The sequence below is a fragment of the Dromaius novaehollandiae genome, chromosome 2 (genome assembly GCF_036370855.1).
Source record: "Dromaius novaehollandiae isolate bDroNov1 chromosome 2, bDroNov1.hap1, whole genome shotgun sequence".
NCBI classification, from domain to species: domain Eukaryota; kingdom Metazoa; phylum Chordata; class Aves; order Casuariiformes; family Dromaiidae; genus Dromaius; species Dromaius novaehollandiae.
In genome coordinates, this window is record NC_088099.1 from 79,157,481 (window position 1) to 79,229,569 (window position 72,089).

At 39.2% G+C, this 72,089-nt stretch overlaps 1 protein-coding gene across 4 annotated transcripts; it reads left to right on the forward strand.

The window, feature by feature from the left end:
- The first annotated feature begins 396 nt into the window (after positions 1 to 396).
- ICE1 (interactor of little elongation complex ELL subunit 1) lies at positions 397 to 36,449 on the forward strand. 4 transcript variants are annotated; one of them, XM_026107110.2, is made up of 20 exons: positions 397 to 722; positions 1,587 to 1,645; positions 3,196 to 3,230; positions 3,691 to 3,709; positions 4,534 to 4,645; positions 5,657 to 5,733; positions 8,820 to 8,857; positions 10,902 to 10,984; positions 11,249 to 11,288; positions 11,385 to 11,444; positions 13,240 to 13,329; positions 13,417 to 13,470; positions 19,391 to 19,734; positions 20,406 to 25,217; positions 26,990 to 27,158; positions 30,205 to 30,365; positions 32,497 to 32,687; positions 34,064 to 34,170; positions 34,418 to 34,516; positions 35,497 to 36,449. In XM_026107110.2, exons 1-20 carry the CDS (start codon positions 639 to 641, stop codon positions 35,676 to 35,678), a joined length of 6,816 nt encoding a protein of 2,271 aa, XP_025962895.2. In that variant the 5' UTR covers positions 397 to 638; the 3' UTR covers positions 35,679 to 36,449. The 4 variants fall into 4 exon arrangements, with proteins under 4 accessions (XP_025962895.2, XP_025962897.2, XP_025962898.2 ...); XM_026107112.2 differs by having other exon boundaries at positions 478 to 722; positions 11,388 to 11,444; XM_026107113.2 differs by lacking the exon at positions 397 to 722 and adding an exon at positions 739 to 1,019 and having other exon boundaries at positions 1,606 to 1,645.
- The last annotated feature ends 35,640 nt before the right edge of the window (positions 36,450 to 72,089 follow it).

Genomic DNA, 72,089 nt, shown 5'->3' on the forward strand with positions numbered 1-72,089 from the left:
CGAGGGCATCAACACAGCGGCGCGTCTCCCCCTCCGCCGGCCGCAGCAGAAGCCCCACGGCCACCTCCAAGCACCGCGGGGCCGCGCGGCAGCAGTAGCGGGGGGCAGCGCCGGGAGGACCCCGCGGCGCGGCCAACCACCGACTCGGGCTCGGCAGCGGCACCGCCTCCCGGCCTCCATATCCCAGCATGCACCTCCGCCCCCAAGCCCTGTCCGTTCTCTCGCGAGAAGCGGGAAAAGCCGTGAGAAGCCGGTCCTCGCGCCTGTGATCACCGCTCGCCGCACTGGGACCGGAGCGGCGCCCGAAGGAAGTGCCCGTGTCGGGAAAAAATGCTACCTGCAGCGGGAGGCGGCAGATGCAGGGGAAGCTGCTTCTTAGCCTGTGACAAGGCGGCGTTCACAGAGCGCTTTCAGTACTGGCCGCAGCAGAGGACGCCTTCCAGCGCCTTCGCTTCCGTCGCTCGTCAGGCAATGACGGCGCCACCCCCGGGGAGGAGGTGGAGAGCTGGGTCCTCGCAGAGGCGGTGGCGCGGTGCGCGACGCTTGGGCCGAGCCCCCGCCCCGTCCCTGCCCCGCTGTCGGGGCCGGGTGGGTGGCAGCGGCCGGGCTGGTGCGGAGCGCCGGGCGCGGCGGCGACTATGATGCCTGGAGAGATGCCGCTGCCACCGGCGGGGATGGCAACCGCCGCCGCGGCCTGCGCCAACTGCGGGCTTCTGCAGCAGGTAGCAGCGGGCCGTTGCCCGGGCGGCGCCGGCGCTTCTGGGGGGCTGTTGCTGACGGGCGCGGCCGCGGGGCGTTAACGGGCAGGCGGCACTGGGCGCCGCGGTCAGTTCCACCGGCGCAGCGGGAGCTCGGGTAGCGAGTGCGGGGAGCGGGGCTGCGGCGGGAGCTGCCGCGGCGGGCTTTAACGGAGCGAAAGGCTGGCGGAAGAATAGTTTGTGTCCCTGCAGTCCAGGCTCTGCAGCATGGCTGGAGGGATCTGCTAGTGAACTCCTTCCGCTCTGTCATGTGTCGTAGACGTATCCTTTTGAGTTTGCTTCGCCGTGGTGGGAATGTGGGTTCCCGGGGAAATGCAGCTCCTTCAGTGCCCTTAGGAGCGCTTGTGGTTTGACAGCGTAACGGCCTGGGCAATCGGTGTTCCCTTTTGTATGAGAGGAAGGTCTTCGGGCAAGCCTAGAACGATTTTGAATTATGAAGCGGCGAAATCGCCACGTAGATACTGTTTATTGAGAATATTCTACAAAGGCTTAATCTGATTCTGAAAGAGAAAGTTATGGGGAGATTTTTAGTATATAACTTGCTGTAAAGGCAAAGCTTTAAAAGCTTTTGTAGTAAAGCTTTGTCTAAGTATGCAATCTTTCTTGTGGAGCCTGTACTTTTTACAGGTATTTGTATGTGCATGTAAATACAAATATATTCTTAATCAGCTAATAACCTCTTCGCTCAAAGAGTGAATTTGAAAAAAGGGAGATTATTGTATAGAACATCAGCAGTTAATGGCTGTCTGTAGTTTAGGAGGTATTTATAGCATATGTTACTGTTTCTGGGGTGGAACTTCTTTACCAACTTGAGATTCTTCCTTACAGAATTTAAATGAATATGTAGCTGCATTAATTGCGCTGAAGCAAAAAATGATTGATGGAGAGTAAGTACAATTGCACAAGTGTAACTTTTTTATTGCTCTTGAATCTTTAAAGAAATATAGCAAATGTGATTCTGTGGAAAGTAGATATTCATTAAGGTAAAAAGCTAAATCCTCTTCAAAAATAAGACAGCTTCTTCAGGTTAGTTCCTAAATCTAGACTGTAAGGCTTGTTTGTTTATGCCCTAAAATGTCTTTGAGTAATGGTAGTAAAAACAGGGGTGTTTTGTGTAGCTATATAACTTGCTTATATGTAGCAAAATAAATTCTTTGGAGAGACTTGTTTGTTTTTATTTGTCATGAAGAATGTTCGTTAGGACTAAAAGTTGACCACAGGCATATACAAACCTTTTCAAGAAAATGTAGTTTTAGAATTAATGTGTGAAATGCTGCTGGCATTAAATATCAGAATATGTGAAAGTGAGGCTGAGTGATGATCAGAACAGTGGTGTTTTAAAATGCTGCGGATAGTTTGCTTTCTCTTCTGCAATAGCTCGTCCTTCTTTTTCTCAATCATCATCAATACATGGTTGTATGGAGAAATGTTTGAGTGTGTACCTCCATACTGTGGCCTGATGTCCTTACCACCTCTCCCAATTGTAATGGTTTATTTCTCATGTACCCTTTCCCAGATACATGTCAATCTGGCTTTCGCTAGTCTGAATTCCAGTCCTATATTCCAGCTTCCAGAAAGGATTTGAACGAGCCCTCATTGTCTAGCTGAGACCCTTTTCTTCAAAGTTCCTTCGCTCTTTGAATGCATGGATTCCTTCTGATGCCTTCAAACTTTGTGCCCTCTTATCCCTGCCAATGCACATATTTTCTGTGGGAATTGCCTCTTTAGATATTTGTAGCTCAGCCCCTCTCTTTTTTGTGAGAGTTGAACTCTTGCAAGAGAAAATAATGCAAACCTCTCTGTATTGAAGTAACTGTCGTGGTCCTTCTTTTTCTTGTCCTTTCTTCTCTCTGTTCTTCAAAAACATAAAACTTGAGCAAAGGAGAGCACATTCCTTTGTATTGTACGTTGTCTCACTATATACCTTATGTAAGAATAAATGCTACACTCTTCTTATGGCTGCTAGGAGAATAGTGTTTAATAGCTTTCCCGTGGTAGTAGTGGTGGGTTTTTTGTGAATGTGTGTGTTCTTTTGCTTTTAAACCATTTTTTCTTCCACTAATGTGTATATTCTTTCCTAGGAAAACATTCTGTTGAGTTTGAGAACTTGGATGTAATGTGGTGGCGTGTGGGGTGTGTGTGTGTTCTTGATCTGAATAGTTTGCTTAAAAGGGCTGCAAATAGTTAATGCCTACAAATTCATGTAATTGCTAGATTTTTTTTTTTGTTTTAAAAAAGTGATTTGAGGCTAGAATGGTTTACTGAGTCAAAATGGTTATATTGACTTGTTTCAGCAATTGCAGACCACTCATATGCCTTCTGCATTTATCTGTAAAGCAAAAGGAAAGGTGTTGTAAGACATAACTGTCAAAGCCAGTTGTATTGTTCATTTTCTCAGCTGATTTGATGGGTAATGTCTTTATTTTCTTTCTTGCAGTCATTTGTTGACAGAGTATCAACAGAAATGCACTGATATCCTTTGTTTTTCTATTAATGTTTGTATGTGAAATTTTGGTATACTAATTCTGCAAGAGGGCTTGAGTTTCTTTTATTTGAGCTAAGAGAGGATGCCTCTGTGTAGCTATGAACAGACTAAATAGACTTTGCAAAGACTTTACAGAAAATAGGGCTTTGGAATTAAGTTTAATGCACTTAAGATCTGTCTGTGCCTAACATATGACTTAATACAGACTCTTTTAAAGCTGCGTTGTTGAGAACAACTGAAGTTTTGTCTTTTATCGGAAGAAGCTCTAATGTTATTTTAGAGCCTCTGCTTATTTACTTCAAACATATTGAAATGTTTCTCTAATACATTTTGTTTGTTGGAGGGAATTCATGATTTTGTATTTCTTTGTAAGTGGGGATTGGATTCAAATACACAAAATATGGTAAACTGTTTTACCAGTACATTTCTACCTTAACAAGAGGTTACAGCTTCAGTTTGCTGAAAGGTAAGAAAGAATACCAAACTGTTTACTAAAATCTACTATATTCTCTGTATCTTAGGCAGTTTTAGGAGCCTGTCACTGTAATAGCAACTGCCCTGGGTCTATGTTAAGCTTTTCATCTGATCCTTTTCTTCAAGCATTTCTAGGCCATAATTTGCGGAGATATCCTAGATGAGGCGAGAAATGTGGGGGACACAGAGAAGGGCAGAGTCAGACTGTCTGACCTTCTTCTGCAGTACCTGTGCTAATATCTTTTCCTGGCCTTTGTTGCTTAAGAGTATAAAGTGACTGAGTGGAGATGTGGAGCTCATCTTTTGGTGCCTTTCAAATGTAAAGGTACTTGGGACAGCCCTGTTTTTCTGATGCATTTTGACTTAGTTTGTGGCAGGATACCTTACTTAGGGCTGCCTCTTCCTGCATAATCAGGTAGAGTAACATCTTTACAGACTCTATCCTGCCTGTTGAAAATTCCCACAGCTGGACTCTGCTCTTGATTCACAGCACTGCTAATGTGTACACACTTATTCCTGGCATCTCAATGTAGGCAGGTGGGAGATAGTACTGTGTAACATGTGCAGCCTGCCTGCATCCAACTTTATGCTCCATTTAATGTTTTTAAATCAGATCTTTAATTTTCTTTGAGTGTAAAAGATTCAATGGAAAAAATAGATCACTTAGGTAAGAAAAACCTTCGGATACCTGGCAGAGCATTTTTCCATCAAGGAAAGGAAAATACTCAGACAGTTGACTGAAGAATCAGAACGCTGAGTTTAGGCTTTAAAACACCTGTGATTTTGTTTTGTTTTTAATTATGCTTCCCATTTCAGAGAGATCTCTGCTCTTCGTTGCCAAGTGGAGCAGATGCTACAGAAAATCCTGCCTCTAGAAAAGTGTCAGGAAGAGTTGGGTTCTTTGAGAGCAGAGCTGGAAGAGAAAAAGGTGTGCTCTTAAAATTTAAATAACTTGTACTTTTTCTGTTAAAGGAACTGTGTGTATTTAATTCTCATCTTAATGATCCTGGTTGTTATTTCCAGCTTTTTGGAACAGGTAGCTCTGGTTTCAGGTCAGCTTAATTAAATGGTAGTGAGATCTATATAGGGAAAAAGTTCAGCCCTTTGTAGTTTGTGACTTGTGATCAAATTTTATTTTTTTTAATTTTCTGTTATTTAGGGAGGAAGGAGACGCATATTTTCAAATTCCTTAAGGTTTCCATTCCAATTTTATTAGGTTATTGAATTCTCCATAACCTATTATAATAAAAAAAGGGGCAAAGAGGATCTGTCCAGAAGAGTGTTTTGCTTCTGTTACCATTTTAAATGCATGCTTTTGGTTTTAGCTTCTTGAGTTTATCCCTAATTTCTCTCCCCAACCCTTAGCTGAGATTTAGTCTTCTGTAGAAGAAAAGCTTTTGACACTTCAAACCCCCCAAATACAGGTATTCAGTAGACAGTAACTATTACTTATGGCAAGAGAAGGAAAACAAAAAGGAAAACAAACCTCTCACTCTTGTTAATTCCCTATCTTACAGGGAGATTTAAAGTTTACATTTGTCCTGTCACTATGCCTAGTTTCTCTTCTATGTTAGCACTGGTTTTTTATCTTTAAACCATCTTCCCTCAGCAAGCATTTGTAGTGGTGGTCCTGATGGCATCTGTTCAGAAAAAGCAGGATTATATTTATAGTTGTGTATAATAGTTGTGCTCTTGACTTCAGCTTTGAATTTCTATACAAATAAGTGATGGAGGCACAGACTCCAGAGATTTGTTGTTGCTGTTGTCAGAACTTGTGCCTTTAAAGAACAAATATAATATGACTCTTCAACTCACTTGTTTTCTCAGTGAATATATCTTTTGACTGTCCAGTTGTTTCCATTAGAGCAGGTAAATTGTCTGCCATCTATTTTCTATCTCCTATAAGGACACATTTTAACTGTGCTTTCTTTCTTTGTAGAGTTCTCTCAAGATCTATCAAGAGAGTCAACTGGAATATGTTAGGATTAAAGAAGAAATAGTAAAAAGTGATGCTGCGTGAGTGATAACTTTCTTTTTTATTTTTGTCACCTTTCTTTCTCTGACTTACCTTACAAAACTTGTTCCTGTAGCTTGCTAGTTGTGCTTTCTATTTTGTTGAAACTTTTACACTTGAGATTTTTAGAGCATGGAGTTGATGGGAGAATTATCTTGCATTTTGTAGCAAGCTTTCTGAAAGGCTGTATTAGATTACTTGGTATCCTGTCTTGAAGTGGATGTTGGAGAGTGTTTAGTGAGGGGTTTTAAGAACAGAATGAGATTGGAGAAGAAGTTGTAGTTTCTCCATGTACTGATTGAAGTGGTTCTTAGTCTTGGCTTTTTGTTACTGCCTTCCTTTCCAGTTGTGTTGTTAAGTCTTTGAGACTGATATATAAGTGATACTGCCAAAGTAATCTGTATTAAAAACATTTTTTTTTTTATTGAAGGGTTTTAAGGAAGCAGCTGAGCACACACTGGGTTGTCCATGTTTGAAAATGAGCAGGAGGGATTTGGCATCAAGAATGCAGAAGCCATTTTTGCTGCCATTGTACAGAGTATTGTCAAATTGTGCCTTGGTAGTTCCCCCAGTGTGTCCTTCCAGTAACCAGTTGCTCTAGGGCTTCCTTAGCTGTAGGAAATGGCTGTGTTATTTTATAGCTCTTGATAGATTCTTAATGATTTTGTCTAACTGCTTTTTAACCCTGTCGTACTCCTACCTTCTAAATCACTTGTGACAGGGAATTGTGACTTCTTAGTGTTATGTGGAAAAGTATTTAAAATCTCCAAGTGGAACCACCTAATGTACAGCCAGGTGCTGTGAGTTTGTATTTGTGGCTATTTTCCTCTGTGTGCATTTATCAATGCTAACATTTGCTATCTAGTTGCTCAGAATTCTAAGACCCTTCTTCATTTTCTTCTTTTCTTTTGTAGTCAGCTTTTAGTTCTAATGTGTTCCAGTACAAATCCCCATGGGGCCCCACTAGTGATTCCTTCCTTCCGTGTACGCTGGCCATTATTTTAACTTTGGCCTTCCTGTGGTATAGCTAGTTTGCATACCTTTGGTGTTGAGGCCATCTTAAGCAGTAGGTCACACACATTCGGTGATTTCAGAGTTGAGTTCCTTCAGAAGCAGAATTCTAGTGAGTTCATAAACCGAATATCAATTTACAATTATTAAATTTTAGAAGGACCTGTGAAGATCATTTGATCTGCTCTGCCCCTCAGAGCCTGTGCTTTAGAGTTAGGTTGCTCTGGGCATTATCTAGTTGAGTTTGCCAATTCTCTGGCTTTGCTGAGCTTACAAGGAGTGTGATACTTGAGAAAAATCCTCCAGCATGTCCACTGTTAAGGTTTTAGATGTGAAATCCTTCAAAACTTCTCTGTAGGAGTGAAGTACTCAAAACTTAAGACTATTTCAGAATTAAGTTTGTTCATTTTAATTAAAAGGTCACATTCTCTATAAGGATGAAGTAAACATGACAGACGGTTGTTTGTGGTTGTATTTGTAATATTCAAAAGTGGGAGGAAAAAAGAATACAGACATAGTGGTTTTTGTAGTTTGATTAGATTATAGCACTGCATTACTTCTGCTTCTGAATGCAACTTCTACTAATTCAGCTCTCTGTCAGCTTAAGTCCTGTATACATCTGGCAGATCAGGTAGGAGCTTTTTTGCTTAATCCAAATAACCTTAGCTATGATTATCTATGAGTATGTTAGAATTCTTAATTTAGGTATGTTCTGTAATTTGCTTCTTTGGAAAGCATTTGAGCTGCATAGTGTAAGAGTTGTGTCCAAATGCATCATCTGCAAGCCTTGCTTTTTCAAATAATTAAACGTAATGTTTTCCTATTTTGCTTCTTTCTTAATGTAATTGCATAGGTAGATGAAATTTGCCAGCATACCACTTCACCTGTGAAAGTAACTCTGTTCTGCAAATATCATTGCAATGATAAATGAAGGCATTTTAATGGTCACCTGTAGTTATTCAAGTTCTCTATTTATAAATGCAGTGCTTCTGTGCTTTGGTCAGAAGATTATCTGCAGGGAAACATAGCAAGTTGATTACCTGTTATTTTTTTAAAAGGAAGAAACAAAACCTGCCCTCCCCCCCCCCCATGTTTTCTGAGGAGGTTTTTGTGAAATTGTCCCATCTCTGGACTGATTGTTAAAGCAGTTTTCTGAGTGTAGGGAGAGGTGGGTTTGAACTTGTTCAGGCTTAAAAGGCCCAAGAACATGGGTCCCTTACTCTGTAAATGCTTTGACCACTGAACATCCCAAAGGTGGTCAGTCACCCCTTCTCAATGTGGATTTTCAGATGCACTCTGGTGCATGCCTGAAGAGATGATCAAAGCTTCCAGGTCCAGAAGGGCTTAGGATGTAAGTCTCAGTTGATTGTACAAGCTGAAATGTGGGGAATGGATGAACTGTGTTCCTTTTGATGAAAGTGATCAGTGAGCATCATTAGCTTCTGCTTGCTTTTGCTTGTCAGCCTAGAGTCCTCTACCTAGAAAGCAGTCTTTAGACTTTTGTGCTGGGATATTGGGTTTTAGTGGAGAAAAATTAGAAGTGTTTATTTTGTTTTCTTCAATGTGCATGTTTTGAATGGAAGGAGGGATGGGAAATGTCAAAGTCAAAATTGTTGTTTACGTTGCATAATTTTTTTTCATCCACTTGTGTATTCCAAACTAGAGGCTGTGGGAATAAGTGATCCTGAATGCTATTCCTGATTATCTTATTGCTTGAATCTTAAAGACTGTAAACAAGACTTAATTATTTTAAAGGAGTGAGGCTAGCCTTTCTGCATTTCTTTATAGAAATACAAAAAACAGAAGACAATTTTCACAGGATATACTTATAGCAACAAGTAAGGTAATTGAAGAGCAAACTCTGCATCTGTAGCAGATACAGAAGTAGTTGTAAGAATGTCAGCAGCATGCCACTGAGTTAATTTTTCAACTTCAGGGCCACATTGGCATTATGTAGCACACTTCATTGAATCAGGACCTATTAACTCTGAAATTATTGGATTGGTTTTCTGGTGTTCTTTTTGTACGATATAACTCTATACAAACAATGATGTATTAATGTCTCCTTTTTAAACAGGAGAAAGAAACTGGAAGCAAAAGTGAAGAAACTGGAAGGTAACTCTCTATACTGTGTTAACAGTGCTATTGTCTTAGTCCATCTCTTGGTTCTGTTGTTATCCAAAGAAGTAATTGTGAAAGGTAAAAAGTTGTTTAGATCTTACTTGAACTCTGAGGCTCTTGGGAGCCAGGCAAGCCTACTACCATATGTTGTGCAAAGTGTCTGAATTATGTCAGCCCTTCTGCAAAATCTTGTCAGTTGAGTGTCTTAGGCTTATAGTGTAAATCAAGTTGGAAGGGACCTCAGGAGGTCATCTAGTCTGACCTTCCCCTAAAAGCAGGGTCAGCTATGAGACCAGACCAGGTTACTCAAGGCTTTATCCAGTTGGGTTTTGAAAACATGCAAAAATGAAGGCTGCCCAACCTCCCTGGGCAACTTGGTCTACTGCTCGACTGTCCTCATGGTGCAAAAAGTTTTTCCTTATAGCCAGGTGGAACCTGTCATTTCAGCTTACGCTCATTGTCTCTCATCCTCCCACCACACACAGCCTGGCTCTGCCTTCTTGATTGCCTCCTGTCACGTATTGAAAGGCTGCTATCAGGTCCCTCCTAAGGGAAGGGACCTCTTCTCAGGCTAATCAAGTCCAATTCCAGCAGCCTCACCTCATGGGGTGAGTGCTCCAGCACCCTAACTGCCTTGACAGGATTCTTCTAGCCACGTTTATTCATAGTGATGCTGACATGTGTTTCCTGATTTATTTAAAGATTCTAGGAATGGATTTTTTTTTTCCTGTTAAGTAAAGATAAAGCACTTGCCTCATGGCACTGTTGTTTTTTTTCCTTTCTTGCCAGTAGAAGGTGGACAAGCAAGTATTCTGATACTTACCTTGCTGTACTGCTAGTTGGCAAGGTGAGCATTTTCCTGCATGGCACACTTGGGTACAGCTGTGCTTACCACAATTTAAAGTATTTCCACAGACATTAGAACAATGAATTGCTATTGACTGGCCATAGCGACCTCAGTGACTTGTATCTTAATGTTAGAACCCCGCTAAAATCATACTATAAAGTACAGGGTGTTTATTTAGATGAGAGTTTTGTAGTTCCAGTACATGGCAGCAAGATTTCTGTAGCCTCTTACACCCAAACTTATAAATTCTGACAGAGCTAGAACAAAATACTACGAGTTAGCTTGCATTAAGTCAAGTTTGAGACTAATCCATTTTGTTACTCTCTGTATTCAGTAAATATCCCAGAACCTATATTGTAGCTTATATCACTCCTAAAATTTTCTCTTGGTTACTTTTTGTCAGCCTACCATCTGAGCTTCCTTTTCATTGCTCTTTCTACTGTCTCTTCTGTTCTCTGACCTGGTCAGCAGACAGGTTCCCTCTGTCTCTTTCCTCTGCCTTTTGCACATGAGTCACCAAGCTGATCTCTCAGAAGCTTTCTCAAGGTTTTCTCTGGCTTGTGAATTTCCCCAGGAATCATGCATTCAATTCCCAGTTACCTGTCGTGTCCTGCATGTTCTCCTTACTTCCACCCACTTGTCCCCTTCCATGGTCTCTGTGAGGCTTTGAGAGATGTACTGTTCTCTCTTTTTTGTTTTTTTGTTTTACGTAGCTCTGCAGATAATAAAAAACACCACAGCCAACTGCATTAGATGGATGAGGATAGCATTCAAAACTAATTAAAAAAAAAAATTCACCTTTGGTTCAAAGGCCTTCTGGGGCACATTAGAAACACTCCACTTCCCTTTTATTTTCTACCCCCTTTTAATCTAGTGCTACTGTACTATATGCTACTGAACTATATATGCTACAGTGTGATCCACTCTTGTAAGTGAGAAAAATAATACGTGTATTATAGTAGTTTAGAACACTAGATATGCAGTGAGAGAAAACATACATACATGGATGAGTTATGCATAAAGCTTCAAATCTTAATGAGCCAAAAATATAACTTCAATGGATTTGTTTTTTACACTATTTACTTTTTTTTTCCTGGTAATTTGATTTGCAGACTGATGACCCATGTTATTTAAATTAGTAGTCCCCTCTGTTGTAGTTTCTAACTTGAACTTTGGTTCTCTTTCTTGAAGAGGCTGCAACAAAGCATACACAAGACTTCAGACAGCTGAAAACTGAAAAGAAGGGGCTTGAAAAGGAGCTAAAGAAGGCACAAGTAAGACTTTTCTTTTTCTAGATGAGGCTTCTTTCAGTATTTTTGGAAAAAAGGAAATTATGCTAATAAAGCAGATACTGAAATAGTGAACTGTGGTTTTTTGGGGATGTTGAGTGAACAAATCTAGTAATAAATTTGGAAAATATTCTGTTGCTTAAAATGAAACATGCCATTTGAAATGCTGATTTAGATCTCATGCTAATTAAGCATAGATGCTCTACAAAATGTTTTTCATGAAAGCTTAACATTATTTAATTTTAACAGGGAAAGCTTGATGGTGTCCTTAAGGAGAAGTGCAGAAAGAGTAAGTGTTCAGCTTTGATTACCTTCAGATTTATGCATGGTAATGTTGTTTGAACACTTTTTCTTTTCTTTTTCTCCTCCCCTCCTTTCTTTTCAGTAGTTAAACATGCAGAGACCCAGAGTTCTGGTGAAGATCTTGCAGCAGATATAGACAAAGGTATGATTTCTAGAAGACCTTTCTCTCTGCAATATAAATCATTATGAATTTGTCACTTTTCTGGAAATTAGTTTATTCTGTTACTTGAAATTGCATTTTTGGAGTACTTAGTTGCATTTGTGGAAATGGAGGATGATGACACAATTAAGAAACATAGGCACTAATGTATTAAATGACTGTTCTCAGTTTTGCAGTAAGGAAGATGCTTGAGTCATTAAAATGACTGTGGTCTGCCTCATGCATGTGAAAGGCAGATTGATTTGCAATTATAAAACAGAATGCAACCACTGAGAAAAATACAAACCATACCATTGTCTTCATCTTTGAAACTCACTGAGATTGTCAGGAAACATGGAAAGCAAAGGACACAAGACAGACTTCATAACAGTTAACATTTCTGTGTGAGGCTTTTTGTCTGAATGGGGTGGAAATCCAGTAGAAATAGTTGTTTTTATCCTACTGAATTTTCTTCAGCCAACTTGAAATGTTCACTACAAATTATCTGAGCCCAACTGCATAATTGAACAAACTCTTAACCTGATCTAAACTGCTGAGGACAGGTAGAAGCCAAAATTTAAGCAACTGTGCGTATTTTTTTTGCATTTTTGCACTTTTTTTGACAGTGCTTTTGAATATTACTCTTTTAATTATCTAGAAAATTTGAAAGCAATTTTCAGACAAAAGAAAAATTTCTCTTTTCTGCTTTACACTTTGCAATATTTATATATGAATTTTGTCACCTCAAACTGATCTTTTCTGAGAAAGAGACCTTGTCACTGCTTGTGTGTCTTGGTCCATTTTTGCCCCCTTTAGATTGTACTAAAATGGAACCCAATTTCATCTTTTAATTCTTAATTTGGTTTTGGTGAAAAGGGAAGATTAAGATCTGAGCTCTAATCTGAGCATTATTAATAGCCAGCATGCAGAAATTGGTATGTTTTTTTTCTTATGTGCAAAGGTGTGGGTTGTTGTGTTGTTTTTTTTTTTTTTTTTTTTTTTTTTTTTTTTTTTTTGCATGTGTGTTTAATATATCTGCTCATAAGATAGTATCAGTTTGTTGTGGTCTTCGGCTTACAGAATTGCCACAAAACCAGTATTCTCGGTTGCCAATTGTTTGATCTGATGATTGTTGAACTTGAGTCTTGACATAAGTAAGTGAGGTCGCTGTGATGTTGCTGGGTTTTTGATCCCCACCCCTCCCATTCTGCTCCAGGAATGAGGGTGGTTGGCATCCCTCAGCAATGACACTGTTAGAAGTCCAGGCAATATCAACTAATGGTGTGGTCTGGTACTCAGTTTGTGACACATTTGTGTCCTGTTAATCATTCTTAAGACTAAGACAAGTTACTACTGAGTGGGCATAGAGAAGGAAAGTGATGCAAATACTGCTTTAATAAAAGACTCCCTACCCCATTTATCTTGGCATCAGCTGAGTTCTTATGGAAGCTGTTTAATTAAATTAATGTTATCTTCAGATCTGCTTTTGCATGGCTGTTACTCTGGTGGCACCTGCAACTTTTTTGTCACCCTCAGTGTATAAGGAAACACTAAAGCATTCCGCAGCTGTTCCTTCAGTTTGCTGTGTAGATATGTCCAGTACAGCATCCATTCCCTTTATATCATCTAATATCACTTCCTCTCAGGCTAAAATGGCTACTTGTCTGCATTTCTGTAATTAGTGTTTTCCACTTTGTTGCAGTCACGTCTGTGTTCTGACTAAGAACAAACCCATAAATTTTTAGCTCTCTGAGTAATTGAGGCTTTCCTTAATTTATAAAAATATTTCTTTTAACAGAAAAAATAAAATTCTTACTGAAAGAGCTCTGGATGTGTATTGATGGTGCAACAGGAAAAAGAGAGAATCAGGAAAATGATTACATCTTGGGTGAGATGGCATGCAAAATTTTGGAATTCTCTTGATATTGTCCAGTTTTTCTGATCAGAAATAAATATTGCTAACTTCTTTCTTCAGCCCCTGGTCAGGATATGGCACGACCTGAAAAAAGAAGACATTTTGTTATGCAAGGTAGGTTCCAGTGAATGTAAACATTCTAGTACACAAGTGCATTAATTTATCCTTACTGGATAAATCATCAGATTGGGTACTGTTAGCATAACACTTTTTTGGTCTTAAATGCCTTCCTTGATGACTGCTCGTCAAGTATGTGTGGTTAGAATACCTGAAAATAACTGCAAAAGTTATTTTCAATTTCAACAGCCGAGTAGGTTGGAATGCTCTTCTAAATATAAGCTGGTTATAATCTACTGTTGCAGTGATATCAAATTCTTAGAAATAATCAAAAAAACTGAAAGCGCCCTCCTACCTCTCTTGTAATAATTAAAGCATCATTTTAAACTCCATAGTATATAATGTGAACTATGGAGTGCAAGCTCTCTTTTAGCCTGAAATGAACATGTGGTAAAATAGTTGCTTTGTAAAGTGTAAGAATCTCTTACCACCAATTTCTTCATGCATACCTGCTTGAATACTAAAATGTAATGGTGGGTTAAACTTAATATGCGTGTGACAGAGAAACACAATGTGTCGTGGTCATTGCTTTAATTTTGTAATGTGATCTTCTGTCTAATTCCAAAAGATCTCTCAGTAGTTATCCATGTACGTATCGACACCAAACTTGAACTGCTTCAACTTCACAGGGCAAATCCCCTTTTCCTTCTGCCCTCAAGAGCAGTAAGTGCTGTGAAACTGCATTAGTATTTCTGTAGCTGTCTCTCCAGTGTGTGCTAATTAATCTTTAGTTTTTCTTTTATTTTCTATATTACTTTGATTTTCTATAGTTTAGGCTGTACAGATGCTGTCTGGGAGAAGTACCCTATTGAGGGCTTTGAAGATGAATTATGCCATCTCCTTGCCCTGTTAAATCTGAAAACTTGCTACCAGTGTAGTTCCTAATGAATCTAGTGTCAGAGAGTATTACAGTGGAGTCCGTTTTATAGCCGCCAAAATACAAGGACAGATCTGTAAGCCTGTTTATCACCCTTACCTCTGTCAGCCTCTGATCAGCAAATCTGCAGCCTCATGTCTGCAGCTCTAGGACTGAGCTGGACAGTTGTCCCCTTAGATTCTGAATTTGGTTTCTTGATCAAGGGTCAAACTTCAGAGATTGCTGTGCTTGTTCTTGTCATGTGGATGACTTAAGGAGTGTCAGGTTCCAGTGTCATCCCCTTCCACCACAAGGGGAGCTTTAGATTTCAGAACTGATCTCTTTCATTTTCCCCACTCGCTTCTGACGGAGACTTAGTGCTTTCACAGAAGTGTTGTCTATTACAGTCCATCAGTCCTTTCTAGTCAGTCTCTCCCTTACTTCTGTTGGGATGGTTGGATATCGGAGAAGTACATCATACTTTTAATTGCCTTTTTTTCTTTTCCCTCCTTTCTTCTCTTTAAGCCCAGTACAGCCATCTTGTTGCTCTGCCGTTACCTTGGTGAGCAGGATTCATAAGGTCAAAATGCTAATGGCTATAGATGGAGACTTCTAGGAAGAAAAAAAAAAACAAACCCTCTTTAATGAGTTAGGAGTTTGCCTTACGTTCCTGTCCAAGATGATGACAGTTTCACCTCTGGGATCAAATCAGCTTGCTGGTGGTATTGTTAAAGCATCATTTTTTGAGAATGATCTCTGTTCTTTTGTCTGCCCAGATCTAGTCTTTAAGAAATATATATTTTGGGCCTTTTTCTTGCTGCACTCGTGTGCTACAAGATATAAGAAGCCTTACATAACAGTCAGTGCTTTCTCTGTTCTATTGGGATTGAGACCACTTTGAATGGCTTTCTTGAAGAAAGTTTTTGTACATGAAATCTCAGACTCATCAAGCTTTCTGTTCATGCTTTTACCAAGCACTGCGCCGTTGTGAAAGCCTCACAGGGCAATGAGACTCTGCCAAACTTATTTTAAAAACATTTTGGCTTGGTTTTGATAGTGTTGTTCCAAATCTGCCAGTAATAAAGTTGGCTGGACTTGTCATTGACCATCACTACTCTAAGGTTAATAATACATTGCTGTTTTCTTAGAATTTGGAAACCTGTTTCCCACATAATTTGGGCATAGTCATCTACAGTGTGAAGAGGCATATGGAGAAACATTTGAAGAATCTTGCAGCACAGTGCTGAAGAGTTTTTGGTAATTGGTATTCTTCAAGATGCATTGCCCATGTGCATACTTATGGGGAGAGAAGGTGAGGGAAGATGGGAAGACCAGATCTGGCAGTCTGGGAGGAGTTGAGCCTCTCCGTGTGGTGCATATACAAGAAGCTTCTGAGCCAAATCTGGCCTAGTGCAGAACTATACCCATCTTATCTGATCTTCCTATTGGTTTGGGGATCGAGAGGGAGAAGCCATGTATAGGATATTCAGAGCAGAGTTAGAGAAGAGCATACTGGGGGTACCTTGGTGTCTGTGTTAATATTAAAAAAAAAAAAAAAAAAAAAAAAAAAGAGAGAGAGAGAGAGAGAGATAAGGCTTCTGTGCAGTGATGTTACCTGTGAAATAGAAAGCTAAGACTGAATCCATAAGGACCTAATCTGTATGTTGGATGAACCTGAGGTGGAAGTCCATATGATGTTAGTGGTTTACTAAGCAGACCTCATTTCTTAAAGATAGTGCAAAGATCTCTCAAGAAACATCTTTTTAAATAGGATAGCCTTGTACAGTTGGTTTCAGATGGAGGGTTTATAGGTGCTGCAAGGTTCTCCCTAGTTATTTGTATCATGTGATGGGATGTGCGGCTTTGCTGTCTTGGAATCTAGAATATTGCCTGTAACTCTAAAGAACTAGCGTAACTGACCTAATTGGAAAAAGGGTTATCAGTAGTGTATGAGAAACTTCCTGTGGAGGGGTTTTTCCTCTGAGAAATATTGATAGATGCTTGTCCTTGAAAAGTGGACAATTGCCACTGCCTGGCATGTTGCACTGTGCTGATTGTGATGAGTTTTTGTTATGAACCAGAGAGATTTATATGGCAGGATGAATTACTATTGTGATGAAATATCCAGCATTTTAAGCTGAAAATTGGTCCTTGTCTTGGAGAGGAAAAACGTTTTGAAGACTTGTTGCAGAAAGTTGCTTTGTTTTTTGTGGTGGGGAGAGAAGAGGATATTGTTTTGAAGTGGTGAGTTGCCCTGCAATGGGGATGATCAGGAACAGAGATTTGAGTTGTAAAATTCAGTTTGTTTTAGAATTGGATTATTTAATCTCCGTTCTTCATTCTCCGTCATTCGTCAAGGAAGTGTTTCATAACTATGTGGAGTAGCTTTGGGTGGTGTTTCAGATTCAAAGTAATCCTAGCCATCTCTTGGAAGTGGGGGAAGGTGGCAATAAGGGATTGAAACTATATGGACTAGATTTCTGACTGTAGATTTGAAGATGAAACTTAATCATTTTGATAAGTGACATAGTGGAAAAAGAGCGGGATTCCCTGGAAATAATAAATTTTATCTCTGGAATATGATCTTTGAGAGGATGCTCTGGATTAACTTGATTCAGTATCAGGAAGGCTTTTCCTGAGCCTGAAGTGTCGGTAACTGGGAATCTCTAAGGACCCAAAGAGTTGTCTAGTTCCTGTAGAGATGCTTATTGTATCCTGAATAAACTTAAACCTTCAGAGATTTCTGTGATAACTCTGTCTCCAGATAGAGGTGACCATGAGGAAAAACATCCGATCCCTGAAGAAATTCAAGCAAATTCATCAGGGCTTGAGTAGGAGGGGGGATGGAGAGAGAAGGCTGGAGAATCTCTTAGTTGTTCAGAAATGATAATGGATCTTTGATCCATTTCTTTGGGGAAAATTCTCAGTAGGTGGTATGTATTTAATTTCTGTACTTTAGAATTGGATGCAAATAAAGCAGTAAAACTGTCTTTTTTTTTTTAATCATAGCTGTGATGCTTGCATGTTCTAGGGCTCCATGTAGCCACATGACCAATGTTCTTGAGAGGATAGGATGGAAGGTGCCTGATCACTCAGTACTATTATTTCATTTGCCATTCAAAGTAAACCTCCCACTTGTCTACTTGAAGTTCTTCTAGGAGCAAAACATGGAACTGTGTATATCTGCCCTCTTCAATGTGGAGGAAGTTCTGATTTTAGAACTGGTTGGTACAAAAAAGGCATGAGAGGAGTCTCCTAAAATCTTGAAGAAAACCATCTTCTTCTTCTTCCTTCTAATACTCCTCTTTGTTCTTATTTGTGAAGGAGCTTTTCCCTTACATGGTCCAATGGGGGACCTAACTAGTAAAGAGGATCTAGGTTTTTCATGACAAGAGATGTAGAACTTCCTGGAAGCTCTGACTCTAGGGAAAGAGTTCAGTAGTGTGTGATCTTAAAACTTCTAAGATGCTGCTCTGATCAAAGGAGATTGTCAGAGCTTACTTATCTATGGGAAAATAAGGTGGTAAGGTCTCTTGTTTGAACAGTCTCTCCCTCTTCCTAGTGTCCTTTGTAGCAATTGGGATGTAGCTGTTACATGAAGTGACTGACATGGATCTCAGAAATGGAGTTTTTGATGAGTTTTCCTACCTAAATCTTTACTGGGAGTCAACATATCAGAACATTCTTATAAGGCTGTTGGGAGACAGATCTCTGAGGGAGTATTTTCATATCTGGAACTAAATCAATATTTTTGAATCTAATTTCCCATTGATGGGCTATTTCAGGAGTGTCTTTGCAAGCCGTAGCAGAGAAGAAACAGCCACAGCAATAGCAAGGATGAAGGATGCTTCCCCCACCTCCCATATGCCATTCTGCCAATTAAATAATAAGTTCTCTGCTCAAAACTATTTTGCACATGTGCTTTTTTTATATAATGGAATGGTTCATGGCTGTGCAAAGAACAAGTTTGATAACTTGCTTGGATATTGCTGAAACTGTGTCCAGTGGTGTTTCTGTGCACTATAAACAGGATCACGCACAAAAAAGTCATATAAAAATTGCAAGTACTACAGGGTAGGTTCTAGTTCCATGTGGTACACTGGGCTTTTTGGGATTGTCAATTTCTATGGAAGTAGCTGCTAGTTTTATTGGAAGGGTTTTTTCCTTTTCAGAATCGCAGAGCTCAAATTTCATAATTTCACACAACATTTGGACATGCTTTCTTGATAGTATGATAACTGTATAAAACAGATCTAGTTGTCATTGCTTTGGAAGGGTTGTCAACCTCTCAGTGTCTTTCTTTCTCCAAGTGGTTCAAGTTCCTATCTTTTGTGCGCAACTTTTTTTTTTTTTTTTTTTTTTTTTTTTTTAAGAAAAACATACGCACACTTCTGGGAACGCTTTCTTTAAGGGTTCGGTTTTCATAACATACATAAATAAACAGAGAATCTTGTACAAATAACCTGAAGAGTGCAGTTTAAAGAATGAACAGTTTAAAAGCTTGTATGTATTAAATCATAAAACTAGGTATATTGTTGTGTTTAAGGCAGGGTATAATTATGATTGGCCTGAATGTTATGATTTAAAGGTAAAAGTGCAGCTGCTGGCTCAAAGCCTCACGTTGCTTTAAACTGGGAATTAAAGGGTGAACCCTGCATGCTTATCCTGCTTTTACTGAGTGTTGGTTACTAGGCTAAAACTGGAAACAAAACACTGAGCTGTGTGGACCTCTGGCCTGACCCAGTATGCCTTCCTAACTGGAAGAGTTGCAAAGAATGGTCTCAGCAGTCCAAGTCAGCAGGTGGTCCGTGGGGGGGAGCTCTTTGTACATTCACATATCTTTTGCATGGAAAAAGACATATTTGTGAATAATAACATCTGATTGCTGTATGGAAAATATTTCTGAAAAAGACTAAGTGCTTCTTATTAAAGTCTATGGGATCATTACTTGAAAAAGTGGTAATGCAGTTTTATTACTTCGAAGTATTAGGAAAATGAGGGAAAATATATAAATTTCTTAACAATATTTTTGTTTCCTTATTTTCTGGTGGGTCTGTACAGTTTCTAGGAAGTCTGATGAAGTGCTACCTTGGCATTCTTCACCAGCAAGTGTTGAAAAGCAAAATTCAGCTGTGCAACTTCAAGTGGCTACGGAGCCTTTTGGAGATGACCATCTTGAAAACAGGACTACTGAAGAAGGTCTGCAAGGCTGTACTAATGATAGTGCTTTTTGTGAGGACAAAACTATAGATGTGATAGTACAGACAGAAGGGGCACACAGCAGTTCAGACTTTTCTGATCAGGAGCAAAAAAGCCCAGGTGGAAACGTGATGGATATTTTAAATTGGGCCAGGCCTCTCCCTGCTCTGCTTTCTCCAGTGCAACTTTCACCACTAGCTACACAGGTGAGTTTCAGGATGTGTCTGAATTGGCAGTAACTTGGTCTTACAGCTACTGCAAAAAGAACAATTTGGAATGTTTGGGTTTCTTTGGGGGGGGGGGGGGGGTTTGGGGGGGTGCTGTTGAGATTCAGTGTTACTTAGTCCTGTGTGCTGGAAGGGGTCTGTGTCTCTGTGTTTTGATCTAAATGTATACGTTGCTCTGATTTCTGTAGTATTCTGCTTGTGGAAAGGAGCAAAACAGTTTTCCGAAGTATGTTTAAAGCATAGTTGATGATGTCTCAAGTGCTGTTATAACTTCTTTTCCCAGTGCTACAGACTTACAATCTTGTTTTGGGGGGGGGGGGGAAGGGGGAGGCATAAGCATGGTTTTTGTAACAAACTTTCCAATCTTGAAAGCTGAGGGAAAACTACTCAAGTGTTTTGTTTGTCTGTTTTTTTGTAATCTTAGACTGTAAGTTGGTAGGCAAAGACGTTTCAAGCATTTCTGTTTCACAGAGGTGGTTTCCATTTGCTATGAAAAGCAATGATAGAGAGGGATTTATTTCTACTGATCAGCCGTAGTATCTCAAAAGCATTGTGTGTCAAGGCTGCCAGTGTATTTGTTTAGAGAAATACAGTTCTTGGAATTGATATGGGACTTCAGGAAAATTAACTTCTTTGTATTTTATTTGAAGGATGTATTGTTTGGAGAGGTCACGGATTCCAGTGATGAAGAAGTTGATCGCAGTGTTTCTGCGGTGGAGGGTATTTTAGAAGAAGGCAAAGTTCAGCCTCAGAGTTGTTGTAATGTGCTCAACCTGAGTGAAGAGTCTGTGCATTGTCTTGATGCAGGAATCTCAGGTAACCTGAGAAGTAATGAAAAGATTGTTCATACTGGTCCAAAGATGCTAAGCAAGGAGGAGAGAGATGCTGTAACAAAGCAACCTGAGGCGGCTATGAACATGGAAGCTAACAAAGAGCTTTTGGAAGAGAATTCTGAGAATATGGAAACTGAGAAGAGAGAACTAACTGAAGTAACAGCACATAAATTAGAAGCCATTGAAGAAGAGAGGGGAGATATTGAGGGCATACCCAGTGAATATGGAACCTCTTCAACTGATTGTTTGTTACGCGATTTCCAGCCTCAGAATCTGATGGAAAAATGTAGTGAGGTAGAGCAAAAAGAGGAGGATGTAGTCTTAATTGGAGCTGTTGATTATGAGGGTAGGCATGAAAACCATGATGAGTTAATGAAAGCAGGAGATGGTTTATCAGGAGAGAGAGAAAATCCCAGGGCAGTAGCTGTTCCCAAAAATGTCGTTCACTTGCCACCTGAGCAAGACATCTTTGTGCTTCAAAGTGAAGATTCTGAGGAGAAATCTAGTGTGTTGACAGAGAATGAAGTAGTTGAAAATGAATTCAAAGATGTAACCAAAGTAAATAATATGGCAAGTGATATAGAAGAAAACATAGAACATGTGGTAATTGGAGAGGAAGTAACAGCTGCAATACAGATGAAAGGACTCTGTGCAGAGGCAAATAACAAGAGGAAGCTCTCTGAAAGCATACAGTCTGACTGCAGTAATTCTGAATTCTTCCATGAAGCAGAGCATGCTGAGGACCTGGTGATACAGTGTGATGGGGAGAAAAGAGGTATGGAGACTGAGGTAGACACTGGAGCTACTGAGATCTCTGCTCACTCTCAGTGCTCTGAAATAAAACATGACAGTGAAGAGATACTGAAGAAACAATGTGTGCATACAGAAAAATGTGAAGTGGATGAAGAGTGCAAACCAGAGACTTCTAATGTCTCTAGACATTACTTATTTTTATCAGCTACTGAAGGAATTAGAAATTCATTATATGTAGACGACGCAGGCAAAAATGTTGGTGTGGACAGAATTCCATGTTCACCCATTCCAAAAGATGATGAACAGCTCAAAATTCACGAGGTAAATACTGCCAAACCTGAGACTATTGAACTAGCCCTGAAATTGAACAAAGAAAATGTTCCAAAAATAGCTGAATCATCAGAATTATTCCATAGAGCAGAAAAAGGAGTATTATTAGATATAAAGGAGGGAGAATCTTTAAAAGTTAAACCACACCAGGAAGAAAAAGATTGTAATTTATTGCAAAAAAGGTCAGACTTGATAAGTACACTGGCCCTACCAAAGAGAGTATGCATTAATGATGCAGAAAATGGTGCAGCTAAGTATGTCTCATGTGTATTAGATTTTGCAGAAAGAAATGGTGAAATGAAACGAGCTGAAAACATGTGTAGTACATTAGAATGCGGGTTGTCCAAAACTCAGAACTTAAAAGTGATTGAATCTCAAGAGACTGAATTCAAAGTTAAACCAGAAGATTTTGGAGGGGAAGGCAGTGAGCTATTAGAAACAGAGAAAGTGGATACCATCCAATCTGTCTTAGCAGAAAGCAAACTTACTTCTCAGGCACAGTTTGCAAAATGTGTAAATCAGTTCTCAGTAACTGAAAATTTTAAATGTGAAATAGAAGGGGAATTAAATAAGCAAAGCAAGGAAGTGGTGACTGAGAACTGTCCCTGTTCACTTAAATGTGAGGAGAGTATTGTGAAAAAGAGAAATAACATTTCAGAGATCATATGCCAGGCTACTTCAGAAAAAGATTTTAACAGTGGATTGGCTTTGTCTACTCAAGAGGTCTTGGAGGCAGGCTGTATAAATACCGAAGAAACAAATCCACCTGTTCAAATGAAAATTGGCTTGGAATCTGCATTGCCTACTGATCTAAATCTCAGTCTTCAGAAAGTTGGCAGGTTTAGAACTAATTTCACAGAAAATGCTGCTTCTGCCCATATATGGGAAAATGAGGGAGATAAAAATGATGTTACGTGTAGTGTGTTTAACTGTTCCTTAGCAAACTTGGAAGAGGGTTCTGAGATCTTACCCACTGAAAAAGAGCACACATGCAAAGAACTGGACTGCCCTGGGAGTGAATACACACATGAAAATGAAGTGGAAACTCCAGATGAGAAGGAACAGCCAATAGATGAAGAACCTCAGGCATCAGTAGAAAAACAGATTCTGAATGCAAACTCCTCTGATAATTTCTGTTTCCAAAAATTTCTTTGTGAAGAATTAGAATGCAAGACTTCTATGTGGGAAGGTGGTACAGATCAGTCTAGAACTGATCAACTAACAGCTGAGGGAAAAAGCAAAGAATTGGACAGTGTTGAGACACCTGAGAAAAGTGACGGTAAAAGGTCTAAAAATGCTTTTGAAATCGCAGAGCAGAGCAATGAATCTGAAAAGAAAGACTGTCCCATACAAAAAGTCAGGTATGTGAAATGGTCTGACTGTGTTCCAGTGTTCAGAGAAGAACTGGGAGCTTCCAAGTCAGCTATGGTGGATGCTGTGGAAACTGGTGCTGTTGCTGATGCTGATTACCACCAAGCATGTGAATTTCATTCAACAGCATGCCCAAGGAACACTGTGATGGTTAGTGGTTTAAAAGCAGATACTGTAGCAGATACGGGTGCACACTGTGAAACTAACACCTCTTCAAGTACTGTAAATGAGTTGTCATGTTTGGTCAGGGAGTGTTATCCTGAAGACTTACTGTCTGTGGAAAAAGGGCTTTTATTAGAGACCTCTGAAAATACTGAGGGTGCCTGTGAATGTAGGGGAGATTCTAATACTGCTCAGTGGGTGCCTGGCAATGAGGAAAATCTGATAAAAGCTGGAACTTCAAAAGAAAGCCTTGCAATGCAAAGTGCTCCAAAAAATAGGTTACCGCTATGCCAGATGTTAACGACATTCTCAGAAACATACAGGCTGGCTTTAAAAAACAGTAAATTAAATACAAGAGTGTTAGCACTTAACAATTTCTTAGAAGTAAATGATTCTAGAAATGTTCAGTCGAATGTGGAGCAAAGTGTATTACATAGTGTTGATATAGGGGTGTCAGTGTTTGAAGAATATAATCATAATCAAACTGTCACTATTTGCAACTTGAGAGACAACAACACTGATGTTATGCCAGGTGGTTTTCAGCCTTCTCATTGTTGCAGTTGTACCTTTTGTCCTCAGAAGGACTTTGTGAATAGTGGTGGAAAAAACTTTTCAGTCAAGCCTCTTCCAAATCCAGCCCTATCTGATGCAGTATGTAATTCTCAGACGGTCAGCCAGCCTTCCGAGTTACAAAAAGCAACATTTGAAAAGCCATGCATGTTGGAGTTAGGATCTTGTGTGGATATTGCTCTCGAAAAGAGCAATAAATTGAAGAGCAAAGTAGAAGAACCATCTGAGGTCTTTACTGTTTCAACTGAGACAGCTGTCCAAGTAATGCATGGCAGGCTATCGAAGAAGCTGTTTCGAGGTAAAGGAAGAAAAAAAACCCTAAAAGTTAAACTGACTCAACCAGTTCTCGCAAATGCTGATACATCTGTGCCAACAAAATGCTCATCCGAGACTATAAATAAAATTAGGCAGGAGATGGGTCCTCCTCTGCCCCCTTTGCTACTGCCTTTGCTTGCTACTCCTCCAAGAGCTGCATATTCTGCATCCCCAGTAATGACTTCATCTGGTCAATCCTCCTTGCTTTCTCCTCTTGATGATCTGATATCCCCACTACGTGAAACTCCTGTTCCTCCTCTCATGTCTCCATTGACAGATACTCCAACAGTCAAATCTGCCCTTTTGTTTTCCCCTCCATCTCCTTCAGAAATGGCAGTAGGTAGAAGAATTCTCTCTTCACCTTTGAAGTTTTGTACTTCAATTCCAAAGCATGCACTTCCTGTTCCAGGAAGATTTCCTCTGTTTGCAGCTGATAATGCTGCTCCAGTTGTTGCTCAGGAGAACTCTGTGAAAATACTGGACACTATGTATCCAGAGCTATCTGCAAGGGCAAGAACACTAAACATTTTGAAAGGCAATATTCAGCTTAACCGAAGTGCCCTTTCAGATGGCCAAAATTTGCCAGGACCTGTGACTCAAATAGGTGGGTTCAAAGCAATTGCGTCTACATCGACTGCTTTTGTTAAAACTGGGGGCAATTTGAAATCTGACAGTAGCAAAGAACAAGACAAAGACATGCGAAATCAGCAGTTGTTTTCCAGCTCATTGAATCATCTCGGGAAAAGGACATTAATGCCAGTATCTATGCCAAGAAGTGCAAAGAGGCTGAGGTTGGACAGTGAACCACCGAAGCTGGAGCCCAGTGACATTGCTGCCATCAGAACTACTGAAAATAAAATGTCTGAAGTGCAGGGGCCTTTACATGTTGAGAGCTGTGAAATCAGTGATTCAGTGCACAGTTCCATTTCAGAAGTGTCTTTACCAGTAAAGAAGGTTATTGATACTGATTGCCAGATAGTTACTGTGGCATTGAAGAAAATTGCTGAATCCTGTTTTGACTTGTTACCTGTTATTCGAAGTCATGTATATGTGGGCAATATTTCAAAGATTCCAGTAATGACAGATGAAGAGAAAGAAGTTGTCTATGAATTTGGTATCACAAACAAGGTATGTAGCATTTTATATTGGAATAATGACTTCTGTGCAGATGAAAGGAGTATAAGGGTGCATTGGTTAAACTCTCAATCAGGCAACCTCTTAGGCTGAAGTGTAGTCTTGAAAGGTTATCAAGCATATTCTAAGCTTGTGTAAGCTTGACAAATATAAAACTTAAAATAGCACAGGAAATCATGGTTCAGTGGTGTCCAAGATGCAAAACTATGCTTGTAAATATGCTTGCTTCCCTGATATTTGCATAAGGTGTTTTGAGAAGAAAACTCATTCTACAGTTAATTCTTCTAGCTACAGAAATGCTGTAGAGTTAAAAACAAAGTGAGAAATTTGATACATCTTTTTTCAATTAAATAAGGAGATATAAGCTGTATCATATACATATATGTATATGTATTTATATATATATATAATAGTGGCATACCTTTTCATTCCATGTTTACCTTGATTAGCATGTTATGTTAAGATAGTCAAACAAATATTATTGAAGAAATCTTTCATTAGTTTGTTTCTCAGAACTTGTTTTGCATCAGAGTTGAAAAAAATTTGCCTTGATTGCCTTATCGTTCTCAAAGATAGTTTGAAGTCTGCAGCAGAGCAATTTACCAATGGACACATGACAGCATTTTGCCCTGTTTTCAGTTCTCCAAAGTAATTAAGCAGACTGAGATAAATTAGTATTCTGAGCACTCAGAAAAAACTGCTTATCGAGTTGTCAGGGCATCTGTGTTAGGTGCTGCCGAATCTGGTAGCCTCATAGAAGTGAGGCTCTCTGCTCCCAGGTTCAGGGAGTAGCGAGGCTGAGCATGTACTCCCAATAGGCGCATGTGCACGTGAAACCTGTATTACATATATGCACAGCTAAACACAGACAGAAAGCAGCACTCACACAAACATGGGCAGCACAAATGGCCTGATCTTGTTCCCTGATCTCGTTCCCTTCTCTAGATCATCAAGATGAAAGCCTGATAGTGGAAAATGTATACATGTGTACACATTATGGATCCCTCTAGTACTTGGCCTTAGATGTTCAGTCTGTATGGTAGTTGACCCACTTCTTCCCCACTTGTTTTATACACAGACACGCATACCCCACACATCTCTCCAGTAGCTTGTTTGGACCTTTTGGCTTCTTCAGCAGCCAACACTCAGACCCCATGGTATCTGCAAATACCTGGCCTAGACTTGTGGCCTCTCCAACACCTGGCTCCCCAAGCCTCTCATCCTACTCTGTCTCTTTAGTCCTTGCCTTTAACATCCTATAGCAAGTCTTTTATAATCCCAAATTGTTCCTTCCCTGTGCATCCCATAATGAGTCCTGTAACCCCCCCACTCAGTCCGTAAGGTGATCTGGGGACCCTCTGCTGCTGACTGGCCTGGTGAGTCCTGCAGGCAGGCAATGGGGTGTTTCTCCTCCTGTAAGAGCCCCAGGAGCAGCCAAGTCAGGTTGCTCCATTTTCTTGGATTAGGTTATTGAGGTTCCTGTGCACTCTTATTTATTTATGTATTTATTTTTAATTAAAGTGAGCTTTTAGTCATATACCTTAGCAATCTTTAAATAAAGAATAGTAGTCCTGTTCTGCATCTGCATAGGGTACGTTTGCTCTGGGAAGTCACTCCTCTCTGGTTATATTTTCTCTTTTGCTAGTTTCCTGATTTAATCAGGTGCATTTTTAACATGTATGCAAACAGTATTTTTGCAAATAAAACAGTAATTCTCTTTACTATATTCTCTAGTATAGTATAACAATTTTTTTTGTACCTCACAGCATTTAGCAGAGTCACTACTGCACACTGTTCTCAGTAAACTTAAGACTCAGAAGACTGCTTCAAATCGCAGTTTCACTCAGGCTCTCTGTAGAGTTTATGTAGGAGTTTGTCGGCTACTGGGAGATTTGGAAAGAGCCCGCCTATTCTGCTATAGCTTACTCAAAGAAGGTATAGTATGTCTTAGTGATATTGAGTCTTAAACATGCTGTGTGTCTTTGCTATGATGTTCCAGAACGATTACATTTGTGGAGAGGGTCATTTTTCTTGAACCTTTGGTTCATAGTGCAGAAAGTACAGAAAATTCTAGAAACAATTTCCCTTCTCTGTTTATCCATATGTGTATCTTTGTTCATGCTTGTGGTAATGGCTTGGGCTTTTAGTAGTCTTCACTCTTTTGTTTGCTTTTTTTTCTTTATATTTGATTTAGGATCCTCTTTACTTTCATTTTTTGCCCTGTCACCCCCAAATTATTACTGTGAATCCAGGGAATTCTTTACTTTCTGCTTATTAGTGGCTTTTAAAATTGTTATTAAGTAAGCATGCACTGATTCATAAAGCAAGTGTGATAAAACATGACTTGGCTTAAAACAGTGCTGGGGTCAGGCAATTCCTGGACCAGAACCAGTCCATTTATGCAATGTGTACTCCTTAAAGTTTTAATACTTTCTGTTATCTGAAGTTTCCCTTCATTGAGAGTTATGCTGTCTCCCTTTGTTTCCATTCTCTTTGGTGATGGAGTAACATAGGCAATATGTGCATACTATTGCTGCTCTAATTTAAGAGTCTGTCTTGATTCCGGAAGGACTTAATTTAATTTGAAAATACCAAGCCATCTAGGGCTCAGAAGTAGTATATTGGTGCCTGTGTGCCAAATTAAGAAAAAATTAAAATTGAGAGCCTGAGAAACAAAGTGCAACAACTTCTGATGGTCTTATGGGAAGCAGAGTTAGTGGTTATCTTCCATATAACATCCCTGTCTATTTTTTTTCCTCCTTTTATTTGAATTAAGAATTGTGAGTTTTGATTTCTTAAGTATATCTTTTTTCTGGAACTCTTCTTGTTTTCTTAGCTGTTTTTCTATCCTTCATGCAGTCCATCATAATTCTCCTTTCACTCTTTTCCTGTTAACAGTCTCTAACATGGTGCAGTGTTGAAACTATTATTTGACAAATGCCTTTCTTAGTCTAACTTAACAATTGAGTCTTTTATTTTGTAGTAGCTTGGTACTTTTGTCTTTTTGTGGGCTCTTGCAAATATTAGTGGTGGTGTTCTTTTTTTTTTCTTTTTTTAAGATCCAAATTTCAGTGGCTAAATGCGTGCGTGGTTGAGTGATTTTTCTGCTCTATACTTTGAATTGCCTTAAATTTCTGTTGCAACTGTTCTGTGATTTTATTTTATTTTTTATTTTATTGCTAATCTTTTGATGGTGCACAGCTATAAATATATTTTAATACTGATATTTTTTTAGTATGAATACAGTGTGTTCATTTTAAGTTTTTCTTTCATACAGTTTCATATATTAATTGTCATCAGAATCTTAGCAACACAAATGAAATCTATGTACCAGCTATGCAGTTGCCAGACTGACTATGAGCAGTCAGTACTATCTCTTTAGATTTGCATCATCTGTTCTCTTGACTTCTTTCTATCCATTTTTGTTCTGTTTTCCTTTCAAGTATTGTACCTTTAAATAATTCTAAATTAGGTTGCTTCTTCATAGTTTGATGTCATTTGTAAAATTCCTTATGCTCAGTGAATATAGTAATGTTTCTTGGTTTGATGTATTTTTATATGCTGTCCAGTTCTTAAGTGATTTCTAAAAATGTAACAGTTGTGCTGAACTGAAGAGGGAACATGCATTTAGCTTGTTAATCTTCGTTGTTTTTGTAGCTCTTAGTTGTGACAGTAGTTTTCTCTGAGTGTATATATAGCATTTCATGCTTGAAAGTGATATTTTATTCTTGCTTATTCCAATGCACTTTTTAACTCCTTATTGTCTATACACTCACCTTCTATTTTAGTATTTTGCCTAAAAGATCTCTGTTCCAGTGTTCAGAAGGATCTATGAGCTTCCCTTAGGTGGCCTGGATGGAATTTTATCCTTTATTTGTGTAGTTCTGGATACAGTCTTCCATAGCACAATGTACTGTATATACCTTTAATTTCAGCTTTCCCTCATAGCTAATTATGCACATTCAACCCTTTACTGAAGAGCAAAACATGCATTTGTTTCTTCATTGCCTGTGTTCAAACTCTATAGAAACAACAGTTGATGTGCTCTGAAACACAGGGGTTTTGGTGGATGGGAGGAGAAGCAGGTGCCTAAGAGGAAAGAACTGGACTTAAATGACTTCTAGCTTCAATTGAATGTGATTAATTCAGAGCAAGTATCTGAGTACAATTTCATGAGTAAGATTTCTTCAGTTGTATCAGTAGCACACATTGTGTTTGTGGAAATAGGAATTTTGGCATGCATCCTTCACATAAAGTAACTTGTGTATAATTTCTGTGACAGGATTTGGGAAAATTGCTGAGCAAGGTCAAATTTCATGTATGCATTGTATGAAAATTCTTTGGAAAAGAGAGTTTTTACATAGGTAGATTCCATAGGTGTATGTGTGTGAGATATTAGCAAGTAGTGTGGATCGGTACTGAAGATCTAATGTTCATACTATTATTACACATCTCAGGATTTTTTTTCTTTTGAACTAGCTCTAGTTTGGTCCAGTGATCTGAGTATCCATTTTTTTGTGGGAGTGTAATATGTAGGCTCCTGGATGGTATCTTCTTCAGTTCACTCCTAAAAGAATCCAGTTCCTGTGGTCCAAGACTACGCTCCTAGGTGAACTAAAGTAGGATAAGGATTATGAAGTGAGGCTAACCTCAGAAGCCAAAGGGAACAAGGGTGCTGTCCTTCAACAGAAAAGTCCAGTGAAGTTATGCATGCCTTCTAGACTAAAACATCTTTCTTTTCAAAAAGGAATAAAATTACAATGGGAGAGGTGGTTTGGGGAGTGGTGGTTTTCATTTCTTGCTGGTTTATTCTCGGGACTGAAGTACTAGTATGCACTCCCTTTCCTGGGCTGCAGTGGGCATGTTACTTTTGGGCCTTCTCTGCTAGTTACCTTGCTGTAGAATGTATCAGCTTTTAGTGTCTGAGCATGTTTTGTTTTTAAATATTAAAAAACTTATTTTATTCTTTCTTTTCTCTTAGACTTTCCAGACTCAGAGAAATTGATTTTATTCATCACAAATGTGTGGCCTGACATATTTTGCTTCCAAGGTGTGATTAACAAAGCTATGCAATTAATTATCAGGCAGCGTGTCAAGGATGAGGTGCTGTCCTGTTTGAGTGCTTATCTCAACTGGGAACAGGTAATTTCATATTTTAAGTGCTTTCACTGTCAGTATCAGCTTTTGTCTGCATTAGTCCCCTTGCTAACTGAGTCAGATCAAACAATTTGCTACTGCTGAAGGGTGTGAAGATGCCCAGTGAATCTCCCATAGAGTCTGTACAATTGCACAACTAATGCTGCTTCAGGCTTTTTCCTGTGGATGTCTGAACCCTATTAGAATACAACACTCTTCTTGTTATCCACATTAAATATAATCTTTCTATTAAGGACTTGAAGTAAACATTGTTTTTAAGCTTTGACTGGCATGTTCTTGATCCAGGGAATAGGGTTGTGTTCTGTCCCTATATGAAACTGGGATTCTGATATTCCTTGAATATTTTTATAAAATACGCATTAGGCTTTTTTCTCTTCTGTAGTTCATTGTGTAATTGACAATTGCCTCTCTGTTTTTTTCAAGATAAGCCTGTCTTCTTACCATGATCTTTCTCTTTGGGAGATTGTAAATACCTTTTTACCACAAAAGATGTCAGTGAACCCAATTTCATAAGCAGTTGGCATGGTCAGTGCAAAAGTGATTTTTGAAGTGGTGGTTGAGGAAGGATGACCAGTGTTATGGACCTAAGGACTTCCATGATTTGGGTTTAAGTCTTTGAGCCCAGGACTTCCTGTACGATCTTGGGCGAGCCATTTAATATCTGTCAGCTTGAAGCAGGCACATATCTCCTACCTAACAGCGATGTTGCAAAGAGAATTGCAGTAAAAATTCAGAGACGCTTGATATCAGTTGGAGCAAATTTATGTTGTGCAGATGGAAAGCCAGAGATGCTTTGCTTCTGGAAAAGAAGATTGTCTAAGACTTGTGTATTTGCTTGAAAGCCAGTGCCCCACTTCTTTTAAAGACCTCATATTAATGCCAGGCTTGCTGGGTGGAAGCACTGTAAATGCTACTAATTCTGTACTAATTCTGTAAATACCAAGTGAACAAAAACCATCTTGGTTTACAGCTCTCCTATTCCCTCTAGCATGTTGCTCCACATCAGCCTTGAGGACTGCAGCTAGGCATAGCTGTCAGCATAGCCTCTAAGTGTTATACCTGCTGGAAAAGCATTAATTTTTTTAGCTCTAAAACCAGCTCTGAATTTCGTATGGTACCAATGGAATTACAGCCCTTAAGTCTTTTGATCTGTTGCAGGCTTACGGCGGAGCGAGTTGAGAGGCGTGGATTCGTACATGTTTCTTCTCTGATGAATCACTGTTGGGATGTAGCACTAAGCTCTGGTGTTCTGTCAGAGTTAGGCAATACTGCAGTCCTTGTTTAGCCAAGAACTTGTGCTCTCCATTTTACTGGGGTACAACTTTTAATCTCAGGCTGACAGAGATGCTCTAAGTACATCTCAGTAAATGTTCCTGGAAACATTAATGTTCTGCACTCATGCTACCCACTTTCTTTGTGGCTTGTAGCTTTATGAAATGTGAGAGCCACTGCAATTGGGGACAAGGCCCTCAGGATTTCTGTGGATGAGAGCTGATGACATTGCTCCCTGTGTATGTGTGTGTGTACTGAAAAAATAAGCTCAACACCTGCTGCGTTTGCATGATAAGCATAAACTTTTTTATTAAAACTTCAGATTTTCAAAGGATGATTGTGTTTAGATTTACTTGCTTGTCCTAGCTGTTTGTTTAGTAGAATTATTTTACATGACATTTGTTTTTATTATTATTTCATTTATTTAAAATGCTTACTTGGGAATTAGTGGCTAGTGAACGACAAACAGTAACAAATTTCAGCTTTAGAAATCATTAAAAGAAAAAATAACCAGAAATTAAGCAGGACTGGTCTCATCTTCTCGCATTGGAAAGTGGCTCTTCTGATCCTATAGCTTCACTGAGACAAAAATACCTGAATTGTGGAAAGAGAGAAGAGAGGGTATGTGGTGAGTGGTTTTTGTGTGTGGTGGGGTGTTTTTTTTTTTTTTTTTTATTTTGTTTTAGCCGAATCCAAAGTTGAATTTATGGTGTCAGATGATAAGCTGTAATAAGAAAAGCAGTTGCTGTAGCCAGTCAAAATTGAATATTTGTAAAGAGAATATGGTGGGTTTAGGGGTTGGTAATTTTTCATGCATTAAGATAATCATCTGTTAAAATTCCAGAGTTCATCTTTGGATGCTGGCATTATGGTCTCAAGCCTGCTTTTAGAAATGCAGTCATGTCCAAAAGTAGAATTTCAGTCGAGTGAGCAGTACGGAGAAGATCTGAATGAAGATGCTTGGCAGTACATCTTTGCTGTTGATCTACTCTGCTCTCACCTGAAGTGGGATTGGACACATGACAATGTCATAAGGTATTGTGGCAAGCAGTTTCTTCAAATGTTAAGTTTTCCTCTATTTTTTTTATATTTGAGAGGCTGTGACTTAGCTTTTTAACATAAGGAAAAATTGCATAGAAACTTCTTCGTAACCAGATGACACCTAGACTAGCTACAGTTTTTATGTCTGCCTTCTGTTAAGATAGCATGGGTGATCAATGAGGAACGTAGGCCTTTACAATACTATTCCAGTAAACTAACCCCATTAGAACCATCTTAAAGATTTCTTTTTTTTTTTTTTTTTTTTTTAACGGCTATATATGAAGGGGTTTGAATTGCATTATTTGTCAAGGAAGCAAAGTGATTGGTTGTCTTCCTCTGAACTTAGTTGATGATTTTTCCAGTTACTGAAAAATGAAAGTGGAACTTGTGAACCCCACTGCTTTGGTGCTGAAAAATAAAAGTATGATTACTTTTCACTATTTTGCTATCCTAATTTCAGCCTCCATAAGCCTTTTTAATGAAGTTGTTTTACAACTAATTGAGTCTAGGTATTGTCATAGTTTTAGAATTAATATTTTACATTTTCTTAGAGCCCTATAATCCAGACCATAGACTGCTACCATACTTGACTCCGTTTGAAAGACTTCATTTTGATATATGTTTATCTGAGAGCGCCTATTTTGTATGTAGAGATTACATTAAACTAGTAGAATCTCCAAAAATAATGCATTTGTGAAACTGCTATGTAACCTAATTACCTAGTATGAAATAAATGTGACTAATTGATGATAATCAATCTTTCTAATGATACAGATATTCTACATTTTTGTGGAATACTTCTAGATTTGATGCAAATTGGCTTCAGTGAAAGGTATATTGCTTTAACTAAACCCATACAGATTTGACTATCTGTGTGGAGTTGTACTGATGATAAACTTAGCTCTACTATCATCATTTTAAGGTTAAAAAAATCTTGCATCCCAAGTTCTTTTAGGTTAAAAACAAGTATCAGATTCAATCTGTAACATACAAATTATTGTTTTCCATTGACATAAGAAGCTTGCCTAAAATCTTGACATGAAGCCTGAAAGTAGTATGATTTCGTAGATGTGTATGAAGTCTGAAGGTTGAGAACGTCACAGGGAAAGGGATGGAAATGTTTTTTATCAGGAATAATATTCTAAACAGGAATGATTCCTCCAGCAGGTCAGCTTTGATAGTTTGGGTTTAAAAGCTTCTTTGCATTACTCAGCTTGTGGATGCTTGGAATGTTAAGTTTTTTCCTGAGAAGGTGAATTAAAATGCAGGTGGAATTATGGAAATAGATGATAAATAGAAGAACTATTGCATGAATTGTGCACCACCCCTTCATGCAGTATCAGATTTTCAAATTCATTTGTCTTCCACAGCAAAGTGCTTTGGCCTTCTATGGATAAATGGATAAAAAACAGAAAAGGCCATGAAGTGCCTCAGTCCATTCCTGATACTATGATAGCATCAACACTCAGGCTAATTGGTGAGTAATCTAAATTCATGGTTGAATTTCTCCTTTGTATAAGTATGACCTCTGGAAGTGTAAGGGTGCTCCAGAAATGAATTGAAATGTTTGTTCTTCTCCCCCACCCCTTTGTCCCTTCTTTTTTGGAGAGGGAGGGGATTGTGTCCTTCCCCCCCCCACACACACACACTTTCTTCAAAACTTTTTCGTGCATGTACTGAAGTTTAGAGAGAGATTACTTTTTTATTTTTTTTATTTTTTTTAGGTCGATTGGGCCAAATAGGTTTGAAGGAAGGATATCTTTCTGCTGTGAGGAATATTAGCTCTGTAATTGGACTGTTTGTACAGCATGCAAAAGAAGAAGGTAATGTCTGTTTAGAGGAAATCTAGTGGAAAATCTACAAGATGAAACAAAACACACCAATTAGAACACACACGCCAAAACAGCCTGCTTGTGCAGTTTTATGTTAGTGCAGAACATATTTCAGTTTGAGTCTCTGGCTCTTCCAAGGTTAATGGAGCACTTACTCCCTGACTGAAACGTAGTGATATGACTCAGATACAGCCAGCCTGGAATTATGCTGCTTCACATAACAGCATATCGGATGCTTTGGATAACTTAAATGGTGATCTCAACATGAGCAGAAATCGCTAGTTTGTTACCTGAACAGCTCATGGTGGGGTTGTGTTGCTGGTACCAAGAGGGTTGTTATTGGTAGAGGGTTGCACACGGGTCTAAATTCCTGACTATGGGATGAAGCAAGCCAATAGGGGCAGCAGAGATCTACATTGCTCAGTTATTCTGGATGTTAAGTAACTGCTCAGCCTCATTTTGCAGTGAAGCATTGGTTGATGCTAAGGAGCTGTCTTGAACCACTTTTACAGCTTCTTGCCCTTCCAGTTTCTAGTTACTCCAGGTAGGCAGTATATATGCTGAGGTTTCTGTATTCAGACTCTTGTGTAAACCTGACTTTTTTTAGAAAGGCTAGCCACCTTAAACCGGGGTAAAATCACTAGATGTTCAAGTCCACTGTACCTCTTCAAATACTGAAAACCTACTGAATTCAGTATACTGGAGAGCACTAGCATAAAATGAGATGCTATGGAATTTAAGTGTGTGCAGGTTTTTACCTGGTTTTAGGCATCCTGATTCTTAATGTGTGTGTGGTTTTTTTGTTTTTTTTTTTTTTTAATTCTAATCTCTGAAATAGAGTTTTTGGTGTGTGGTGGTGTGTGTGGTTTTTTTTTTGTTTGTTTGTTTTGTTTTTGTTTTGATTCAGGTATCCCAAAAACATTACTGTATCTTAAAGTTTCTGTAAGCTGATTTGTGTTAACTCTTTACAGATGTGCCCTGGGGCGTGCAGCTGGCAGCCATATATTCACTGTGTGACTTGAGTTCAAGCAATCCAGTAGGTATTGTTGAAGCCATCCATGCTTGGAAAACAACAGCTCTAAACAGCATCCCTTTTGCTGTCACAAGTGGCATAGCTGAAATCACATCTGTGTGTAAAATGGACTTAAGCTAAAAGCTAGTGAAATAGGCTGATCTAAAGGAAGAAGTGCCTTATTTTACTAAGCAGTAGTTGGTTCCAGTTAAAAACAACACAAAGAAGACCAAGAGAAAAATGGGGTGTAATCTGGTGTGGGGGTTTTTGGGCTATGGGGTTTTTTGTTTTGGGTTTTGTTTTGTTTTTACTGAATGTCTGATCGCACAATGCAAGCTCAATTATTTTTTTTTCCCTTTTGTATTTAAGGGGAGAGAGGTTTTAGAAAAGCAAAATGTATTGCTTTTCCTGATAACTCATCAGTGATCTGAAAGCCAGTAGACCTTTTTCCTCTCCTGAAAGTTACGGTTTGATGTCAGTAATTTCTGTTGTTTGTCTTCCCTCAATCTAGAGCACTGGCTATTTGCCACAATAGAAGATTGAGCCTGGCTGGAAACTTGCTCTGTTATTTTGTACTTTATTTATAAAGTAATTGTTCAGATAGCAGGACTTTGCCCGGGTTCTGCTCTGTTTTACGTGAGTAGTCTCATCAATTTAACTTAAAATACTTGTTTAAAGCAAGTAGGAATTGGCTTTTTGTGTAACAATCATGTATAGAGTAACAGAGGTATTAAATCTCTGAATTTGTATATATGGTATATTCTGATAATGTGTTTCACATTTGATATTGTTCCACTTGAGGAATCTTGTGCATGTACATAGAAAGTTGGTTCAAAAAAGTTCAAATTTCTAATGATAGCTTCACTATACTCAACATTTTTGTACCTTTCATAATAAAAGAAACTAAATGTTTGTGTCCTTGTTGGTCTCTTTAAATAATACACTTTGAACATCAGTTGTGGATGACTGAAAATGGGCAGTTGTTTCTAGCTTAAATGTATGCTGTTTTGGGGGCAGGAGGAAATGACCTATGAAGTCTGCCCATAACATAGCAGTTTTGGCTACTGGAAAGAGGCTGTATTGCATCTCTTTACAATTTTCTGCTGGTATGGGGCAGGGTGGGGTTAGGTTAGTGTGGGTGGGTTTCTTGTTTTTTTGCTTTGTGTTAAACTATAACCATATGAAGGCGTGAGCAGTGCTAACACAGATTCCCATTGTAATGGGACGTAGACTGAGCCAGAGCTTTGAGATGTATCGGTCCTTCCCCTGCCCCTTTTGGGGAAAGAGTCTTCTAGTCTCCTGAAACTAGCTGTGAATTGGATAATGAAGTATTTTACTCAAAATGAGTCAGACAACATGCAGTTTACACTCAATTTGTTCTCCCGCATATAGTGTCCTTGCAGGCAGGCCCATGCTTTCAGGCATGTCTTCAGTTAGTTCAGTATCTTTGATTTGCGGCAAGCTTTTTACAGTCTCTGTTGATCCTTGTAGAGTGTTTTTTGGGTGCCTGAGTTGTCTGTTTTTTGCTCCTCTGAACACTTTCTGAGTTGTTCTCATGGACTGCAAGCTCTCAGTCCATCTGATGCATTTTTGTGATCCCTGGGAGGTTCTGTCCTGGAGTGTGCCGAGTTGCTCATTTAAAAAAACCCACAGTCTTCTCATTGCAGAGTTCCAGTGGACTAGGCACTGCTGTGCCCAAGGGAAGGGATGCACTTTGCTTTTGGTGTTGCTTGTTGTATACCTAGTGTCATATTTCAGATTTGGATACAGACTTTAGCTTATTCTGCTGTACAAATTTGTTTTAAATCTACTTTAGATGAATGCCTAAAACCTAATAACTGTTTATGGTATGAGCAGAATCTTAGAGGAACTTCTTTTGTATCTTAATGCCTCCTATTCCAGACTCTTGCTAAGAAGTAAATTCAATCACTTTGGCAGTAAAATCAATCCACTAATGTTTCTGAACATTCATGAGAAATAGGAAATCCCAACAACTTTCTTTAGCTTAATTTATCTGAAATAAAGGATTGAAATGCCCTCTATTGACAGTTTAAAACTTACAGCAAAGTCAAGTATTTTTAAATGACAAAATGGTTACTGATCAAGTTGACTTACGCTTTCTTTTGCTTACCTATAGAAGTAAGTTCTTAATTTCACGCATCCATTCTACTCTGTCATCAGAGTCGGTCTTTCTCTGCAGTATGTGTGGCTGGCATGTTTTTTCTGCTGCGTGGCATAAGATGTAGCATGTCTGCTGTGCTTTTAGTTCTTCTCATTTCCTTAATGAATTGCGATGTCTTGTGTCCCAGTCCTTTTGATGAATTTAGATTACGGAAGCATCTTTCTGTGCCACTTGCGATGATCATGTTCCAGCATATGACACTCATTCCAGACATATTTACATTGTCACAGCTTGGAACTGTTTGTCTGAGGTCTGCTGCTGCTCTTCCAGATCACAGATGAAGCATGATATTTCCAAGTTGTCGAGTTTCATGCCAGAAAGATGAAGTCTCCTGATCCAGGAGGCTGAGGCCATTTTAGCTGTTCCAGAGCATTATGCTGTGTCCTTGGTACTTTTCAAAACTACTAGTTTAAGAAAGAGCAATTGAGAAGTGCTGGAAAAGATGTCCTCCTTCTCCACCTTTTTCTGGATTCCAGTGCAATGGAGGCCTCTGTGGTTGCTCTCACATCATGCCCAGCTGTTCAGGCATCCTTCAGCACAGGGAAAATCTTTACTGACAAGTGTGCCTTCCAGTCACATGAAAGGCAAAGTCCTGTGAGACAGATTTCTGCCAGCACCACTTTATAATGCAATGGTTTTGGTTGCATTAATGTCAACTTTTTCTGGTGCTGCCTTGGCCCTGAGCCATTTTTCAGCTTTATGCTAGTAGGTCTGGGGTATTTACCTCTGGCTTCTCTTCTGCTACCAGTGCTGCTGAGATGGTCAGCTTTGATGCAAAGAACTGGTCTTGATGTGTATTGTAATTTTTGTGCCCCTTCAGAGCCTGACTCCACCAATGCAGTCACCTTACTCCTTTGAAAGATTCTTTTTTTCTGAAGTGAAACTATGCAAAGGTGAGTCTTCTCCCCTAACTTTTCATCAAGACCATGGCATTTCTGTTGGAAAGTCTGCCTCTTGTGGTGCCTTTGGATTTCTCCTGGGACAGATGCAATGTTTCATCTATTGTGTTTTTTTTTTCCCCTATGTTAAAGAATGTACATTGCATGTAAGTCATTCTAGATGGATTATTTTGGCAAGCGAATGTTACTGTGTTAAAGTGTAGTTCAGTAACCTGCCCAGAGTATCAAAAATGTTGCCTCACATGTATCAAAAAGCTTGTTTCATCCTCCCAGAAGTTGATTCCAGATTCTGCTGTTAGTTTCTTTAATTCTAGTTTTTATGCCTTTTATATAATTGATCCTCCTGCAATCCATTTTTTAAAGGAATTGTGAAATGTCTTCTCTGATGAAAACTGAAATAGCACATTGAGAATACTTAACGTGCCTAGTCATCTCTTTTTATTTGGCCATTTAATTTCTCTTTCACGCTAGTTTCAAAGCTGAATTTCATATTTAAATATTGGCACATTAGGAACTAGCATTTCAAACAGAAAATGGGTTAAGTGTGCCTGAATTTTTATGCAAGTAGAGGACAAATGTAATGTAGGTTGCTAGGGGAGTGCTTCAAAGCCAATAATTTTGTCTGCCTTTTAACGTGCATTTTTATTACAGACTAATAGTGTGTCCAATGAAGAGACATAGCAGTGCTTGCTAATGGCTCACCCTTTCTAGACTTTTCTTTTTAGATGAGTAATGAAGTCATATGCTTTCTTAAAGGTGAGAAAATACTTTATACCTCTGACTGCTGTGCCTATATATATATTTATTTTTAGGTTTTACATGCAAAAAGCTAAGTCAACAAAACTGGTTAAAGCATTTAGTTTTGAAGCAAATATACAGCTTCAGCTATGGCTGTGGTCAGTGCATAGTACTGAATATGTGCTGTGAATGACCAGGGTAACTAAGTCAGGAAGACTGATTTTCCCCCCCCCCCCCCCCCCCAAAAAAAAAAAAAAAAAAAGCACCATGTAATCACTGCCCTTTAATTTGGTGACTCAAGTTCACTGAAATAAGTTAATGAAAAACTTTTCACCTTAATCTGTAAGCATGGGTGTTAAGCTACACACCCTGCAAGATAGGAGAATAGAAGCAAAGTAAGAGCAGAGGTGAGATTGGTTAATAACATTTTAAAAGCAAAGAAATAACTAAATTTACCTTTAATAAGCATTTTTCCATAGAATCATAGAAACACTAGTCCTGCTGCCTACTTGCTCTGTGAGGTAATATGACAATATTGGACAGAGGTAGGGTAGGATTACTGGGTAAAGTGCTCAGGTCTCTGACCTGGAGGCAGCAGTCAGCCCTGGCTTGGACTGCTGTCCTTCACCAGGGGCCTGCAAGGTTGCAACTGACTGTCAGAGTCCAGCACTCTCTGACCAGGTTCTTTTAGATATTTCACACATTGAGGGTATAATGTTCCATATAAAAGTTTACTTAGAACTGCTGCAGGAATTGCTACATAATGGGAGCGACAGCACTGTCTCCTGTCACTGGGGCCCTAGACTTTCCTGCCTGTTCAGCCCAACTAGCCAGGTAAGCAAGTGGGAGCTGCAAAGGGACAGCTAGAGAGGACAAGGTGAGACAGAGGAGGAAGGAACACCAGTGAAGACAGTCGGAGGAAGGTGTTTGAGGTGGGAAGATCTCTCCATGTGGCTGTACAAACAAATCACAGCAGGACTGCTATGTCCTCTTTGTAGGACCTTCTCATGCAGACTCTTAACCTCTTGCTTGTATGTCAAAGATTCAAGAGTTCCCAAATCTCATTGCAAATCCATATTGAAGTTCTATAACTTTTGTCTTAAGTGCTTCTGAACTGAAGAGCTGTTACGACCAGGGGTTCACTTCTGAAATTATATGCTATCTGTAAGGATTATCACAGGATTACAAAGTCTTGGACAGGGAAAAGATTTATGCTTTTAATTCCTGCTCTATGCTCAGATATTTTGCATGTATTTGACCTGGTTTTTCTGAGCCACGGAGATTCTAAACGATAAGTTGCTCTTCTCATAGAAAAACCTCTGGGAGTTCTATACAGCACACCCCACTATCCATCGCTTCTCTATCTATATTTTGAAGCTCTGCCACTGTTTAATACCCTGCTCTGTATCTGTTGTCAATTACAATGTTTTTCTATCCTTCATCCTTGGCTGACTTGCATGACCTTGATTCATCTGAGGGAGATGATGGCAATTATGAAAATGTGACCATTTAGGAAGAAGCAGCAAGAACGCACACACTGAATGATGGGCATCAGGTTTTAAGTCTCACAACATTAAGCAGTTGAGATCTTTTTGGAGTAGTGCTCTCTTATGAAAATTCAGCCTCTGAAATTCAGCATCTCCTCCAGTTGACAAATCTGATGATTGTGCTCCTACCTCTCCATCCTCCATACCATATATACTGTCCCTGTGGATTTAAATTGCACAGAGGCTTCAGGAATACACATACATCCTCCTGCCATTACATTAGTTCTTATGGGAAAGCTTGCTTTGCTATACATCAAATCACCAGCTGTTGCACTGTTAGAAATGCATCGTTCAGGTATGGCTGGGCAAAGCTGTACTACATAACCTGGAACTGGAGACTTGTCTGATTCTTTTTTTTTTTTTGAGTGACATTGGTGAAATGCTTACATAACATGGTGAAATGCTTACATAACATGGTGCATTCAGAGCTAATTCTCTAAACTTTCCCACTGCTTTTTACTGTAGAGCTTTATTGTCTCACTGGTTGTGTGTATTTCAAGCAAGAAGCAAATTTACAGTATTTGTTTCCCAAGGCAACATTTATTTAAAATTTCTTTGAGTTCTTAGGCTGCAAGATAAGCATAAGGGGAGGAATAAAGAAAGGTATTTATTGAACATTAAGAGATGTTGCCTCCTTCTCAAAATGCTGAGTTGTAAGCATATGTTTACATCCTAGAGCAAAGCATTGGGGAAATCTGCCTGTTTGCAGTCTCTTGTGCTTAACTTTTTCTTTGTTCTACATCTTGCAACTTCCTTCACTTAGATCCCTCCTACACAGAACTACAAGAGCCTTAGTTTGCCCCTTTTGTGTCACATTGCTCATGCACTTATGTAAAAAGCATATACATTTTGTGTGGCTATGCTGTCAGTGTTACAAAATACTTACATACTGTTGCTGGTTATGCTATTTTAGTGTGTGGGTCATCCGTCTCCCAGGGCCATAAGAGAGTGAACAACCTATGGAAGTTCATCTCCATGAACAGGAAGGAGCAGTGTGGGGTGGACACGTGGGGGAACCCCAAAAATCCAGTCAGCAAAAGGGAGACCCTGCCCTGGAGACCCCAGCCATTGCAGCCCCTTTATGCAGGTGTGAAACCCTCCTGGTGAGGCAACTGGAGAGGCCCTCTGGATCACCTTACAGATGAACGGAGGGTTACTGCCTACGGGGGTACAGAACACAGTATAGGGTGCAGGAGAACACCACAGCATGCAGGGGACGAGGATCTGGGGATTGCACAAAACTTATGGGATGTCTAGGGGAGGAAAAAAATGCAGGGAGGGAAGGATCCTCCCCATTCCCTACAGAGGAACAAATGTGGGAAAATAGAAGGATGAGTGGATAAAAGGTGCTGGTTGCATGTAACAGGCTGTTGGCCTGTATGCTTTTCTGGCCATGCCTTGTGCTGGATCAGTGCAGCCTGTCCTGTCTTCTTATTAAACTCCATTTCTAATTCTTTTCCTGGGTGAGGGGGCTCTCTATTTTGTGTACTGGTGTGTGTAGGGAGGCCTAAGTGCAAGCAGCTGGAATCAGACCAAGAGTCCCAGGGGCCCATGTGTCTGTGGTGCCAGCAGCTGGAGCGAGGGAAGGTGCACATATCAGTGTGTGGTTGCTACTGAATATGAAGCCATTCTAGCTGGTGAGTAGGTCAAGTGATTGGGAGCCACATATGTGTATGTCTCTGAGGATGAGGCACCTGGAGGTTCTGGCTTCCAGAGGGTCCAGGTCAACTGCCAGAGAGACAGAGATCCAGGGGTTGACTGGGAAACCCATTTGTGTGCATGCGTGTGTGTGCATGTGTCTGTGTGGGAGGCAATACTGGTGGGGAGAGGGAATACAGGTCCAGCTACTGGATGGACTGTGTGTCTAAGCCAAGTTACTGGACAGATCCACGGGGTGTGTGTGTGTGTGTATCTGTCTGTGTCTGTGTGTGCTTGTGTCTGTAAGGGGGTCTGCACAAGCAGCTGGAGTGGGGCTGTAGGCCTTGGGGGGGCTCAAATGCCCAGGTGCCAACATGGCATGGTGGTGAGATCGGCAGGTTCAGCAACCAGTTACTGGGTAGACTGACTGTACAAGCCCAGCTACTGGAGGGATCCACGTTGAATATATGTATATATTCTACAGCAACAGACCTTCATCCGGATCAGCCAGAAAGGAGAACTGAATGAGGCTGCTGGTGCTGTTTGCATTTGCGTAAGTGCTGAGTGTTTCTGCCTGTCTTGTTTTGTGTGGCTGGCCATGAGTATGTGTCTCTATGTGTATGGTATATGTGTAGGGTTTTTTTGTGTGCCTACTAGAAATAAGTGCCATCATTTTTGTAATTTTGATTTCAGTCCTGTCTGGAAACAGTCTTATGCTGTTGCTAATATTTCTTCTATTCCTTAACGCAGACATTGTTGTATGATGATTTAGGGCTTGTTCTCAAGTCACTGAAACAAATATCTGCAGATCAGCTGAATGATGATAACTTTATGATATGCATGTTCTTAGCCTGTGGGAAATTATTATTATAGGATAGAGCAAGTTGCCTTAGCTTGCATTACTAGTGGGTAAGAGTGTTTGCACAGGCTGCTAAGACTACCTTGTTAAATTATGGTGGATGGATGAAACACTTGAACCTGTTGGACAAGTGGGGATTCACATGTGATAATTCCTGGCAAATAGGAAAAGGCATGATCCCAGGTTCTCTGAGAGCTCTAGATGGACACTAGTACTATTGGAGGGGAGTCTTACTCGCATGTCGGTTGTGTGATGGCTGGTGCCCTCTTGCAAAAAGCATCAGGGTTCAAAGTTCAGGTAAAATATAGCAATCCTCATTATGCTTGAAGCTAACTGGACAAGAAGTCATTCCTTATGTGGGTGGATTATGCTAACCTGCAGCAGTGGAGGCTTAGTGCAAAGTAAGACAGAAGGGCTTCTTTGGGTGCTAATGCTTGTACTTTTTCTCTGTAGTTAAAGCTCAGCTGGAGTCTGTAAGCTGTAGATTTTTCTTCTCAAAACTAAAACTCAATGCGGGGAGCTTAGTAGTGGCCAGCACAGCTGAAGTACTTCTGGGAGGCTGAACAGGATGATGATGAGGTAGAAATAACATCTGGGTGTGCTAAACACACTGTGGGAGGCAGCCAGCCAGCCAGCTAGACGACTTCTGCAAGAGCCTTGCCAGAAATTGAGTTGTGATTGCTTCAGCTGGGGTGTGGCATTAGGAGTAAAACCTTGTATTAAAGCTGGGCCTCTTGAGCTTTGATGCCCATTCAGGAATGTGCATACGGGAAAGGGAGAGTGGAGGCTACTTTCTTCATCAGACACTTAGCAGTGGGAGGAGAATGGATTCGCCACTATTGCTGAAGTATCATGTCTTCGCCATCAATTGATTTAGATCAAAATTTCCCAAGCTGTTGTTGTACTGTGTGTGATATTACTTAGGAGAAAACCCAGAGCTTTTCTAAAAGTGAGCATCTTACAAAAACTGCAAAGAGCTTTAAAACTCAAAGGCTGGGTGCTAACTACCTTTAATTACAGAAGGTGGCTTCCAGAAGACAGAAAACACAAAATCAGCTTCCTGAAACAACCTGAAACTTCTTACTGCATAATGCAACCTACCTGCAAGTCTGAGGTTTTCTGGGTTGTAATGAAATTTGCTCAGCTTCCTCACGATCCATAGGAAAAAGGTCTTCCATCACCTTAGGGCTCATCACTTCTTTTGCTGGTCTATATTATGACTGTCTTCTTCTTGACCAGCATATAGGAGAGACAAGGTATTCTTTGTTTTTGACAACACACAACATGCAGAATGTGCAAAATTGCTGGGAAGCATAAGGAATTACAGAGTGATTTTTTTAGGCCAGTAACACCTCTAATAGACTAGGACTTAGATCTGTGAAAACACAGCAGCCCAATTGCTTGCTGCCATGGGCACCTCATCAATCTGTGCTCCTCTGCTGCTTCCCTCAGGCGGAAGCAGATCACATCTGATGCAAAAAAAGAGCCAGTTTAGTTCTCTGTTCTGAGTCACTGTGGATCTTGACACTGCGGCATTTGGGAAGGAGCGGGGAAGACAGCTCTTGCGTCACCTTGCATGTGATGGCCCCTCCTGGGAGTTGCCTCCTTCTCTTTCCAAAAGGTTCTACCTGACCAGGAACCTCTCCAAGAAATAGGATGTAACATGTGAAATCACAACTAATGCCAGACTATGTTTCCCTTTCCATGTTAATATAATGCCATTCACTTTAACTGTTGATCTTGCTGCTCACCAGTGCGGACATATTGTTCTTTCTGAGTGTTTGTGTGATGACTTTGTTTCTTACCTTCTTAGTGAGCATCTGTGGAGTTCCTGTTTGTTTGTATTTAAACGAGAACTCCTAAAAGACTAACCTGTCCTTTGCTGCTGCTGCGGGAGCAGTGCTGCAGCCAGGGAGCAGTGGCACAGCACTGGAGATGGTGCGCTGAGCCATTGTGCTGTCCTTCCACTTTCAGCTTAGTCTCCTGTCCTGTCGCAAGCTGCGCTCACCTAGGGTGTGAAAATTTGATGACAATATGTATGACAACACACATAGAAGCTCTCTGTAAAGACAAGTGATTCTACCACATCAGAGATGCTTTCCCTGGAAGGCACAGTGTTACTGCTCAGGCTTGGATAGAAGAGGGCAGGGGGGTTTAAACAGGCTCACTGATTTTCCTCCTCTGCCTGAGGAGCTCCCTGTCACTATATGTACAGGGGAGCCAGTTTTCCATAACTGCTACAAAATCAACTTTCATAATCTGAAAGCTGAGACATTTATAGGGAACATTTTAGCTTTGCTTAAACTAATGAAAAGCATGTGTGCAGTTTACTTCCAGCCCTGTTACTTAATGAAAAAAGACATCATGAGAAGTGTTCTTAGTGGAAACTGCAACTTTGATTTTAAAAATGTGTGTATTTATATCTGTAATGTATGTGGCTTAAGTATACATGACATACTGATAATCCAGCACTATCCAGGATCAGTAAAATGCATGTTAAGTACCTTAAAACCCTGTGAAGGTGCTGATCTAAAGAAAAGTTGGAAGTGTACACATATAATCAGTTGGTAGATGAGTTGCTTCAGTTCTGGGCTTGATGTTATTCATCATTCTTTTTAAACACTCAAGGAGATAATATCTAATCACTCAGAGGGGTTGCAGACAACACAGAAACTGGAGAATAGTAAATAAGGGTGAAGATAGTTAATCACACTGAGTTATTTAAATTCAGTGAGCATTGGGGGAATGGAGGGAGAGAGATCTGCACACAGGGAAGGCTCTGCTCGCACAGGGGAAGGATCTTGATTTGGAGCAGAAACGTGAAACTGGGTCCTCACAAACCAGTTTGTGCATTTACTGCAGGTGTCTGAAGCACTTGCCTTTTCCTGTGTGCTCTCTTGTTGGAATTTTTTGACTTGATATCAATTATTAAATGTTCACTGAGGCTTTGACAAGAGCTGACTGAACAGGACACTCAGTTCAAAGCTATGGAGTGTCTAGATTTTAGAAGTTTTACTAAAATATCACATTCTGGAACTGATTTCAATGAAAAGACATTCTTCTGACCTAACAAGTTCCTCTGAAACTTTTTCAGACCTTTCCATAATTGACCCAATTGCATAGCTGTATGTGAGGAAACCTGGGATTAAATTTAGACCTACTGAATGAAGGAATATGAGCTTGGAAAGCTGAGAAGAGTGCAGGCCTTGTGAGCAGATCTGATGTATACTGTGATACGTATGTTCACAGCTGAACTTCAGCCCTAACTTGCAGGTTCAACTGTTTTATGGTTTAACGTGTTGCAACTTGCTATGTTACCCTCTCAGGGCTCGTAGTTCTGGGCTACCAAGTATAAGAAAGATCTGGATACATTGAAGTGGGTCCAGCAAAGGGCCACAAAGATGATTAAGAGGTTGAAACATCTAACATATGAGGAGAAGCTGAGAGTTGGGAGAGTTCAGCCTGAAGAAAAGATTCCAGGGGGATCTTATCAATGTATATAAAATTATGGGGATTAAAAAAGATGGATCCAGACTCTTCTCAGTGGTATTGAGTGGAAGGACAAGAGACACAGGGCACAAATTGAAATATAGGAAATTCTACTTAAACCGAAGAAAAAACCATAACTGTGAGCATGGTCAAACAGATTGGAACAGGTTGTCCAGAGCAGTTGTAGAGTCTCCATCCTTGGAGGTATTCCAAACCTGACTAAACAGGGCCCTGAGCATCCTGCTTTGGGCAGGGGGTTTGGACTAGACAATCTGCAGAGGTCCCTCCAACCTCTGCTATTCTATGATTCTACGGATAGTCAGAGAAGTTACAGCTCTACTGCAAAGTTAAAGTTCCTTCCTAAATAAGGTCTCCTCAGAAAGTGGGAAGACAGTAAACAATATGAAACTGAAAGCTGAGGGGTAGAAGTGAAAGTCTTCTTAAACTAGTTTTCAGCTCTAACTGGTCACATGAGTGCTTGTAGCCCACTTCAAGAAAAGATCAAACAAGCGATCTCTAATGTCAGCAATTTGAGCTAATTTGTTTGCATTTGTTTTGAGTAGATTCAGTGGAGATATGGTAAGAAACTGCTAAGAACTTCCAAAACAGCCTGAGCCTGTCTCAATCTTATGTACCTGTAACTGCAGAATTATAACCTGGAGTAGCAGCCATGTAATACAAATTGTAGTTACACTAACATTACACGTTGGTGACTGCAGCTACATCAAGTTGGTCTGGACTAAGGCTCCTTGAAGGCCTGTGCAATAATCAATACTATCTGAAAAACAACAGCAGCAGATTAAGAGGGATGCCAGATTTGAGGATGAGGTTTGCCATCCAGTCATACCTGCCCTGGATAAGAAATGAGCTTGCAGAGTGAGGCCATGGAGTTAGTTTATACTTGGAAATATAAATCACAATAGTCTTCTTTATATAGAATTAATCAGATCAGTTCGCAAGATATCTTAAGGGTTGCAGAAGAAAGGCACAAAAATAACTTGAGTAACACAATATTCCTGTTGGTGAGAGATTCATAATGCTGAATTTGTTTAGTTTATTTAAAAGAAGACTCAGTGACATGCTGCCTACTTTCTCATAAAGTCCAGTACAGTTTCTTAGCCTGGAAGAAAAAGACCATTGACTTGAAATACAGACCAGCAGCCACTGACAAGGGATTGAAACTTAAAATAGGTCCATGTTTTTAACAGTAAAAGTCCTAGGAACAAATTTTCCAGGAAAAATATAGATTCTCTTTCTTGAAGTTTTCAGATCAAAACTGGATATCTTCTGAGAAATCTATTAGCAAAAATATCAGTTATGCTTTAGTCAAACATAAGTTTGATGCGGAGGTAGCTGACAGATGTAGTGCTCTGATGCACAGAATGTTAGACTTAGTGATCCAGTGATCCCATTTGACCTCAAACTCTGTGAATTACTATAGGCTTTTCTGTGGCATTTAGCACTGTAGGTTGGAAAGTGATAGAAATATTCATTAATTTATCTTTGCTGTTCCTGGAAGAAACTCAGTTGCAGTTTCCACTGTAACAGCTGCTACCTTAAGGAAAAGAAAAATGAAGGCCAAAATTATTTAAAAGTGCTCACTGATACTGAGCATTCACTAATATTGAGCTACCTACACCTCGTGTTTTAGAATGTTTTGTATCTTCATTTCATTTTGTACATGTAAAGTGATACAGCCCAACACAAAACTAGGTGCAGATGTCTAAGACGTCACAATACACAGAGTATGGGAAGCAGTAAAGCTATGCTGAGGAAGTGTCATGCCTGGTTATTTGCTCCTCAGAAATAGAAAATTTGGGTGAGCAATTTATATTATTTCTGGTACCTGTGTTAGCTTGTTTTGAATTTGCTTTGATTTTTTTTTTATGTGTCTCTGTTTCACACCTGTATGAATCATGCAGCTTATAGCTTCAGAGCAAAGTGTCCCTTGAATTCAGTTGCTGATAGAGGTGCTAGCATTCTGGACATAAAATTGACATAAGTCAGTTTAACATAGCCAGCTAAGTCAAGGACAAACATCTAGTAGCACTGGTGATACATGTGCACAGCAGGCACGGTTACAGGTGCTGTCTTTGTACCTATCCTGCAGGCTTCCAGTAAGAATATGTAGAAATGCATTTGCTTCAGGTCAAAGCCATATGACGTGATCTCTCATATGAGGAAAGGCTGAGAGAGCTGGGCCTGTTCAACCTGGAAAAGAGAAGGCTCGGGGGGGATCTTATCAATATATATAAATATCTGAAGGGAGGGTGTACAGAGGTGGGGGCCAGACTCTTCTCAGTGTTGCCCAGTGACAGGACAAGAGGCAACGGGCACAAACTGAAACACAGGAAGTTCCATCTGAACATGAGGAAAAACTTCTCTGCTGTGCGGGTGACTGAGCACTGGAACAGGTTGCTCAGGGAGGTTGTGGAGTCTCCATCCTTGGAGACATTCAAAAGCCATCTGGACAGGTCCTGTGCAACATGCTCTAGGTGATCCTGCTTGAGCAGGGGGGTTGGACTAGATGATCTGCAGAGGTCCCTTGCATCCTCCACTGTTCTGCGATTCCATAGTGTGTCAGGCATTTTGGTGATTGTCAAGGCTCTGGGCTCTTATACATGCCCTGTCCTGCCTTTACTTGTCTTTCTTGCATTAAAATTTGCTCAGAATATCTGGAGTGGAGGAAGGACAAAAATATGCAAAGGTTGAAAATAAAAGGATTGATAATGAGTTTGGCAAAGGAAACGAAAGTGGAATAGATCTATTTGATGACAGTCAGATCAAATTTCTTTCAATAAATAAAACAAAGAGAGGAAAACAGAAGAGAAAGAGAGAGGAGAGAGGAACAAAGGTGAAAGATAAAGGAAAAGCTTCTTAGTTGTAATTTTTACTCTGAAATTCTTCCATACAGACAAAACATTAAGAGTCCCACAGTTCTGAATATTTTCAGGAACTTAGAATAGGATCCCAGAAGAACGACTCTGATTTCTTAGGGCTTAGTGGGAATACCAATTCATCTGTCAAGTTGTCCTGCTGTGACTTTTGATAATTCATTCTATGGATCATCTCATCAGGCTGTCTATCACTATAAATCTGCAGTGTTTTCTGCCTCAGTGAAGGTCCTTTGGACTACATCATTTCGTTAAAAAAAAAAAAAAGTTCCACAGAAGTGATGAAACAGGCACAGTCAAGAAAAAACAATTTTAGTTTGTATATGGATATAATTTTCTCAGAATTCAGACTGATCTTACACAAAGTTTAACAAGGCAAGACAATGGTTCCAGATGCTTCAGTGCAAAAAGCTCCAACCAAAAAATCTTTCCGCAATCATAGAATCTTGTGATTTTTAGAATTTTTATAAGACACTGACATCTGAAGGACATGAAGTTGCAGGGAAATGATCAAAGCTTTCCAAGCCTGAAAATCTACAGCTATACTAATGTGGAAACAAACAAACAAACAAAACCCACATGAAGCAAGGTCATTTATGTGAAAAATCCCATGCTGTGCTAATATGACTGTAGGAATACTTTTCCTCTTTTTTGGTGCCAGAACATGAGCCTGATTTTAATCCTGTTCTGTTAATATTTCCATTGTCCAGCAAAATTAACCCCTCTCCCCTGAGAAAACAAACCAAAAAAACCCCATAAAGGTCAAGTCTGGCTTGAAATACCAAAAGAAAAAAGAATTTCTGCTAGTACTTAAACTCTGTTCTTAATAAACCAATATCACTCCTGTTCCAAGGCTGGATTCTAATATTTTGAAGATATGAGCTTGCAACCTCAATATGTCAGTAAATTATTATTTTCTGCACTGACAAGGTGGTTTATATATTACTTATAACAGATTTTAAATTGAGATTTTATGTAGCCCTGGCTTTATGACAGATGATTAGATCTACCTTTCTGCTAAACAGGCAGTGTTTAAATTCTTTTGCTCTTGGATTTTTGCTTCCCTTTTTCTCTCTGCACCTACACCCTGTTTTCAAGATCAAAAGGAATTCCCATTTATTTCTTTGCCAATTATATTGTATCATAAATTCAGACTCCAATAAACATTGTAGTGTATATTCTGTTTGGCAGACTCCCTCATTTTGACCTGAATCTCCTTAACACAGGATATCTTTAAAAAAAAAGAAATTCTTTTACAAAGGAAGAATGTACTATATTAGTAGGGAAGGCATAATTTGTATTATTAATTCACTTACAGAAGAGAAAACCATTAGTCAGAAAAACAAGTCTTTACTTCAGCCTTCTTACAGATCTAATCTCACAGGAAAATGAAATTTGATTAATAGCATGCTTATTAATATCTGATTTTATTAACAATTTTTGAATCTATTCTATGTACTACTGTTCCTGTTAAACTATATGTATAGAGGTGATTTTTAAAAAGATAGTTTCTTTACAGTCAAAATAGTAAGAATTGTTCCATTGAATGAATTTATTTATTTGCTATTTTTAAGGTACTTCAGGCTCAGCTGCTGTGATCATTTCTGACCTGAAAAAAATGTTGGAGCATTTCCGATGGAAAACATGAAGTACTTCCAAAATATGGCCCTGAATGGAGAATGTCTTCACAGAGTCACTACTGTGGCTATCTACATGCAAGCCCATAAAATGACTGTCAGTCTGTTTCAGTACCTAAGGAAGTATCTCAAAAGACTTGAACTGGTTTCAATGAGACTTGAATCTGACCTGCAGTCATAGAGTTAGAAATATTCAGAACGTCTAAGCAAACCGAATTCTCAGAAACAACACCCAACAAAATTGTACATGTCTTCCCGTACTCTTCACTGTTCTGCCTAATGCACATTTTTACTGTTTCAGGCAGCACCTCCATCTGACCACATGGAATGGACAAAACCCCCCACATCCCTTCCATCTGAGAAGCGCATCCATTTTTTCCCCCAAAATTGTTTATATCGTTTAAATAGGAAAACTTTTATGAGAAGAATCTTTGCTAAGTGAGCCACAACATAACCACAGCTGTTTCCATTACCTGCTTATGTCTATACAGGGTTTTTTAAATTGCCACCAGTAGTTCTAGGGTGCCTAAGGAAGCATATAGACATCTAATAGATTTACAGAAGTGCAAGAACATGAGTATTTTCGAAGACTTCTATATTCCTTTAAAATTGTGATATTCTATTCCTAAAAGTAAAAAACAGGCAACACTGCATTCTTACTTAAAAGGGAAAACAGCAACAGAAGCAGAGAAATGCAACTATGAATAATGTTCTTCCATATAGCATACCAGGGAATATTTTCAAGAGGCCTTAATTAACTTCATAGTCTTCCATTAGAATTTCAGCTACTGAAAGAACTTCTTAATGTGTTTCCAATAATACCAAATACATTTTCATTTAAAAAGCACCACTACCTTTTTTAGCTGGTTCATAACCTGGTTGGAGTACCACAGAAATACAGGCATTTTCCTGTAGGATTTCTCCCTTGTGCACTGTGGATACAGAGGGCTCTCGAGTTATTTGAAAAACCAGGCTAATGGTTTATGATTATAGTGAGCAGTTGAAAATAATAAATGAATAAATACATTCCTGAATTCAGGGTCATGAACGCCACATGTAAAATACTGAGTAGCAAATATAAATACTTAATAGTCCCTTTGAGATACTTATATTCTAAAATGTGTATTTCCAGTGAGATGAAAAAACACTGATACCTAAAGCCTTAGAATGAGAAAGATCAGAGAATGATGAATGATTGGTTCACTCATATGGTTGAAAAATTGACTGATTCGTTATGATCATGATTCATTATGATGATGAATTTAACACATATTTCACACACAGCCATTTAATGTAGGAAATGTCCTTTTCTGCCCTTGGCATACCCAACTATTAAACATTAGTTCTTTTAAATTATCTTTCATGTCCTTGTCAGAATATTTCAAACAGTTTTCATCTGAAAATGACAACCAGTGTACTGCTCTGGAGTCATATTCTCTCAGGAGCTTCAGTCTAGCCTCTAATTTTCCTGCTGGGAGAATGACCTTCTCAAGGGCAAGAGCAGGTTGCTCCACAGGGAAAGGTGAGCCTGGAGCTGAGGGTAACACCACTGCAGGCTTGGGCAGCGACCTCACAGACAAGGGCACAGGCCCAGAGTACCCAAGAAAAAAGAGCAGAGCATGTCCAGCAAAGATAACCAAGCTCAGCCAAGAGTCCGGATCACCAGGCAAGTCCATAGTGATGAGACAGGTCTGAGGCCAATCTAGGAGGTCACACCAGTCGGTCAGGATCAGGATCAGCAAGGTACAAAACCAGGCGCAAGCATAGTAACAATGTATCTCAGGCAAGGACCAACAGCTTGGGCCTAAGTTTAAATGTAGCAAAGCTGGTTAGACTGAGATTTGGCTCTACATGAGATAACACAAAAACAAGTGAGAGCATGTAGTTGCAATCATTGGTTAAAATATCTGAATGCTACCTTTTGCCTTCATACATCGTTGAAAGACAGCATCCACTCAAGATTGCAGGTAGAGAGATGGACCCTGATCCTACATTTATGTGTATATTTAGTGCTAGACATGAGGGCATCTTAATGAATGTCAGTGGACTACTGATGTGCATTAAGCCTAGTGAGTACAGAACTGCTTTTACAGGCCAGTGAGTTCTGTCAGTATGGAACACAGCTTGAAGCTTCTCAAATTATAATGTGAAGACACAATTTCATAATAATACAGGCTTGTTAATATTAAGAGCTTTACCTATTATTCTAGTAATACCTTGCCATGTAATAGTTACACAAGAGCCAATATAATACAATACTAGTAATACAAGATCCAGTCTCTTCTCACAGGTTAAAAAAAAAAAAAGAAAGAAAGAAAAGAGAAAGGCAACTATCACAAGTTTCAACTGGGGAAGGTCTAACAGTCCAGAAGGAAAAAAATCTTCCACCAAGAGTGGTTAAGCACTGGAAGAGGTGCCCAGACAGATTGTGGGATCTCCATCTTTGGAGATTTTAAAGACTCAGTGGAATAAGGTCCTGAGCAACCTGATTTTGAAGTTAGCCCAGCCTTGAGTAGGAGACTGGACTAAGATAAACTCCAGAGATCCCTTCCAACCTAATTTTTTTCTGTTATTCTATAATATTGCAGATTCTGTTAAACAAGATAGATATGGCTAAGGCAGCTGCAAGATCTGGGAAATTTAAGCACTGAGGTTACAATCCCCAGCACCCAAGGGCTATAGTCATAAAAATTAGGCTTTTGTGATGCCTAACTTTCAGACACGATAGGGTGCTACAACTGGAGAGACTGCAGTGTGTGCATAAGTGTGTCAGTGTACAATCACTAGTGAATATCAAGCTGGATTGGCCAGTGAGTAGAACAGTTCTGGGAGCCAGATATCAAGGCAGACATAAGTCTGAGCTGGATATTGGAAATACCAGAGGGTCTGCAAGTTGGCTACAGGACAGACTAGGAAGTCCAAGTCATTTACTGGGGAACTGTATGGTGTGGAGGTCAGCTGTGAAACCCATTTGCATGTATGTGTCTCTTTGCAAGAGACAAGTGGCTCCAAGGGCCAGCTACTAGACTTAGACTGAGTAAGGCCAGTTACTGGAGGGATCCACATTGTGTATGTGCATATAATTTCCAGCAATGGACTTGTGTACTGGTAAGCCAGAGAGGTGAACAGGCTGAGGCCACAGCTGCTCTTAGTGTTTGTATGAGTGCTGTGTTGTCTGTCTGTGTTCATCTGTGTGGCTGGCCACATATGTATGTAGATATGTATTCTCTGTGTGTGTGTGTGTGTGTGTGTGTGTGTGTGTGTGTGTGTGCGCGCGTGTGTGCGCGCGTGCGCACACTTGCATGCCTACTGGGAATGCATTCTGAGCCTTGCTACTGGCTGGACCTGGAAATGTGGAACTGCAGCACTCTCACTTCCATCAGGCAATCGGATTTGTCAGCTCGTAACACCCACCGCAGCATTTCCCTCCAGTTCTATCATTTAAAGTTGTTGATTCTGACATTCATTTGCATTCTCTTTTTCACTTGACTTCCCCAGTGTCTGTGCCCATATCCACTTCTCTGTGTTTTGGAGAAGGATGTTTAGTTTCTCACGATGGGCTGGTGAAACTGGTAAAGACAGTGGCCAATACCAAGATACATAAGGAAGAGCCTAACAACAGTGTGTGTAGTGACAATCTCCCAGCCTGAAAACTAGAAAAGATTAAAATATGCAGCTTTTGAAGATTGGAGTAATTTTAATCTTTACTTTAGAATTTAAGGTTGTTTAATATTATGAAAACATAGAGTGGATATACTCATGATTCCCAACTTTTAGGCTTTTCATCTGTAGATCTCATTTTAATAAGGATGAAATGGCATCAATATTCTTTGTTTTTTTCAGGTGGGAACACTGAGATACAGAGCATGCAAATGATTTGCCCAAGTCATCAAAGAAGTCAGCCAATGGCCCAGGAACTGAATTGAGTCAGTAGCATTTTCAGAGGGCCTCGGTATAGCATAAGTTATATAATTTTTTGTCTGTAGATTCCATTTTGCTTTAGCAAGTCAATCACATACTGATTTTTTCCTTCTTCTTTCCTTCCCCCTCATATATCCTACAAAAAGATGTATGACCAATCTTTGGATACTACAAATGGGATATTTTAAACAGGGGTAGGACAATATAAAACAAAGGTGTGAGTGATGCTGACAAACAAGACATTATGTGTCACAGAAGGAATTTTTCTTAGAAAAGAAATAGATGAAAATCAGTTTTACTTGTGTTTTTGCGTGATATGGACTTTCAAATATAGTCAATATAGTTGTGCAGTTTCAGGAACTTCCCTGCCCTCTGTTCTATGACTGGAAGTCTGAACAATGAAGTCATGAATAAGAACATATTCATCTCACGTGTGGCATATATTGTTCTGTTATTTGTTTCATTTAATCTGGCAGTAAATGAATGTATCTTGTAATGAATGAAATGGATTAAGTTTGATTCACTATTACTGCCTGTACAAGCTTAAGTGAAACAAGCCAGAAGGGCCATTCTTGCCATCAAGTGAAGACTACTGTGGACCAAGTAAGGAGCTTAGAACACACATAGTAATAGCAAAAGCCATGTTTGTATATTACAGAATCATCAAGGTTGGAAGGGACCTCTGGAGATTCCCCAGTCCAACCCCTGTGGCTCAGAGCAGAATCAACCAGAGCAAGTTGCTCAGGGCCATGTCCAGTTGGGTTTTGATTATCTCCAAGGATGGAGACAGTACAACCTCTCTGTGCAACCTTTTCCAGTGTTTGATGACCCTTACAGTAAAAAAGCTTCTTTCTTATGTTTAAATGCAATTTCTTGTATTTTAATTTATACCCATTGCCTCTTGTCACGTCACCGGGCACCACGGAGAAAAATATGGCTCTGCTTTCTGACTCCTCCTCATCAGATATTTATACACACTGATAAAATTCTCACTGAGCCTTCTCCTCTTGAGGCTAAACAATCCTATCTCTTTCAGCCTCTCTGTCTGATGGATGCTCCAATCCCTTAATCATCCTTTTGGCCCTTTGCTAAACTTGCTCCAGCATGCCAATGTTTTTCTTGTACTGTGGAGCCCAGAACTGGACATACTACAGCAGATGTGGCTTCATCAGTGCTAAATAGAGGGGGAGGATCACCTCCTATGACTTGCTGGCAACTCTATTCCTAATGCAGCCTAGGATGCTGTTGGCCTTCTTTGCTGCAAGGGCACATCACTGGCTTGTTGTCCACTGGGACCCCCAGGGCTTTTCCACAAAGCTACTTTCCTTTTCAGGTGCATGACTTCACATTTCCCTTAGTTGAACATCATGAGATTCATGTTTGCCCATCTCTCCAGCCTGTTGAGGTCCCTCTGAATGGCAGCACAGCCATCTGGTGTATCAGCCACTCCTCCTAGATTTGTACCATCTGCAGACTCCTGAGGGTGCACTCTGTCCCATCATCCAGGTCATTAATGAAGATATTAAATAGTATTGGACCTGGTATCAATCCCGGGTACTTCAGTAGTGACTGGCCTTTGGCTGGACTTTGTGCCACTGATTACAACCCTTTGAGCCCAACAGTTCAGCCAATTTTCAGTCCATCTCACTGTTCATCCTTGTCAATGGCAATGCTATGGGAGACAGTGTCAAAAGCTTTGCCAGAGTCAAGATAAATGACTCTTCCTTGTTCACTGAGCTAGTTATTTTATCCTGGAAGCCTATCAGGTTGGTCAGGCACGATGTCCCCCTTTGTAAATCTATGCTTACTACTCCCAATCACCTTCTTGTCCTTAACACACTTGGAAATGGTTTCCAGGATTCTGGTTCCACTACCTACTCAAGGACTGAAATGAGACTGACTGGCCTGTAGTTCCTCAGATCCTCCTTCTTGCCCTTCTTGAAGATAGGAGTGCCATTTATTCCTTCCCGTTGTCAGAAACCTCCCCTGATTGCCATGCCCTTTTGAAGATAATCAAGAGTGACAACACAGTGACATTGGCCAGCTCCCTCAGTACTCATGGCTGCATCTCATATGGTCCCATGAACTTGTATATGTCCAGTTTGTTTAAATCACTAACCTGAGCTTCAGACTTTCCCTCTCGTCTCAGGGGCCTGGTGTTTCTGAATGCAAATCCTACCAGTAAGAAGCAAGGTGAAGAAGGCACTGACTACCTTGGCCTTTTCCACATCCTTGGTCACCAGGTCACAACTCCACTCAGGAACAGGCCCACATTTTCCCTAGTCTTCCTTTTCCTCCTGCATATAATGAATTGAGGGCAGCCATTAACTTAGAAAAATATATGTGTACTAAATAGATAAGGGCAATTACTACCTCCTCCCGCTCAATTATTTTCTGATGAAGACATACTGTTCCTCTGAGGCCAGCATCATGGTCTCTTTCATCTTGTGTTTCCTGGAAAAAAAAAGTGACAATATTCAATTTTTTAGTTTCAAGGCTGTGAATAAGTCTTTTATGCTATGCCTAGTGGCACATATTAGTTTGGTGTAGAAAAGAGCGGAAGTCAGTGCTGTGAATTATGATTCTATGCCATAGTGCAGAACCTCTTCTAATCAGGCTCTTAAGAGTGCAGGTGGAGCATGTGCACCATTCAGGCTGTGTTGTTCTGCTGACCCTAAAGGAATCTGTGGAAATAGGGATCAGTAGAAAGAATCCAACACTAGAATAATATAGCAGTATGGCAGTCTGATATATCCTTTAAATGGAGAGAGTGTGTCAGAACCTTATCACTCTTTTTATATCAGTAATAACCTTCAAAAATCTGTGGCTAATGACCCTTGGCTGGTACGTGCTCTCTGCAGTATTTTTCAGACCAGTCTTGCTGAATGCACCCTTTTGCATACAATTGATCTGGCTGTGCTCCATGTTGATGACAGCTGTCTCCTGTGCAGCACCTTAAAGGGTCCCATATGGTTCCAGAGCCTGAGCAGAATCTGTGTTGCCTTCATCTGGGGATCTTGAGGAACACTTTGTTACACATAAAAATAACAAACCCTGTATGGCGGTCTCTGCCTCAGTTTCCTCTGCCTCTGGATTAGCAAAAGGTCTTCCAGGCCAGTGATGAATTTTCTGGGAAGGTCTAGAGTCAATCCTGTGCTGTTTATAGTTTCCCTCAAAGCCTTTGCAGGCAGAAATGCCTTTCCTGGTACTGATCTCATAGCTCAACTAGACTCTCTGTTCCAGAAGTCCATCTTTTTCCCTCATGTAATTCCTGTATATTTCTAAAATGACAAGCAGGGATCTGCCTAAAAACTCTCTTGGTTGCATTCAGCAACATTTAATAAGAACAATATCCTGCATAGACAATTAATGTTTGATAGCTGAAAATTTTGAAAGTAAAGAGGCAAATAATCAAACACATTTGCTCTTTCCTTAATAACCAGCCTTAATAGTAATTTTTTTTTTCTTTCAGATCTCTACCAAGTCCAAAGAAACTTGCCTGTGTTGTGAACTACGGTAAACCATGAAGAGACAATCCACTGGCTTAAATTACTTCAGGCCTTCAGGTCAATATTAACAGCCACTACTACCAATTTTGCTATTATTTAAATAAACAGTTACCTTCAGGACTATGGAAACTGGTTTGTTTACTGTTATCAAACCTCTTCAAACATTTGAATTAATTTGTAGGTAGCCAAACAGACAGCCAAGGGACTACAGGTCTAACTTTCCTTGGCCAACATATACAAAGAATACTGCACACCATATCACTGGGGAGGCAGTACAAATAAGCTTAAGTATCTAAAGGACACACTTTGCTGTAACTTAAATGCACTTGGAAACTAAAGATATAGTCAAAAAAGCAGCTTTTATAATTGTTTTGGGATGACAAAATGCAACTAAGACTTCAGTTGCCTGAATCCTCTTTTCTGGTTTGAGCTTTACTCTGCAAATGCTCCTCTTTTTATTTTATAGGGCAGGTATTCTGTTCAAGTCAATCGCAGTGCAACCTCCCAACTGCTTCTGTTGATAGAAGGTGGAGGGTATGCACAGCTGGGTTCAGAAAATGGGGGAAAGAGAAGACATTCACCAGCTAATCATGTCATTACCCTTCTCTCCCCCAACAGCTGAACTCATACAACTTGTTACTAACCTTAAAGCACAATCAGGTGTTTTGTAGGCAAGGTGTATGAATCAGAAACTAATAAATACCTTCAAAATTCTTTCAGTTGACCTCTGATTTTTTTTTTTTTTTGACTGGTATGTCATGTTTTGCAAAAGTTAGCATGTATTTGTTCCTCCTGCTAGGTATATGTATAGCATGAGTATAACCAAGGCTGATTTGTAGAAAATTGGGTGTATCAGAAAAACTAGCAGCTTTATGCATGCTTTATGTGGATGATGAGACCTTTTATCTTTAACTATTTTTTTAGTTCTTATTTTTCCATGATACAATTCCTGAAATCACTATTAGAAATGAAATGCATTAGTATAAGCTATAGCTGGTATAAGACATTTCATCAGCAAGCTGTCGAGTTCACTTTTTCAGGGATACTAAGTGCAGAGAGCTTTAAAAGCAGAATTTCTTTCAGTGTGCTCTTAGATCTTTGCCATATACATTTGAATTGCAAAATGCCGTAATTGTGCAATTTGGGCAGTAAAACACTGTGCTCATTTAATCATAGAGCTCAGGTGGCAGCTGCTTCTTTTGAGGGAAGAGGTCTCCAGTGGTTCCTGTCTGCTCCCAGGGACCAGCATTAGCAGTGATGATGTGTCAGCTTCCACAATGTCTTTTCAGGGAGAAGATATGTTTTGTGAGAAAATCACTGTGCGTAAGAGGAGGATGCAAGGGGGTCTGGTTTAGTGGCAGGTGAGTGCCTGCTAGAATCCCCTTTCTGATCAGACCTCTGGCTAAATCCTCTTGTATCTCAACTGTTGACACTGTTCATTCCCCTTAACATATGACAGCTGTTCTCTTTTTCTGCCCTTTCTCTCCTTTCCTTCACCCCTCAAATCTTATTCCCTTCCATTTTATTCCTTTTCATTTTTTCTTTTTCTTTTGTTTATAACTAATCCATTCTGAGAGCTACTCAGGTACCAGGAAATGTACCATCTACATATTGATGTGTTTTAAGGAAATGTGTCCTAACATATATTAGCTATTACCACATTAGTTAAACAACATATCTGAGGAAAATTATGCAAAATTATTTTACCAAAAATGTAAAGCACTGCTCAACCAGGACAGTAAATTCACCCTGCTATATGTAAATGAACCCAAACTTTTATGGAACCTGAACTGTTTTTTGTGCTGAATGAAATACTTCAAGTGAACTTCAAGTCATTAGCTTTTGCTGCAGACATTTATGAGCTTTGATTGACAAACCTCACTCACTTTGTACTTCATTACCTGTGACACAGCATAAACTTTTAAAATGTCATTAAAAGGGCAGTTATAGCCAGTGTAACAGAATGAAGAATCACACTTGAGTTAAAGTATTCTTAGCTGAGAACAATATCTCTATCAGGTCCTCTGGGAAACCTTTGTCTCGAGATTTACAGATTAATAAAATGCATAGCTCAGTTATAACGAAGATACTGAAGGAAATTGCTTTTTGTTTGTCTGGAAGGGTAAAAGAAATTTTTTTTTTTTTTTCCCTAACCTCCAAGGTGGTCCTTTGTCACTTTTTCAGTACGGTAAATACAGGGATAGATTCTCTGGAAGAATTAGTCAAATTTTAAAGCACCAGACATAGCTTGTGCTTAAGTTCTGACAAGATTTGTGAGATATGTGTTTTCTTCATCTCATTTTCAGGGTCAGCTTCATATCAGCATTCAGATTTTATCATCTTCTGAATAGCATGATACAAACTGCTGTATTTATGCAACTGTTACTGCAGTAAACAATGGATTCAGAATTTTGTGGATGTGCTTTCCCACAGTCCTACTTGTTGACTTGTTTGACTTCCATTTCCATTTAGCTACAGAGGCTTCCAAGTCTTTGAAAGAGAAGTTCTGCTTGCAGTGGGGTTGTAAAATCTCTGGGTACTGTTTTTTGCTTCTGCAGTTATGTTGATATTTTACATAAGGTATTGGAATAGCAAAAGACAGAAGAGAGAGGGAAGATATAATACAGCTGTAAAGGCATAAAAATCATCTCATCTGGTATGTGGTTTTCATTGCCTATATTCAAAAAACCACCAACAACTTCAACTGGCACAGATGCAAAGAATGGCTGACGGAAGATTGGAATAGGTCTCTTAAGAAGGCAGATTAAAAGATTTTGCTGTTTTAGTCACCAGATAAGGTATAATGATTTCCTATGATTCCATTCAGAGTAGAGAGGGAGAGAAGCTATTTACATCAGAGGATAATATCAGTACAAAGTCAAATTGTTGTTAATTGAATATGTTTAAACTGGAAATGGGAAGATTTCTAATCACTGATACCTCAAATATAAGCACTCTCAAAATAGCTATAACACTGCTAAAACCTTCCATTGCCTAGACAGGCCTACTGTTTCTTGCCTTTGAACTCATGGACTTCTTTATCACCCACCCTGTAAGCTTTTGCATCATTAAGTTTTAAACTTTTTTGCTGTTAGTTGCAGGTATGGAGCCTTCTTTTTGCGGAGGTGTAGTATTCCTGATAATGCAACTAACTTTGAATATGAAAATGCTGATTTATATTAAGCTTCCATCTGAAATCAGGATAAGCTCACCAAATATACACAGCCTAATAAGACTGTCATGCATTAGCCATCTGTATTGAAGCAAAAGGCGTTAACATTGGAGCTGCAAAACACAAACAGTATAAAGGAAAGCAGCTGCTTGAGAGAAGAACAATGAATGAAGATTCTGCTTCTCCCACCAAAAAAGAGCAGCACCAAGCCAGTAACTCATTTGATTTCAGTGATTCTTCAAGAGGATGTATTAATCATCAGCATAAAATATCAAAATATTTATGGCTTCCTATACTGGCTATACTTGTTTACAATATAAATGTATTTAGCAAAGATTTCTACCGGTCTTACCTCTAACCTCTTTGGCCAACTTAAGATCCTGTAATACAATGACTTTTCCTATAACACCATCCATGGAAGGAAATGCCTGAATAATTTTTCAAACCAAATAGTGAGGTAATAGATCTTTGCAGAATACCTACTCTGGTATTCTCTATGTGAGAAAAGTAGAAGTCATGGCTAGGATATGAAACATCAGATTTCTGTCATGCAGTTACTCAACTGATGTTAAGATAATATTAAGATCAATTTTCTTGCCTATTATGTGGGCACTCACATAATTCTAATGCAGCCTTCTTAGTCATGCCATGAAGAGAAAATGATTCATCTGAATATTAAAAACTTTTATGATTTCTGACTGAAGAGACTGCCTTAGTCAATGATGCTGATATTTTTATCATGGAGAAACACTTGCTCATATGAATATCTCTAATGTTGCATGCATAAAGATAAGATGTGAGCAAACAGATTCAGGACTAAGAAGTGATTAACAGCTTCTACAGTCCCACAGGAAGGATCAGCTTGAAGAGTAGTAGAAGAAATACAAAAGATTTTTCTACACAGTAGTATTGTTTAATGAACTTCTGTTTCACTGTGTTGATGAGGCACCTATTTTCAGCTGTTTGTCCTCAGCATTGCCTTTTCCTTGGAACAGTTAGTACCATGAAATAGAGTATTTTTTTTCTTCCTTGACATGCATGAAAGAAATGACAGATATTGGATGTACTTACGTGGCTTTTCTGATGTATGCCAGAGATTAAGCTTCAGCTCAACTGGGTGCAGGTTGAATGGTGTTTATACTGTTCAAGTGAGCCCTGTATTGAACTCTGTAGCTGTCTCTACACAGTAAGTAAAAACAGTTTTCACTTTGTAAAGATGAGTTTTTCAGCAAGTGAGGTAAGGGAATAAAATATATTAGCAACTGGAATGATCTAAGCGGGCCCAGACCTTTGGGATGTTGTAGATCTCTGCCAAGAGTGTATTTTTGCACTTTACATTCCAGTCATTATGTTCTGGAAACCTTTAAATACAGAAGGTCCTCAGAGGGAAGAAAGAGGAAAGAAGGTGGTTCCACTGTAACTTCACATCCAAAAGATCTGCTGAGGGACAACTTAGCTGAGGCATATATTCCAAGTTGTCTCTGAGGGACATACAGTGTTGAAAGCTCTCATGTTAGAGGACTTCAACTTCTTAAATAAGATCCTGTGCTTGGTGCTGTAGCTAGTTTAGGACAGAAGGTGAAAAACATTGCTGTGAGACAAAATTATAAGCTTTTTTATAGCTTAAGTGCTAGTCATATATATATATATATATATATATATGTATATGTATATTCCTGGTATCATGGTTTTGCTCATTAATGCTTGGATTTCCTTATTCTAGAAAGGAAAAGGTGATGTGTACTTTATTGATTGAGTAGTGTGGATTCATGCTTCAAAATTCAGCTTGTGTCCTCAGGTGGAAAACATCTCTGCCTTTTTTCTTCAGAAGTGCATTTTTAACCAATATATAATTGAATTATTTACTAAAAATAACTAGAAATGATAAATGAGTAAGAACATGGTTTCTGAACTTGAATACTGAAACTCAGCTTCTTGAGCTCCTTAAATAGGGTAATAACATCCTTGAAGAAGAACATACAAGACTGGATTTTTGGAACTGTCTAAGGTGCCATAGTGGTTACACAGAGGTATGACTAAGGCTTATGGTTTAGATTTGCATGCTGACCAAGCAAATTCCTCCTCTCCCCCCAAGCCACAGGTCTTCAGGTCTTTTTTCTTTTTTCTTTCTTTTTCTTTTTCTTTTTTTTTTTAACTTTCTCTGTAGATAGCTTTCATCATGATACATAAAGTATTAAGCAAATTCTTTCTTATTTTTCAGGTCAATAAAATCAACTCAAAGTAAAAGAGGTTTAATGTGGTAAAATGAGATGCTTTTCTGCCAAAACATACAGCACAGAATTAGCCAGAAGTGACCAGGAGTTTTAAATTATTGCTGATGCTTATTAGCATATATGAAATCCATATATCAAATCTTGCATAAGACTCATTTATATTAAAACTCAATCAGTTTAAAGAAACATATTTTTCATTGGGAAAAGTAAAGTCAATCAAAGGTCATTCTCCAGCTTTGGAAATGAAGAGACGTGTGAATGGATATGAATGGGTAGACTAAGAGCGAGCAAATTATTTCTTTTTTTGTGTGTGTCATCTTCTAGCTCGTCTTGTATCGCAAGGCCAGTAATAATCCCTTTCTCATGGAAATTTGGTAGGAATTAACAGATACAGTATCTGGAGAATGATATGGTCACACACAGCTAGGGAACACATCCTACAGATGGACCTGCTATCAACAAAACACATTATTGCTTCTGTTCATACCTTGCACGAACTCAAAGCTTAACACTTGAGTATCCTATTTCTCTTTGGTAGTAGAAATAACTTTTAAAATTCATAATAAAAGACAAGAACTAGAAGGCTTATTTTGCAATTCCAATTTCTTATTCAAATTACAAGGGTGAGATATAGAGCCTGATTCAGTACTCTGTTCCTCCATTTCATTTTTGTTTTTAATTGCTGAAGTTGCACTGATATGAAACTAGAGTAACAGAAGTGAATAAAGAGAAAAATGTGTTTTTCACTGTTCAAACTTTACCTTTTCTCTTTATTTCAGCGTATTTGACAACTAGTTGGAGAGGTCATAATTTTCTAATCTTTTCTCCAGATGAAAGTTTAGCAGATTCCTGTGATTTTAGTCACAAAGGATTCTAGTTGTTTTGGAATTAATTAAATCTTGTCCAAATACAATAATTCTCTCTGGTAAGAGAAAATGTACATGAAGAATGTTCCATTGATCTGCAATGTTTCTAGGCAGTGAATGTAACAAAAGAAAACCGTCACATAGGTGATATATATGTGAAAAATATATTCAATTTTTCAGTAATAAGACATTTTCATTTCTTCAGAATATATTGTCTTTTTTGTTTTGTATTCTGAATGTTCAATAGCACAGAGATATCAGTTTGCCTTATTTGCTTCCTAATCAGTGTTGTACTAAACTTGAGTCCCAAGTCTAGAAAAGTTGTAAAATTAGATGAGCAGCTGTGTAATGAGTGTTCCTTAAGCCTGTCATCAATAAATGAAATTAATGATTCATGCAGTTTGTAGATACGCACACCATAAGCATTGAATGTTCATAAAAGTTCTGGATTTCAGATTTTAAATACAGATTTTTTTAATAGTAACTAGTACTTTGTCCCAGATTTAAAAGAAAATGCAAGGAAGCAAATAAAGAAGACTACTGTTAATTCTCACTCCAGAACTATGCAAACTTGCAAAATCAGCTTGATGAACATCTGTGCCACATACGCCTGTGTCTGGATTCTCTGGCAGAACAGGTTTTGATCTGAATGTGTAATCATATCTGAACTAGCTCAAAATGGTAGGAAGCTGGATCGCAAACTGATGAGATCAGGGGATGATGATTTTGGGCTTGATGTATAGCCTGGATGTGCTCCCACTGCCACCCAGATCAACAGAAATAGATCACAGTGCCGTTACCAACATCTATGTAAACATAAACAGCACTCTCATAAATATGAGCAGTAGATGTAGCTTGGTCCTAGTCCTCCCCTCTGGCTAATCAAGAAGGAAGTTTGCTATTTCACATACACACATGAACACAGCCTATGTCTCCCTCCACTAGCTGTTCTTAGCCACCGAGTCTATGCAGTAGCTGGCCCCCAGATCCCAGTCTCCTGCAGTTGCTGGGTTCCAGACCTCTCCTCCTAATTGTGGGCTAATTGGGCTTAAATATTGCTTACACTCACATACATAATCTCAGAACAGAAAGTACAATCACAAAAAAGACAACTAGAAAAAGGATTTAATGAGATTATAGGGTAGACTGTGATGATCAAGCACAAGGCTTAATCAAACAAGCATGCTGACCAACAACCTGTCATGCATCCAACTCCTTTTATCCCCTTATCCCTCTTTTTTTCCCCACTTGTCCCCTCCTAATCCACCTTGATCCCTCCCTTTCCCTGCCTTTGGTCCTTCTCCTAAATATCCCATAAAGTCTCAAACATTCCCACAGTGCCTTTAAAACATCTTTTAAGTTTACGTAATCCCCAAATCTCCCCTCCTCCACGTCCTTTAGTCAATAACTCCCTTTAGATTGCATGCCATTCTGGACACAGAAGTCTTTTTGTTGCATCATCTTGGTGGATTTCACACCAAGGGCAATGGTCTAATTGCTCTCCTTTGAAGGTCTTAGGAGCAGCCTATTCAGCGTGCTTTTTTTTCCACTGATTAAATTTCCAGGATTCCTACATGTATCATGGTTCCTCTGATCAGGACAAAAAAACCACGACAAGCTGTGGTGCAAGATCAAACTTTTGCAAGCAGCAATACCAAGATGAGCAGAAATATGAACAACTGAGAAACATGTGAAGGGTAAGGTGAAGACAGAAAACTGGAGAGAAGATGGTAAATGCAAAAGATCACATCATACAGATAATTTACCCACTCCAGACAAAATAATAGAAATTCTGTATCCTTGGATAAAAGAGAGGACAGCCAAATAGTGGAGGGAAATGGAGATGAGATGGAGCAAAGAGTATTTCATTTAAATAGAGTACAGAAAAAAGATCAAAGCAGTGGTACCCGTGTGTTTCCACGGATGATAGAAATCTAATGAATGACACTAGAATTGAAATGTCTGGTTGTTAATGAAGACCTCAACAGCAGGAAATGGACTGGAAGTAAACACCTGGGGGCTGCTGAAGTGCTAGGTACACAACATATAAGGAAGAAAAAGTCAACTGTAGTACTAGTCGTATGTGATAAGGAAAACTTGGAATTGAATGTGATTAGCAAGTGACTGTGTCAATAAATAACATAGACTGGAATTCCAGGCCTAAACAGGAAGAGAATCCTGTTAATTTGTATTGGCAAGTGTCTGGTCAAGATGGCAACATTGACTGTGGTATGTGAAGGGTGACCAGAGAGACTGAGAACGCGGGGAATACAGGAATAAAGCACAACTTCAACGCCCACCCATATAGACTATGCAAATGTCAGACTGGGGGAAGGCATGGACTATATTTTTTGCCATAAGGATGAATGTTTCATAGAGCAGCCAGTTAGGGAGTTCGCAAAGGAAGATGCAGCTTTGGAGTGTCATGAGAGGTCGTGACTGGTATGGAGGCTGTGGTTCACAATTTAACTAGCATGGCTGAACAGCAAGGTATGATAGGTTATTAGGAGCGAGAAAGTGTTTTTGAAAAAGCTGAAATTGCATCTGAATGAGGAAAATAAATATGACCATAAACTCTAGCAGGTTAAAATGCAAAAATAAATGCAGATGGCCAAAAAAGGAATTTGGGAAGCAATAGGCAAAAGGTGTCAAAGTTTCTAACAAATCCTTTTTCAAACACATCAGGAGCAGGAAACTTGTTAGAGAATCTGTAAGCTCACTGATGATTAGAGCATAAAATGAGCATTCAGAGGTTATAAAGTCATAGCAGAGAAACTAAATTAATTATTTGCAATTCCACTCCATTACCCTGACTACATCTGCCCACTTCAACTTTTTCTTATAAAAGAGGTTCATTTCATAGTTTGTCCACTTTGGCCAATAGTTTATCAAAGCCTTCATGCACATACATATCTTGATCAGTGCTCCAGGCAGGCCTACATTCCCCTCTTTTTTATGGGAAGAATGTCTATCCATCATCTCAGAAGAGCGTAACAGACAAGCAGGAGAGCAATGGAAAGATCGGACCTATGGAAACTGTCATTCTCTGTGCAGTAGTCTTTAGTGGGGAGACTCCACCACTAGTTATGTCTAACAGAGAAAAGCCACAGACCAGTGAACAGTCACACACAATAGACTCAGCCAAGTTTATTGTCAGCAAAACATGCTCTGACATACTCTTACCAATAGGATGTTAATTTGTGCTCAGTTGTGATGAGGCTTTGGAAGGAAAACACATCCTCTAGCCCACAGTAAAGCTTGTGGGATTTCTAATTGCTCTTTTATCAAAACAGGAAACAAAAGTGTATTGAAAGCATGGGGAATAAAGCAAAAAGTTTCCAATTCTAACTGAATGATGCTTCAGATGAAAAAAAAAAAAAAAGAGTAACTCCTGGGCATTTCCATTATATACAACATGTTTCAGTTTGGGTTTCTCTCATTAAAAGAAATATTATCACTAAGTAAACTGCTTTTGTTTATTTAATTCTATTTTTTCCCCATTGTGATGAATTGTTTTAATGTTTCAGAAATTGCAGAGCCTTTATGGCTCAAAAATTATCTATCTCCTTTCTTACATATTTATGCTTTACTTTGTTCTTACTAATCAGTTAACTTGTCTGCTTTTGTATTTCAGTAAACAAACAAGCTATTTCATGCATATCCTAAATGCTCCTTTCTTTTTATGGCTTACGCTAGGATTAGGAGCATAAGCTGAATTACTTAATCATCTTTTACTTCTGAAGTAAGTTCAGTTTGTTTATATCCTTATATTCTCAGATTAACTTGCTTGTGCCAAAATACTTGCAATGCAGCTAATTAATATATTTTTTCCCCCCTGGAATGAATATGTCTGTTTCTTATAGTCCAGCTAGACTGTCACTGTAGCCTATTTTTGATTAGCGGATGATTAGCGGATCAATGAAAGTACAAAATTAAAAAGTTGTAAACTTTGTGTCTTCATCGTATCTGAATTTTCCCATATACTAATTAGTGAAATGTGAAATCCATGTTTTATTTGTATTCATCAATTATTCCAAATTCCTATTACTGAGGTAAGACCATTGAAAGACTGCTCTATAATGTCAGGGAGGCTAGAATTTAGCACAGGGATGACAGTTTCCTATTTCCTCTGCCTTTGGAGGCTGCTAAGTAGTTCTTATTTGGCCCAATCAGCATATCATGTGCATTATTACAGTTCCTCTAAACCTGCAAGGTACACATTCAGTTTTAGTCTCTGGAGTTCCATAAGAAATTCCACTATCCACTTCTCATCACCTCTTAAAATATATGATCTGTAGCTTCCCTGCTTTCTACATCAGGTTCACATAGTACAAGAGATGCGTTTTTTTCCAGTCCACATAGGACAACTCTTTAAGTACATGTAAAATTATATAAAAGTGTAATACTTTAATCTGGCATTTTTTTGTTTGTGTGATAAATGTTCAATTGGCTCAAAGTTGTCTGAGTGAGTAAATTGGCATCAGAAAGTCTCTTGGATAGTCTTCCTTACACAACTGATTAGGTTTTTAAACTTTAGTTAGTGTGTGTTTGGGTACTCAGGTTGGTTTTACGGAGCACATTCTGAGCTGATACAATAGTTCAGGATCTGCAGTACACTACCATCTCTCTCCAGGCACCAGTTTATTATCATCTTATTTAGACCTTAGTCCAGAAAAGTTGCTAAGCATGTGTATTCTGAGTAAATCAGTATGTCAGTTCCTCATTGACATAAGAGGAATTACTTATATTTCAGTTACATTTCATTCTCTGCATTTAGTTAGGTCAAAGACATAACTTCTATGTTACTGGATAATATCCTGAATACCCCCCTAGTGTTCTTTTTCTCTCTACTTTTATGTTATCCATTAAATATTAATAATAGCCATTAAATCTATCAATATTAATCCATTAATATTAATAATATTCATATTATCCTTTAAATAACCATTTCCCCCCAAACTACAGCTGTACAATTTTTTTACTATTTTTTATAAGCTATTAGCAGTTGCTATAGAAATACATTTACAGTTTAGCTTATTATGTTCTGTTTATATTTTAATAATTTGTTTTTTCATGTTTCAGTAGTGAATCATGGTGATATATATAAGACTAATTTGTGGCTTATGAAGAGAAAATTCATGACACTAGATCATCTGCATCTAGGAAGCTGAGTCTATCATCTTTTATTTATTCCATGTTGATTTAATAAGTCTAGAACTGCCCTTGCACTATTATTATTATTATTTCATTTTCTACCACAGTTTTCCTTCAGGAAACAAATAAACCAACTACCCCAACACATTCTTTCAGACACACACAAATTATTTAGATACTCTCAGCTCAATTCCTTTGTTCTTGAACTCCAGTACCTGTAGCAATACTTGAAGAGCATCCTTGAAGTAAGCATATAATGACTCCGAAGCAAACTGGAGGAGGGCCCATCATACAGTACTTTTTAGTAGTCCTTTTTGGGAGGTGGTACTCTGGGATGTTTTCTTATCATAAAACTAGTAAAAGTTATATGTAATTGCTGGCAGTGACAGCCAGTTATGTAAACATAGACAAAATGATCATTGGCATGAAACAAAAACTAAGATGCTGCATCATTCTCTATTAGAGCTAACTATAAGTTCCTTTACTCAAAGAAAATGACAGTATAAGCTGTCATTAAAGTCGGCTACTACAGAAAAACAGAATCAGACTGTGCAAACTAGTGTACACAAAGTTGTTACCAGGATGTCTTATTTTCTTTGCCTGTGAGCAAATGAGGAAACTTCACTGAAACAAAGCAATAGATAGATAGTCTGATAGAAGACAGTTATAGTTTCATTTTCTGTGACTGCTGCTCATCGGTTTTAGAGGCTTCAATTCACTTGTTTTCTCTCTCTTCCGCTTAGTTTTGTATCTAAACACCTATTAAGCAGAAGGGTTGAGAGAAGGATGTCAACTTTTAACTCTGATGATATAAATACTAGTATTAGGAAGGAGTTTCTTTTCCAATTGCATGTAAGGGTGATATCTTCTCCAACTCAGAAGGCAACAAGGGACCTTTTCAGTTCAAAGGGAATGAGAAGTAACAGGGACAACTATAAACAAAAACACACAGAGACACAGACCTGATAGGCAAATGATGACGGAGACAATAACAGAGACCAAAACTCTTCAGCCACTAACCAATGGGCCACTAAGAAACTCCTGTCATGGCTTTGAAGAGAGTCAACGTGGACTTTGTAACTAATAAGGGGAAAACAAAGGGGACATGAGTATTATCGATATTTGAGGGGGCCTGTGGAACTATGCAAAATTTGTTAAAGAACAATATTAAAGAATGTTAGGGGAAGAGTCAAAGGTGGGGAAAAGGGGGCATTGCGGAGGAACAAAGTGGGGGGAAATAGAGAGGAGGAAGGGGAAAAGCAGTCCAGTGGTGGTAAGCAGCCAGGGATCAGTATGCTTGACTGACTGAGCCCTGCGTGTGACCGTCTGTCTCTTACCTAATCCTTTCTTAGCTATATTTCCATGTAATTTCATTCTCTATCCCATGTGTGATTGTTGCAAGGTCTAGGTGCCAGCAACTGGATGGACTAGAGTGAGTGAATTAGAAGCTGGCAACTGGATCCACAGGTGACGGATTTTGGCATGGGTATTAAACAGGCTGAGGGCCCCTGTTGCTATTCAGGGTATCCATGAATGCAGGTATGCCTATGAATCTAGACAGTGAGGATGTGCATTTTCTCTTCACATCCCAATCTCAACTCTCCCAATCTGCCAGAGAGGAGGAATGGAACTAGGCTGTCTATACTTAAATTTCATGTGAGTTCTGGGTGTTGTTAAAGGCAGTGGCCTGTCTGTGGCAGTCTGTGTGACCATCCTCCATGTGGGCGTGTATACATGTGTGCCTCTCTGGCATACATGCTCAGCCTTGCTATGGGCTGAAACTACAAATGTGAAAGCAGCAGATGCATCCAGC

Excerpts from the sequence above, each read along its gene's own strand:
- ICE1 (XM_026107110.2), top strand. The coding sequence starts at position 639 with ATGATGCCTGGAGAGATGCCGCTGCCACCGGCGGGGATGGCAACCGCC. Across the intron at positions 25,218-26,989 it reads AATTTGGTATCACAAACAAG|CATTTAGCAGAGTCACTACT; the intron begins GTATGTAGCATT and ends TGTACCTCACAG. Across the intron at positions 34,171-34,417 it reads ATCAACACTCAGGCTAATTG|GTCGATTGGGCCAAATAGGT; the intron begins GTGAGTAATCTA and ends TATTTTTTTTAG.